At 44.0% G+C, this 72,089-nt stretch overlaps 1 protein-coding gene across 1 annotated transcript; it reads right to left on the reverse strand.

The window, feature by feature from the left end:
- Nucleotides 1-14,762: 14,762 nt before the first annotated feature.
- On the reverse strand, nucleotides 14,763-48,116 carry tomm70a (translocase of outer mitochondrial membrane 70 homolog A (S. cerevisiae)). The gene is made up of 12 exons (XM_070893715.1): nucleotides 47,857-48,116; nucleotides 44,553-44,726; nucleotides 39,400-39,526; nucleotides 30,265-30,374; nucleotides 27,534-27,688; nucleotides 26,440-26,647; nucleotides 23,003-23,137; nucleotides 22,414-22,521; nucleotides 20,856-20,972; nucleotides 19,469-19,566; nucleotides 17,781-17,903; nucleotides 14,763-16,043 (listed from the first exon to the last, which is right to left on the reverse strand). Exons 1-12 carry the CDS (start codon nucleotides 48,073-48,075, stop codon nucleotides 15,890-15,892), a joined length of 1,728 nt encoding a protein of 575 aa, XP_070749816.1. The 5' UTR covers nucleotides 48,076-48,116; the 3' UTR covers nucleotides 14,763-15,889.
- Nucleotides 48,117-72,089: the final 23,973 nt, after the last annotated feature.

Below are 72,089 nucleotides of genomic sequence, written 5' to 3' on the forward strand. Positions count from 1 at the left end.
TACATAGGATATACAGCACAGAAACAGGCCATTCGGCCCAACCAGTCCATATCGGCGTTTATGCTCCACTCTAAACTGCTTCGGTCTTTCATGATCTAAATCTATCAGCATAACCCTCTATTCCCTTTTCCCTCATATCCTTGTCTAGCCTCCCATTAAATGCATCTATACTATTCGCTTCAACCACTCCCTGTGGTAGTGAGTTCCACATTCTCACCACTCTTTGGATAAAGAAGTTTTTTCTGAATTCCCTATTGGATTTCTTGGTGACTATCTTATATTGATGGCCTCTAGTTATGCTCTTCCCCACAAGTGGAAACATTCTCTCTATATCTACTCTATCAAAAGCTTTCATAATTTTAAAGACCTCTATTCGGTCACCCCTCAACCTTCTTTTTTCAAGAGAAGAGAGACCCAGACTGTTCATCCTTTCCTGATATGTATACCCTCGCATTTCTGATATCGTTCTTGTAAATCTTCTCCGCAACCTCTCAGTTGCCTCTATATCCCTTTTATAAAAGGCAAGCAGTACTCCAAGTGTGGTCTTACCAAGGTTTGATACAGATTTAGCATAACTTCACTACTTTTCAATTCTATACCTCTAGAAATAAACCCGAGTGCTTGGTTTGCTTTATTAAAAAAAAACGACCTTGCTAACCCACGTCGCAAGTAAATGTTCTGTGAGAAAACCCTTGAGTGTTTGGAATGAAGGAATTACCGATTGCTCCTGAAAATAGCCATCCTCTCCTAATCGCGTTTAAAGTGCTGCAGGGCTTTCAACAACTCCCATACCCACACATAGCAGCTTTAGCATAATTCTGCCATTTCCATTTGCACCCCATCTAGACTCATCTTTAGTTTCTTAATGTTCCATTACCCTCTCCTTTTGCCTTGCACCATCCCTTGTCATCATTTAATCTCTCCTGCCTTTCACCCGACCACAGCCTTTCCTTTTTGTTCTTTTCTCTCCTCTCTCCTTTCCCTGTCCCTACACTTGCTTAAAAACCTTTTTACATCTCTAACCCTTTCCAGTTCTGCTGAAAGATCATCGACCTGAAACATTAACTCAGTTTCTCTCACCACAGAATGCTGTCTGACCTGCTGAGTATTTCCAGCAGGTTATGGTTTTAATCCCCTCCCATACCCTCTGCAATATAAGAGTTTTAGTATAAGGGGTGTCACAGTTGTGGTGAGGCAGACTGGTTGGGTTGGGTGCTCTTTGCCTTTCCATCATTGTTCATAGGTTTATAAGTAACCTTTAGGGCTGCTGACCAAGGGCCATGCGGTTCTTTGTCAGCCGGCATTGACACAATGGGCCGAAATGGCCTCCTCCTGCACTGTAAATGTCTGTTTCTATTCATAGACGGTCCCTCGAATGAGGATGACTTGCTTCCACGAGTTCACAGGTGTTTCGATGAAGGACCCGATGTTCCAGTCCTGAACTCCAATTGAGGGGGTGGAAGATGCCTGTGTGTGGATTTTTTAAACGTGTGGTGACCGTTGCACATCAGCCACCACACGGGCTTGACAGAGCTAGGCCTTTATCCAGTGGCATGGGTGAACCAGGACGATTGGAGACCTGCTCTGCTACACGGACCTAGTGCGCACACATATCGCCTCTGCATTACAGCCTCTCACAGACGATGCACGCGCTGAGCACACATTTCTGAATTCAATATTCTTATAGCTCATTTTGTTGTCCAACTCTGCATTTGGATATAAAGTTCCTTTCTCTGAAGCCATTCTTCTCTAGAGCAATTCCCTCGCCCAGTTACATAGCTTGCCGCAGGATTCTCGGTTTCACAGGTGTACTTACTATCTCCTCCAAGCGATCAACTAATATTGCCACATAAAACGTCCAAGTAATTTTATATGCTGGGAAGTGACAGTCTCACGTCCTAGAACAGCTTAGAATAAAAGCCCCTAACATTTCACAGTCGAATATAAATACTAACGATAGTTGCGTATTTAACGCACACAATAACGGTTCCCCTTTCCTTTCTTATCTCTGCCTATCCTTAGCTGACCTGATTGGAAAATAAACAGGAGAGAAAGCTCAGACAACTGATCCATCACATTAAATAGGTAGCATGTAGTATAATAATCGAGTAAAATGTACGAACTCCCGCAAGACAGACACTGCCCCTAGATGCAATCTGACTTTTGCCGGCTCAGCTTACTACGTTTCATGATTGCACTTTAAGTATATAAAAAAACTATTTTCGCACTCCCAAAGCTTTTTGACAGCGACACGAAATCTATGTTCTGGATCAATTCTTCAGAATTATATTCTAAATGCAATCACAAAGACTGATCAATCTCAGAATGGGCATTATATAAACCTGCTGAGTATTTCCAGCATTTCCTGCCCAATATTGGTCCTTCCTTACACTCCCACTTTAGATTGCTGCTCATTAGCTCATTGATTGGGTAGTTTCTCTCTTGAACCCATGGGTTTCAACAATGGAATTAAATAAAGCTTCAGTAATCAGAGTGTAATTGCATTATGTTTGATTTATACTCCTGCTGCCGCGAACAGCCTATTGATTCGTTCAAAGATAATTCGTTCACTTTAAGCGGGTTTGCTCACCTATTTATCCATTAACTTAAAAACATCCTATTGGATGACCAATGGACGGTTGGGTCCCAAACTATGATACAGTGCTGTTTAATTGTGTCCATCCGTAACAAGTGTATTGCTCCACCTTTCCCTGCCCCGTCGGAAGGGACAGTAACGATGTCGGGCCGTGAGAAAATTATGGTCAAACCCAAGAACGTCTCGCTCATCCAGATTCGGATTGCAGTTCCCGGTTGGGCGGGTGCACAGATTCCTGAACTACATTGAGAATTGGGGCTGGAGTACCCGTCTACTGGGCGGCTGACCGCGACTACCTGGCGGCCGAGGTGCTGGAATCAGCCGGAGTCGCCGCCCAAGACAAGATCCCCCCTCGCCACATCCAAGTGACCATTCCCCAGAGTGGGGTACTGCCACACATCCACGCCCAGCTCTTCCCTAAGGAAACGTCCACGGGTGTGGGAGAAGCCAAGGACCCGGGCTCCTTGGAATTGTAACTTTGGACTACAGGTTCCCTACAATAAATAGAACACCACGCCCCTCCCTCAACATAACCGCCTTGCATTTTGCAAAGCAGTTGACTTTAAAAAAATCTGCAATGTGTCAAAGACTACCAGAAACGGCCAATAGCCACTGTTGTGGATTGTTATACCCTCCAAACTGATCGAATAGCGCTCGCCGTTATTTATGCGCAAATGGTACAGGGCGCGGGGCAAATGTGCGGTTAAAGTCCAATCCAAAAGTTGCTGTCCCAGTTCGCTGCATTGCTATTGGTTTCACAAAAACGGCATCTCATTGCCTCGCCATTGAATGGCGTGTAATTTCTGCATTTGCACTGTAGCCCCGCACCACAACATTAAGTCTTGCCTATTTAAGTCTAAGTACCCTTTTAACAACGTACATTTATACAGCACCTTTCATCGTAAAGTCCCAAGGCACGGGAGAGTTATCAAACAAAATTTCACACTGAGCCAAAGATAAAATATCTTACAAGTTCTGATCTCTAATAAACTAGCATTGTGCCTATTGTGTTCCTAACACAGGGAGGTTAAAGTAACAGTGACTTCAGTCTTTATTAAGGCACTCCAGAGTGAGGAACAGGCCTTAGGGGACTGGCTTATATACAGTGCTCCCAAGGGATGCTGGGATCCCTTGGGACTTCCGGGGATGCACTCCCTGGTGGCAGAACATGGGAGTGCTTGCTTTACAGATACACAACAACGCTTTTTAAAAAAAGGTGTAGAAATGCAGTCGTGATAGATAAAATGCCTGCATTGCAATGGAGTGTAACAAATAAACTGAGGGAATTCAAAACAATTATTTTACAAAGATCTAGACTAGATAGCATTAACAAACCAGTTGCAAACTGGATAAGAATGAAAAATGTCAGGATATCGTACTTAAGAGGAGTAGAACATATAAGAAAGGAGGCAGAGGGGCAATATTGGCTCTAGAAGGAACACGTGTTGTAGAGACAGTTGATGTAGATGAGGAAGGCAGTCAGCCAATAAGGTTGGAGGTGAAGGTCAAAAGGGTTTGTTAGTGGGGTGTGACAGATCTCCAAATTTGTAGTCCGATTAGACAGGTGAGTAGTAACAATATTATTTGGAGATCTTAATTATCCACTTGTGGATTTTGTGATATAGGGCAAGTAAATGGTGAAAAGCAAATGGAAATCCTAAAATTGTCTGCAGGCTTCCTTCCTCAAGCATTCTGTTAATAGCCTGCAAGGACAGAGATAGTGCTCGATCTCATCATCATCATCATCATAGGCAGACCCTCAGAATCGAGGAAGACTTGCTTCCACTCCTGAAGTGAGTTCTTTGGTGGCTGAACAGTCCAATACAAGAGCCACAGACTCTGTCACAGGTGGGACAGATAGTCGTTGAGGGAAGGGGTGGGTGGGACTGGTTTGCCGCATGCTCTTTCCGCTGTCTGCGCTTGATTTCTGCATGCTCTCGGCGTTGAGACTCGAGTTGCTCAGTGCCCTCTCGGATGTACTTCCTCCACTTAGGGCGGTCTTGGGCCAGAGACTCCCAGGTGTCAGTGGGGATGTTGCACTTTATCAGGGAGGCTTTGAGGGTGTCCTTGTAGCGTTTCTGCTGCCCACCTTTGGCTCGTTTGACATGAAGGAGCCCCGTGTAGAGCACTTGTTTTGGGAGTCTCGTGTCTGGCATGTGGACAAAGTGGCCTGCCCAGCAGAGCTGATCGAGTGTGGTCAGTGCTTCAATGCTGGGGATGTTAGCCTGAATGAGCACGCTGATGTTGGTGTGCCTGTCCTCGCAGGGGATTTGTAGGATCTTGCGGAGACATGGTTAGTGATATTTCGCCAGAAACTTGGGGTGTCTATTGTACATGGTCCATGTCTCTGAGCCGTACAGGAGGGCAGGTATTACTACAGCCCTGTAGACCATGAGCTTGGTGACAGTTTTGAGGGCATGGTCTTCAAACACTCTTTTTCTCAGGCGACCGAAGGCTGTACTGGCGCACTGGTGGTGGTGTTGCTCAATCTAGTTCAATAACAAAATAGATTGTAGCAATGAGCACCTTGAATGTATTGATCACTGATTAAGTTTAAGATCCAACTAGAAAAGGTACAAAAACTAGAACACCAGATTGGATTTTTAGAAAGCTGAAGCAAGCTAGCCACAGAAAGATGGAAGAAATTCTTGCACAGATCAACAGTAGAATGTTCGTTTTATTTTAAAAAGAGCTTGCAAAGGTACAGAATAAGTATATTCCATTTATATATAGATAGATGGAAACCAATAGTTTATGGACGTTTAGAAACCAAATCAGAGGGTCTCTGAATGGAAAAAACAATGAAAAAGAAGAGGGTGAGTGGAAAGCTAAGAGGGAGTATGAGTGGGGGAAATGCCTCAAAGGTACACTTAAGATGCAAACATCGGTAAAAAGAATTAAGTGAGGTGAGAATCGTGACGGGATTGTCAATTGGTGGATGATCAAAGAAATAATGCGAGGTATTTAACAAATACTTTGTATTGGTCATTACTGAAGAAAAGGATACTGGAGCAGGGATTAATCCTAAAGTGTCTGAGAGCAATATGATAAAAGGAAAATTATAGATGTTGGTTAGGTTAAGGGAAGACAGGATTGACTGGATACAACTCTTTAATACCGGCGAATTGCCAATTCAACCATGTGCCCCCTTGTTAAAGGGGCACTACCACTAAAACCTGTAAATTAACAATAACATTTAAAGGAACTTGAATAAATTAAATTAATATTTTGTTCCTGGTTGTGATGATGCAATCCTGTCCCTCTGGATCCCACCGGTCACGGAAGGCCCTGAGCGTACCGGCGGACACCGCGTGCTCCATCTCCATAGCCGCGGAAGAGGCAGGCAGTCGGACCGGACGGTCCCTCTGACCGCCCGCTACCTGCTGATTGGATACATCCTAGAATCCTGAGGGAGGAAATTGCGGCATCTCTAGAAATGATATTTTAGGGCTCTATTGACTGGATTGTGCTGATAGCAGCTAATGTAGTAGCCATTTTTAAAAAGGGAGCCTGAGCTAATGTTTGTAGGCAGTAACGATTGAATCTGTGCTGTACCTTCGATTGTTTCCACTTCCTTCCTATAGTGTGGACCCTAAAACTGCACACACTGCAACTGTGACTAAGGTTTGTATAGATTCACCATTACATCTTCACTTATCTCTTGCCACGAAACACGGTATTTTGTTTAGCTCTTCACTGGTTATCCACTTGTGCAGCTTTTAGTATCTTGTGAACCCAAATTCCTCTGTTCCTCCATATTCGACCCAACTTTTCTCCATTCAAAGTATAACTTTTTAATCAAAGTGAACCACCTCATTCTGACTGAATTCCATCCGTGCTCGTTGATCTACACTGGTTCCGGTGCAGCAACACTTTGTTGCTTGCCTCTCTTCCGCGGCTATGTTTGTGCCCAGGTGTCGTTGGAGATGGAGCACGCGGTGTCTACACTTGAGGCCTTCTGCGACCGGTGGGTACCGGAGGGACAAGAGTGCATCATTACAACAGGAAACACAATTTTAATTTGATTTGTTACGGTTCACTTTTAATGTTTGTTTGCTAATTTGCAGGTTCTGGTGGTTGTGTCTCTTTAGTAAGGGGGCACATGGTTGAATTGTATAATTTAAGAGTTGCAGATTGTTGGAGTCTCAAAGGGTATATAATAGGCATTAATTTTCAAAAGCTGCGAGATCGCAAACTGAGCAAATTGAAGCAGAGTGAAGGAAATTTGAGTGCAGAGAAGCAACACCTTGTGAAACTTTCCATCCTTGTGTTCAAATCTTCCATGGCCTTGTTCCTCTCTATATCTCTAACCTCCAGTCTTACAACCCTCCTGAACTCTGCGTTCCACCAATTGTGTCCACTTCCTTTGCCCCACCAAGTGATTTGTATGCATTGACAGACCCACTGGGGAGGAAGTCAGTGTTTCATCCTGCCTCCTGGCTAGGAACACATGGAAATTCAGATCTTAAATAAAGATGCATGGAGCTTGGCCTCTTAAAATATTGCTGGATGGTCAATTTGTGCAATTGGAGGCAGTGTAAACTATGCCAAAAATGAGTAGTCAGCCTGCGAAGGGGTGGGAATTAAGGACTATGGAACAGATGTGAAAGTGCTTTTTTTTCTTGCGAGAAAGCTAATTCAAAATAAAAACAATTAAATGTAAAGGGCTATTTGCTAGTGGAGACATGGGGGCCGAATTTGGTCGCCGTCCATTTCTTGGCGATCCCCAGGCGGCACCTACCTTTTTGCTGCCTGCTGCTGCCACGTCCCATTTTTGGCTCCATTGTGTGGACGGCAGCTGGCGGGCAGGAGCGGGAGTGAGTGGCCGGCGTCATCAGTATGCGGCAGTTGGAGGCCTTTCCCATCGGGGATCTTCAGACGACCTCCAATGTGCAAGCGCAAGATTTCACAATTTTTTTTGTAGTCGGGGCTGTTTGAGGCTGATTGTTGTATTGCGCATGCGCATAAAGGCACACCACTTTATTCCACCTGTGAGTGTGAGAGGGGATTGGAGAAGAGAGAGGTGGAGATTGGAGATGACAGAGTTGGAGGTGGCATTTGAGAGGAGAGTTGAAGGTTGTAGAGGAGCGAGTTGGAGAAATTGAGACACACAAACTGCTGATCACCCATTCATTTCATCATTGACGATGAGTAGCCTGAACCCAGCAATGAAGATTGGCAAAACAAGGCCCAGAGCTCCATGCTTTAATGAGGAGGAATTGGGAGGAGCTAGTAACGGAGGTGGAGCGCAGGTACAAAGACCTCACCCAGGATGGTCGTGGTAAGCCTCCACCAGCCCAATACCGATGTATTTGGAGGGTGATCACTGAGATTGTGCCCGCAATGGGCAACATTGAGCAGGATGGGGACCAATGCCGGAAATATTGGAACGATTTGGTGGCGGCAGCAAGAATAAAAATGTATTCGTCCCCTCCTGTCCAACGGCAAAAGAGTTGTGTGCTAGATGTATGTGTGGTGGGGGGCGGGGCGGGGGCGGGTGGGGAAGTGTGTGTGGGGGGCATGAGCAAAGGGGCTAAAGGCTGCAACGTTCTTTGTGCAGAATAAAAATGCATCCAAGGCAGCAATCCTGAGTGGGATGGGAGGGGGACCAGCAGAGATGGTCGAATTGAGCAGGCTGGAGAAGCGTGTGTTGGCATTGGTGGGTGACCACTGCCGTGCAACCACAATGGTTGATGCAGATCCGGTGCTACAGCATGGTAAGGTTATACTAATCTGCGGTCTGAGCCATGCTCATGGCATGAAAGGTCATGCAATGTTAAGGCACTCATGGTTTACTGCACACTTTGTTGCCAAGTACTGGTGTGCCCATGTAGAGATGCAACTCCTTGCTGGCAGAATGTGAGATGGCACAGCTCACGTCTCAGCTTGTCCTGCACCACCACCTGCACCCCACCCCTCCACGAAATATCATCCTCTACTTGCAGATGTTGACTCGGACAGTTCGAATTCGAATTAAGGCACACCCTCTACGTCTGACGCTAACGTCTCCCATGCCAACATCGCCCCCATCCCAAGACAGCGGATCCCTCCTCCACCTTCCCTCCCCCACCAGATCACACATTTCCACGGCTCCCACCTACGCCACCCTGAGCCACGAAGAAGAGGAGGGAGAAGGGCCCGTCTTTGAGCCCCTTGAGCTCCAGGAGCAGGAACAGGATATCAGCAGCCTCCTGCCATGTGAGCCAGATGTCAGCAGAACCTCGGCGCGGCCTCCGAGTTCCTAGGGTTTGGAACGGACTCCACACTGGCAAAGAGGCTGTAACACGAAGGCAAGCAAGGCGCCAGAACCCACCAGCAGCGAGCATCCACCTGAGGATCCACCACGGCTCTCTGCAATTCTGGAGATGGTCCAGCTATCATGGACAAGCATGCAGGTAGGTTGCGATATGCTCCAGACCATGACTGGGATAGCTGGCAGCATGGCCACCTTCACCCAACAGCACGATGACAAGATGGACCGGCTCAACGCTGTGTTGGAACGCACAACCGAGAGTATTGAGTCATTGAGGCAAGAGATGGCTTCTGGACGTGGCCCCTGAGCCCACACCCTCAAGGCAGACAGGTCTGGAGCAGCAGGGGATCCTGGCGCCTTTTATCACACCCCCTGCCTTCTCACCAAGACGGAAACATCTGCAGACATCCCACTGCCTCCTGCACAAGCTCGTCAACCAGAGGCAGTGAGGGGCAGGAGAGCAGCACGCCGTGTTGTAGGCGGGGCGAGGAAGAGGAGCTTGGGCATGGCTTCAAGGAGGGCAGGGAGAGAGGTAGTGGTGTCGAATAGAGGGGTGGGTGTTGGTGGTGTAAATGTAAATATAATAATGTTATGTAACCTTTGTTATTGTGCACATAAATACACCCACATTATTGACTCTCTCTTGGTGAGTGTCTGATTTTAACATCATGTGTGGTGCCATGAGAAACACACATCCGTCCCTCAGGTCATCTGCTTTATCAGGAATATCTTCCCATCCACATGGCTGCAGGTATAATGGGTAGGGTCACCAGGCCATCACAACATGCTTTATGTGCTGTGCGAGTTATTTGATGTGTCAGATTAATTACATCTCTCACCACAAGACACGCTGGGTACAGGTCTTTTGTGATGAATCAGAACAGATTTTATGAAGTAGTTTCCTCGCAGTGCAAAGAAAGACACATTAACAGGGCAATAGTGACAGTCTAGTTGTTGAAACCTCAAAGGAAGGCTACTGACTCACCGCGGCGCTTGTCACTTGCTGTGTTCTATTGACCGTAGTCTTTCCTCAGTTTGGTCTGTAATCGCGCTGCCCCTAAAGTCGAATAACTGTAACTTTATACCCTTTTCCTCCCATACAAATGTTGACAAATTCTCAGGCTTACAATAGATCATTCTAACCCTAATCCTGTATGTGATACATAGTGCTTCCCTGAGAACTTCTTGAAGGACTGTGTCACAGAATTAATTAATCAGCTTGGATGGACAAAATGTGACTTTTCACTTATTCATAATTATTTTGCCTTCGCCATTGGGCTTCTCAATGAAGGTCTTTCAGCAAGGTCAAAGAAAAAAGTTTCCATCAGCTTAGACACATTTCAGTCGCTTTTATCGCATCCAAATTAAACATGACCATCAGCAATAAAGTAAAGCAACATCCACCTAACTTTTTTCCAGCAGTCCCATTCATGATGGTCCAGCATCTGCACCATAGCCGCCGCGATGTGCAGCTTTGCAGCACTCGGAGCCCTTCTCCCTGCCACTCAACTCACAGCCAGCTCAGACCTGCTTTTTGCGAGCGGTCCTCCTGGCGGACGGCAGGTCGATCTGAGGCCAGCATCCCTGATCATAATGGCCGATTTGGAGTATCCGGCTTGGGCGGGCGGCATGCCGTCAAGCCGGCGGATTCCTCTGCAACCAATCTCACGCTGGGCGGAACCTGGACAGCAGATAGGCGGTTCCGGAGGAATCGGCCGAAAGACATAAATTACCAGCGGATCCTCAGCGATTGCGAGTGCAACCTGGACCAAATTCGGCCCCCATGTATTTTAACAATGACTTTGCTGGTAATGTGGGTTGAATGACTGCGTAAACATGATATGAATGGCAGACCTGTTCTCTTTCTTGGAGCTTGTCTATCTCCATATTTCCATTTAAACATGCTGGTGGTTTCTTTTACTCTTTACCACCCCATACTCAATCTTTTGGTAGAGAAAATGCTGAATTATGAACAAATCAGGGATTTCTCCAGTTGATAAAAAGCTCAATTGGAGTCTTCAGAATTTTTCTTTCCTGGCTGCACAAACCGTTCTGGTGACCAATAAATTATTTCTGGGCCAGTTACATCAAATGCTCTGTGGATTGTATTTCCAAGAGTACAACATTTATGGGTTATAAGGGCTGTGCCATGAATTTATTTTCAGGCTCTTCATGAAACCATTATAATGTCCCTGTGGGAATGGGGTTTGTGCCTGAGGGATGGAGAAAATATATAAGAACATAAGAAATAGGAACAGGAGTAGGCCATACGGCCCCTCGTGCCTGCTCCGTTATTTAATATCATGGCTGATCTAATCATGGACTCAACTCCACTTCCCTGCCCACTCCCCATAACCCCTTATCGTTTAAGAAACTGTCTATTTCTGTATTAAATTCTGTATCCCAGCTTCCAGATCTGTGGAAATCTGTGCAACGAATTCCACAGATTTACAACCCTCAGAGAAGAAATTTCTCATCTCAGTTTTAAATGGGTGGCCCCTTATTCTAAGATCATGCCCTCTAGTTCTAGTCTCCCTCATCAGTGGAAACATCCTCTCTGCATCCACCTTGGCAAGACCCCTCATAATCTTATACATTTCGATAAGATCATCTGAATTCCAATGAGTAGAGGACCAACCTACTCAACCTTTCCTCATAAGTCAACCCTCTCATCCCCGGAATCATGTATATCCTTTCGTAAATATGGAAACCAAAACTGCACGCAGTATTCCAGGTATGGCCTCACCAATACCCTGTATAGCTGTAGCAAGACTTCCCTGCTTTTATACTCCATCCCCTTTGCAATAAAGGCCAGATTCCATTAGCCTTCCTGATCACTTGCTGTACCTGCATACTATCCTTTTGTGTTTCATGCACAAGTACCCCCAGGCCCCATGATACTGCAGCACTTTGCAATCTTTCTTCATTTAAATAATAACTTGCATTTTGGCAGAAAATATTAAAGAACATGACCTCACACTTTTCAACATTATACTCCATCTGCCAAATTTTTGCCCACTCACTTAGCCTGTATATGTCCTTTTGCAGATTTTTTATGTCCTCCTCACACATTGCTTTTCCTCCCATCTTTGTATCATCAGCAAACTTGGCTATGTTACACTCAATCCCTTCATCCAAGTCGTTAATATAGATTGTAAATAGTTGGGGTTCCAGCACTGATCCCTGCGGCACCCCACTAGTTACTGATTGCCAACCAGAGAATGAATCATTTATCCCGACTCTCTGTTTTCTGTTAGTTAGCCAATCCTCAATCCATGTTAATATATTACCCTCAACCCCATGAACTTTTATCTTGTGCAGAAACCTTTTATGTGGTACCTTGTCAAATGCCTTCTGGAAGTCCAAATACACCACATCCATTGGTTCCCCTTTATCCACCCTGTTCGTTACATCCTCAAAAAATTCCAGCAAATTTGTCAAACATGACTTCCCCTTCATAAATCCATGCCGACTCTGCCTGATCGAATTTTGTTTTTCCAAATGTCCTGCTACTGCTTCTTTAATAATGGACTCCAACATTTTCCCAACCACAGATGTTAGGCTAACTGGTCTATAGTTTCCTGCTTTTTTTATAAAAGGGAGATTAAAAAAATAACTCCGGTAAACACAGCCCGATGCTCATTGTAAGAATTGGAAGGGATCCTGAAAGAACTAAATCACCTACAGAAATAAGGAACAAGAGGGAAATCATGCCTCGTGAATGAGTTCTGAGATAAAGACATCCAGACATCAGAGGATGCAGTAAAGAGCAACTGCATTAATAGCTGGAATTAGGCACCTGAGATATGAGAGGTTGCAGAAGCTGAGAATGGTTCCACTGAAGAGAAAGCTCAGTGGCGATAATAAATATTTAAAGGACACAAACGAGATAAACGTCAATGTAGTCACAGCAGATGGCATTAGGCAAGGGTGGAGTAGGTAGTCTTTGCGAAGCACTTTGGGATGTCCGGAGGTCATGAAAGGCACTATAAAAATGCAAATTTGTTATTTTATCTGCTGTCTCACTTAACTGCTTTAGTTTGACCTCAAAAAGACAGTTATCTTGCCCCTTCCCTCTGAACCCTCCACACAACCCCAACCCCCCCAATGAAAAAAAAGGGGTGCCCAGCAGCCCTTTGCAAGCTGCTGGCAGTGGAAAGCCCAACCAGTCACACATGGCACTCAGCAGATCATCAGCAATACACTAGCAGCAACAATTAAATTTGAGCTGCCCTCGTTGAACATCAGCTCATATATGGGCAGGTGCACAATACCTCTGCAACAGTAGTGAGCATCAGCAGTAAATGCCAGCAACGCTCCCTCGCTTGTGCACACATGCAGTCTGTGTCTCTCTCCTTTTATCCACCACCGCCCTTACATGGGCTGATTTTCATAACCATCATGTCTCATGTGCACCAAGGGTCAGAATCCCATAATGCCAGATCTCAGCTCCTTTAACACATCATAGGATTACATAGGATATACAGCATAAAAACAAGTCATTTGGTCCAACCAGTCTATGCTGGCATTTATGCTCCATTCGAGCTTCCTCCCGACTTTCCTCATCTATCAGCATAACCGTCCATTCCCTTCTCCCTCATATGCTGATTTAACCGCCACTTAAATGCATCCATATTATTCGCTTCAACCCACTCCCTGTGGTAGCAAGTTCCATTCTTACCACTCTCTGGGTAAATAAGTTTCTTCTGAATTCCCCATTTGATTTCTTGGTGACTATATATTGATGGCCTCTCGTTTTGCTCTGCCCCACAAATAGAAACATTCTCTCTATCAAAATCTTTCATAATTGTAAAGACCTCTATTAGATTATTCCTCAGCCTTCTCTTTTCAAGAGACCCAGCCTGTTCATCCTTTCCTGATAGGTAAACCCTCGCATTCCTGGTATCATCCTTGTAAATCTTCACCACACCCTCTCCAGTGCCTTGATCCTTTATATATGACAACCAGAACTGTACGCAGTACTCCAAGTATGGACTGACAAAAGATTGATACAAGTTTAGCACAAATTCACTACTTTTCAATTCTATCCCTCTAGAAATAAACCTTAGTGGTTGGTTTGCTTCTTTTATGGCCTTATTAACCTGCGTCACTGTTTAGTGATGTGTATTTATACTGAATCCTGACCAATGGATCCACCACAGACCCATTCCACATTCGGACCGGGGTCAAGCAAGGCTGTGTCATTGCACCAACGCTCTTCTCGATCTTCCTTGCTGCAATGCTCCATCTCACCCTCGGCAAGCTCCCTGCTGGAGTGGAGCTAAATTGCAGGACAACCTCCGCTGCCTCCAGGCCAGATCCAAGGTCGTCCCATCCTCTGTCATCGAACTACAGTATGCAGACGACACCTGCGTCTGCGCACACTCGGAGGCCGAACTCCAAGCCATCAACACCTTCACCGAGGCGTACGAGAGCATTGGACTTACACTAAACATCCGTAAAAGGTCCTCTACCAACTTGCCCCCACCTAGACTCACCCTCTAAATAATGTGACCTCCCTATTTTTCCTAACAAAATGTAATACCTCACGTTTGTGTTGAAATTGATTTGCCAATTTGTTGCAGTCGTCCTCTGTATCAACTATCTACCCCAATTTGGGGTCATCCACAAATTTAGAAATTGTGTTTTTGATTCCAAAGTCTAAATCGTTAATATAAATTGTGAACAGTGGTCCCAGCCCTGATCCTTGTGGAACACCACTTCCCACCTTCTGCCACTGTAAATTGCTCATAAACATTGTTTTATTAGCTTTCTCCCCAGTGCAGTGTACAGTAGTGTTGGTTCCACTTTTGATTTGTAATTCATTTGAACATTGCTCATACTAACCATTTTCATTCTGAATGTATTTATTGGATAAGTGTATCAGTCATTTGAACACTGTTGACGCTATCCTTTACATTCTGAATGCAGTATTTATTGGATAATTTTACACTGTATCAGTCATTTACAAAAAAACTAGTTCAATAACTTTTTTCCAGTGCATTTTCCAACATTGTGTTTTACAGCCATTAGTTCTTGGTAACATGGAATGCTTTTACCGAAGAGCACATGCTTCCATTAAGGGCCATTTCCATTTCTACGTAAAACAGATTGGGCCAGACAAATCGAACCTTTAGCAAAATCAAAATAAAATTCACTGTGCATCAGACCTGCACGTGAATACATTAAAATGGGAATGGAGTAGCTTCTGTCTCGAGGCCACACTGGCAGCCTACACATAGTGTCATTGCTACAGGCACACATTTTTGGGTCAAGTACGTAAACAGCAAAATACACTGCAAAGCCCAGATAAGAATCTTTCCACATCAGAAAACCACCTGCTTTTTAAAGACACTCCAAACTATTTTTTAATGCAGCTTATAAGACAAATCTCTCATTGGAAACAGCGAGTTGATTAGAGCGCTATTGTACCACCATATTCTCACCGCATGTGTTTACTTTGCAAAAGAAATTTTCAGCACAGTATATAACTGAATTGGTTTTCTATGAATGTAGAGAGCATCATCTCTATCACGTCAAACTATATACCATACAATGCATACTTGGAGAACATTCTGAACAGGTAAGATTTAAAAATGCAAAGATAATTGCAAACACTTATTTCAGCCCATTCCAGTTATACACAGCAGAAAATATGAACAATCCCAATTTTGTTGAATTTGTGGTACACTTAACTATTTATATCACAACACATGTATACTTTTAAAGGGCAGTTCCGATCTTGTATAGTTTTTTTTAAAAAAAAAGGACATATGAAAATATCCGTAAGATGTTGTTTGTGTGGCCTGATTGTGTTGTGTAAAAGAAAAAGTTTTGTTTAGTGCCGTAATAGGTAATTCCACTTTATAGGCCAATTTGAGTGCAATATTTTGCACACATTCATCACCAACCACTAACTCACCTATACATAAAACATTAACAAATATCACAAACATCGCTGTGGCGTTGAACAATTTATAAAAGTTATCAGAGGCTTAACAGAAGAATAATGGGAATAGCTTTGTGGGTATTTTTCCAAATCACAGAGTTGGGGGCTTCAATCCATATTTTTTAGCAACTTCCGTCTGTGCGTACGCAGCATCACACAGCGAATATAGATGGGCCATCTCCATTTCGGACTTGGCCAGGTTAATGGCCTTGCTAAACATATCGATGGCCTTAGTCAGATTTCCTCTGTAAACAGATTTTAAAACAAATGTAAGATAAGGTGCAAATGCTATGAAAAATGGTGCAATTCTTAAAAACATTTTGGACAATCTATTTAGAAATAAGGTGCACTTTCTTGAGCTGCACCCACCTAAAATTCTAATATTTGGATATCAAAGGATTTAAACATTTCTGACGATGGGAAAATCCTAACCAATTAGACTTTCTTGCTAGATTTCCATGAACATTTTAGATTAATAACTTAAGTCAAATACTAATATCCAAAAATATAATCGGTTTGCAACTGTTAAGACAACTTTTATTTACATGACAATGATTATTCCACAACATAAGGCTCCAAGTGGTAGGAAACTTGCAGAGCTGAGTTGGCTTTCAATGGAGAAATGAAATTGAAGATGAATAATGTTGGTCAATGCTGAGAATCATTGATGATGTAGGTGTGAAGAACACAGATCAAACTCAGAACGAGAGATTATAAATTTAAAAAATAAGCCTCAAACAGGACTTGAAATGTTTTATCCCCCTCCCAGAATATTAGCTATGTGGAATTATTACCAACAGCAGTTGATTTTTGTATTGACAAACTCCTTCAAGAAACAGCTGGATAAAGAAAACAACAAATGCTGTCGGAAAAAATATATAGAACAAAATGATCACATACTCCCCAGGACATGGTTCCTGTGCTGCTGGGGTGGAAGAGAGGGAATATATATTGTGGAGGGCAGCTGAGCATTGAAGATGGATGAATGTTTCTGCCTATATTTTTGGATGCAAGGGTATATTTATGCAGCACTTTACCACAGAATGGTTAAATGGTGGGAAAGAGCCCATTATAGCTGAGGTTGTACAGTGCTCTGCTAGAAATAATGACAAAGTCCTGCAAGATCCAGCCTATTGCGGAACTGGAATACTAACTGAGAAAATCCTGACTTTCTTGGTCTTCCCCTCAGCAGTGCCACAATTGCACTTCATGCCTCCCCAGATTGCTCTCTATGGCACAGCACAACCACACAATTCAGGCGTGATTGAATACTCACTCGTCAGTTGGATGGGTACAGTCGCACCAGCATTCAACACAATCCAAGAGAAAGCAAAACATTTTAGTTGGGTGTCCCTGAACTCAATATCTCTTACCTCCACATCGTGGCTGCATTATTTACTATCTACAGGATGCACTGCAGCAACTCGCTAAGCTTAGTGTAACAGCACCTCCTAGCCCTGCAACGTCGTTCCCCGAGTAGGACCAGAGCAACAAGATCATGGGAACATCACCTCTAAGTTCTCTGCCATGTCGCAAACAATCCTGACGTGGACATATACAGTCATTTGTTATTCATTGCTGAACCAAAACCCTACAATTCCTCAACACTACTGTGGGAACTCGGCCAGCACAGAAACTGCAGCAGCTCAAGGAGGTGGCCCACCAACTCTCTGGGTAACTAGGAATGGGCAATTAATGTCACCCATATTTCAAGAATACGTTTTTAAAAATGAATCTAGAATCATGTGCACTTTCTTATGTTGAACTTCACCAAAATTAGCATCACAAAATGATGGAGTTTCTATCTGACAGATGTAAGCCATACCAGTTCTAAAACCAACCATACACGCTTTGTGGCAACCTACAACTTCTGAGTATTTTCCAAAATCAAACAGCAACGGAGATGTATGACACTCCTTTTAGAAAGGCAAGTTTTAAGAGCAGGATTCAGTACAAGTAAAAACAATTCATAAATAAATTACCTCTGGACCTCAATAGTGCCCATGGTCTCGTATGCAAAATCACATTTATTGTCGATCTCAATTGCCTTGGTGATAAGTTCCAAGCCTTTATCCAAATCCTGTTTCCACTGAAGCTGAAGCAAACTAAAATAAATTAAGTAAATACCAAGTTGCCACATACAGAAAAGCAAAATAGGTACAATTCAGTAATTTTATACAAACTATTTATAAAAAGCAGCATCAATAAAACAAAAGGACACACTAAATGCCCCCAATGCAAGAATTCTCTGGAGTGGCTCTAAATTAAAAAAAAATCATAGGAGCCTATGTAATACTTTCACACCATAATAGGTTGAAAATGAGTGAGATATCGGCAGATCCTCGGTTTGATGTGTGGATTGTGCAAAATTAGCCGATCTCAGCTGAGACAGCACAAGTAGCTGAGTGGGCCTCAGCATGCCTCAGGACGCCGGCGGGGGGGGGAAAAGAGGGGGAAAAATCACTTTGGCTTTCTATACACGGACTCCTGCTGCAGGCGTGCATGTACAGATGTTGCTCAAGAACATTAATGGATTCAACTGTGCTGTTCTTACAGTTGAATAATCTATTGCTAGTTGCAGCCAAGGCCCATATCCAAAAACTCCCACTTGAGGAAGGTGCTGGAGAGCACCGTGCAACTCTATCCTCAAAGGAGTCAATGGCTTAAGAGAGAAACTTGGCAAGAAAATAAATACACAACATGCTGTGCCACTGAGCCATACAGAACAGGAATATTTCTGGGTAAATCATTGTGCCTGCGCTTAATAGGCCAAATTCAGCTAGACAACAGTGCGTGGGCATTATAACTGCCTGAAGCATCCAAGTTATTTTTTGGTGGCTGGCAGGGACAGGCAAAGCAAACAAAGGAAAACTTTGAGGGAATGATGACCAGAGTTCCCAGTCCTAATTGGTGCACAGAGTTGAAATTCCACATGTGCAGAGATTTGACTCTTACCTGCGGTAATTAAGGAGCTAAAGAGGCACTGCCGGACTGAGTTAGTGCCATCAGGTGCAGAGGCATAAAGAAAAAAAACTGGAGCAGGAAAGGAAACTATTAGCTTCCATGCCAAATTCATTTGAATTGTGCATGGAAGTAGAAAAATAAAATGAAAACCATTCTAGATCAATGCCAGTATTAATGCTTTCCTTATTTAAAAAAAAAACATTGCGGCTTATATATCAAACGATTTGATTGACAAATTTCCCGAGAGCATGTCCATGATCCACTGAGGAGTAATTACAGCATTTATGGGGGATGCCCTTCCTCAGCTACAAATATATCGTTTACAATATAGACTTGATCTTAGTTTTCAAAGGACTTAATATGGCACGCAAGGTCGTGGCACACAACTTCAAGCAGCATTTTTAAAATAAATTCATGTATAGAAATTTTAACTTATGACAGATATGGGTAATCCTACACCAAAGTTAATTGTTTTATATCTGATTACTAGAGACACTTGGTAGAGGTTTTGTTGTGCAAACATTAGTTGATTTTGTTGGGTAATTGCAATACTGACAAAGTAAATGAATAGGATGATTATCTTCATTTTTACTAAGTCCAGCATAGGATTAATTGGAGTATTAACAACACATTTGGCTGATAACGGACATTGTACAGTTGAAATCACTTGGTTTATTCCAATTCTTATAAATCACAGATCACTTACCCTTTGTGAACATATGTTGTTGCATTGTCTGGTTCCAGTTCAATGCATTTATCATACATTTCATCTGCCTTGCTAAAATGTTGCTGGTCAGTTAAAGCCTAGAACAAAATGTGTGTCAAATATTGCATTTTTATCTAATATACATCCAATACAAGATTTCAAATATTAAAGTTCAGAATGTTAGTGAATTTGAATTAGAAGAATTAATCTAACATCTTTCATGTCCTCAGGACATTGCAAAAAACCTTCACAGCCAATTGATTTCTTTTTGAAATTTAGCCACAGTTGTAATGTAGGGAAACATAGCAGCTGATTTGCACTCAGCAAGGTCGGAAAAAGCCATGAGATAAAGGACCAAATCATGTGTTTTAGTGGCACTGGTTGAGGGATAAAATGTTGACCAGGACACCAGAAGACCCCTCCCCTCCTCCCTGCTCTTCTTCAAATAGTATAAATGGATCTTTTACTTCCATCTGAGAGGAGAAAGGGGGCTTCAGTTTAATTTCTCATCAATGCAGAACTTCTTCAGTCAGCCTACATAATGCACTCAAGTATCTGGCATGGGACTTGAACCCACAATCTTCTGACTCAGGTGAGAGTGCTACCAAAGCGATTACTAGGCCTTCATCACAGGAAATCTAGATTTAAATCCCAACTAAAGATAAGCAAAAATAATTTGGTATCAGTGACTCTTAAGGTAACAGCGAGTTGAAAAAAAAATGTTTTCTGGCCTTGTACTAAATTGTGGTAGCCATGCAAGTTACATGGCTGAATTAGAGCTTTAGCAATTTAGTTTAGAATTGTTAGAGGTGGTGTGGAATTCAAATGATTGGATTGTAATTATATTTTACACCAAACTAATTTTGTGTGCTCCAAATTCAAAGAGCAAGGTGGCACAGATTCATGGCTGTGATGGGTCAGTTTAGGACAGACTCCTGGAAACAAAGGGAAAAATGAGGACAAGTTGCAAATGCTGGAAATCTGAAAAGAACAGAAAATGTTGGTAACACAAAGCAAAGTCAGTCAACAGTAAAGAACATGATGCCTTTATCAGACTGGAATGGGCTGATAAGATGGGCAAGATCAGGGCACTGACCTCTAAACAACTGGATGCTGACATGAGACGACAGAGCTAGGTATATGAGCTAAATGGGTTGAAGCGCTTTTTTGAAACATGCCTTGTTATCTTTAGAAGAATCAAACTTTAGTATCTTCACAACGGTAGTTTGAAAGACATGCATTTAAACAAAATAGAAAGGCTGATATTTGTAATTGGGCATTACAGAAAAAAGTCATCAGGCGTTAAATGCCTCATTCTCCAGTGTTAGCCTACACCTCATTGAACACAAATGCCCAAAATAACCAGGGTTGAATGCTGAAGGCTTACCTGTGCATATAATGCATAACCCTCGGCACACTTGGGAAAATTTTTAATAACATCTTCAAAGCCTTTTACAGCCACTTGGATCTGCAAAGGATTGCTTCCAGTGTAGGCCTGACGATACTGGAAGAAAAAGTATGACAGAAAAGCATTTCAGTTGGTATACGATGACCTGACGAAGTTCAGAACATTTTTTATTGGAAATATGAAATTATATTTTTTTCTCTTTATATCTATAAATATCAACTGTGTATAAGATTTAAACGTGAAGAGTTCATGGTTGCTCAACATCAAATCTTACGGTGCTCTTCACACAGCACAAGAGAATCTCTTCGTTCCATACTGAGGGCCTCTCTTTTTAAATTTCTAGGATCCTGACTGTAGATTATGCAGAGTAAAATAATATGCAACTCAGCACACTGAAATTAGCTCAGGTACACTGCACTGAATACCATTCTCAAGATGTATAGCCATTATTGACATTGCATTCATGTTACATGATCAGTTCCACATCATTTAAGAGCTTATACCCTTGCTTTGAAGCACATCCAAAAACAAACTGCCTCGTCTGCCAAGAATCTAGTGCTCAACTGTAAATTAAAACTCTTTCTAAGGCACATATGTAAAGTCGCAAATCTCCTCAATGACTAGCAAGTGGATCCTGCATTTGGGGGAAAATGGGTGGGGAGGGAAGGGTGGCAGAAATGGAAGAGCGCCTGAAGGGGAGAGGGGCAGACAGTCGCAGAGGAGGCCTTTAGGAGATTATCTGAAGACAGAGGGAGGTGACAAGCCAGAGATGTAGGGGTAAGGTGACTGAAGGGCTGGTCATCGATGGTACAGTAAAGACAGAGGAGTGGAATGAATGCAGGGACATAAGGCCAGAGAAGATCAGAGTTAGGAAGGAGTGAGGCAATGAAGAAAGGATGAAAATCTTAATGGCCAATTCCATGGGGCACAGTAAGCCAGTTGGTCTTGGCAAGGATCTGGGAGCGAGGGGGGACACAGACATTACTGCAGGTCAGGACAGCATTTTTGAATGACTTGTAATATATGAAGGGCAGAAGTGGGAAGCTGACAAAATGCACTTGAGAAGTCCGGCCATGTGATGACATATTGCTTGAGCAACATACCAAGGTTCCACATTACTGGGCTAAGCCCGAGGTGGTAATCAGAGGAGATGGAGCAGCGGCATGTAGATCTGTGGGATGGAAAGAGGACAGCTTTGGTTTTATAGACATTACAGTGGAGGAAATTTTGGTTCGTCTCGGTCTTGATGTCAGGCAGGCGGTTGAAGATGGTGGCAACAGTTATGAGGGTCAATGGAGGTAGCAGTGATGCAGATCTAGGAGTCACCAGCATCCACATGAAAACTGATCCTTAAAGAGGTAACTCACTATGTGGCAGCCAGTAATATGCCAGTTAGAAGAATAAAGTATTTAGGGAATTTATTAAAGATCCTTGCTTGGTTTTTGTTTTGCAAAAATATTACATGCAGTTGTACTGTGCAATAAGACATTCATCTGTAGTGAAGTTTGCTGAACAAAATTAGAAGTAGATTGCTTACCAATGCAAAGCATTTTTGGGCCTGTGCCAGTGCAGAGTCTGGTCGTAGTCTAATGCACTCATCAAAATCATCAACAGCTGCCTCAACGTGGTCAAGTAAAATCTTCAGCTATAAGCAAAAATGTAGGATTACTGCATACCCTATAATCTGGACAGACGTTGGAATCTAGGCCGACCACAGTAGTTCCCATCTCCAACACTTTTGACACCAAATACAGAACAGAAAATGGAGGGGGAGAGGGTGAAGGGAGAAAGAAGAAAAAAAGGATTCTAGCCTGATTAGTTCCTTCCCAAACAACATCTCCCATCAGTTCTTGATGTGAGAATGTCTACTAGAAGGCAGGATTATCAGCTATGAAGTTCAAGAGAAGTTTACTCCAGCTCACCACCCCCAACTAGGGATGGGCAGCCATGTTAATGTCGGACAGCCCGAGAACAAATAAAAATAAGACAATTTGTCTCAGTAAAGTTGTAAGACTGGTCCACTTCCCCAATTAATCAGAAATTTGCTGGTTGCTCCAAAGAAGCGAAGACAATTGTCTCTCACTCTCATTGTTCTCAGTGGTTTCGACAATTGTAGCTCTTCCTACCTGTCCTCGGTGATGGTAAACATCAGCATTTTGAGGATCAATATCAGCAGCCATGTTGAAATCTTGTGTAGACAGCTGCGATTGTTGCTGCTGCATATACATGCTTCCACGCTTGATCAATGCATTGGCACGCAGCTGGAGGACAATCACAAACAGTGTAACATTATTGAAAGGTTCTTCTCATTGTCTACATGTATTATTTGAGAGACTGGTTGTATATTCTCATACTCAGCCATCCAGATTTTACAGCAGGCAAGAGATCATGTGATTGTTCTGTTACCCCTTCATGTTGCAGCAAGTGGACAATAATTCTGACTTTATACAAGGAAAAATATAATATTCAGTTGGATGGTTAATATGATATTGAAGGAATTAATAAGGAGACATGAGAGTGACTTTTTTTTTTGCTGGATTAGTAAAATTCTTGGATCACACTGCATCGAAATGGACCAACTTCAAAGCAGCTGTTTCTGTATGTAACTTACCTTGACAGGGTTCACTTACCTTATATACTCGCGTATCATGCGACTTTTGAAGACCTAAATTGTAACCTAAATTTGGGGGGTCGCATGATACGCGAGATACAAAATTTGCGGGTGTGAAGTGCTGGCCAAGATTAGGCTGTTAGGCTGTTAAGCAGACCGTATCCACGCTGAATCTCGGCATGCTCCAACAATCCTCTATGTAAAGACATTTCTCTTGGTTTCTCCTCTCACTCTCCATGATGGTTGTAAATCGAATATCCCTGGTTGATATTAGTTCCTCGATACTCATGACCAAATCATTAGTTTATGTGGAAAACAAGCCAAGTTCCTGCAGCACACCACTAACTACATCCTCCCAATGCAAAAAAAAATCCATTTGACTCCTGTCGGGGGGGGGGGGGGGGGGGGGGGGGAAGAGAGAGTCGCGGAGGTCGGGGGGGGGGGGGGGGGGGAAGAGAGAGTCGCGGAGAGAGAGCGCCACGGAGAGAGCGCCACGGAGAGAGAGCAGAATCCACTCGATGTTTCATGTTAAGGTCTGTATTCGATCTCAAAAAAGTGACTCGCATGATACATGAGGTATATGGTAAAATCATGTTTTAGGGACGAAAATTTAGGGGTCGCATGATACGCGAGTATATACGGTAATTTTTAAAACTGTATTTATACTTGTAAATTGAATCCCAAACATAAGAAGCAACTGTAGAATATTTTGATGACAGACAAAAGTTGCCAACACCTTTGCCTGCAGCATGCCTCTGTCATGTTCACGATGTACTCATGCCATTGCCACAGCAAGAGAATTGTTTTTCATTTGGTTTATTGCAAAGCACAGTAACTTTAAGTTAACATTTACAATTTAAATACAAAGCATCTCAAAATGACAATATATTGTTTCCTGCTCTAGATCATTTGTTATCAACCCAAGATGTAGGCTTCTTCATGATGAGAAAAAACAATGCTAGATTTAGGGCTTCCCCAATGAAGTCAGGAACGTTCGAATGTCAGCTACAAATAAAATTCAAACTGACTAGTCTTTTGGGAATCCACCGCACAGTATTATAATTCTGATAACCTACAGTGAATGTAAAAGCTGGTCAAATTGCTAAAGGTGAGAAGATACAAGACATTCTACAACAGCAGAATTTCTCGCATTGTTCCCAGATTGTCAGTCATTCAAATGTGTCAATTAAACGAGCTGGTGGGGGAAGGTACATATAACAATTTACATTATCTGTATTAATTTACCTTTAGCTAACCATTGGAATATGGATTAGGTCAACTTGGTATTATACTGAAGAATGTGGTTTTAGTCACAATGTTCTGAAGACCATTTTGTTTGGGGTGGTGTGGGGGGCACAAATATACAAGGTCATTTCAAAAATGGTCTGCATAAATCCAGAGAGCCTCAGTTGCAGATTTGCAATTATTACTCAATTATTATTTCTCTTAAGATCTTAACTTAACTTCAAGTTCATCATATTGAACCCATTTCTATAAGACATCTAAATAAAACTTAATAGATTAATTATAAAGGTTTCCTCATTCTTCAAATCAGGTTTTGCACCAATAATTTTACTTGGTTTAGTGGTAGCACTCTCACCAGAGTCCGCAGTTGTATGTTCAAGCTCCACTCCACGCCTCGAGCACATAATCTAGGTAGACGATTAAGTGCAGTACTGAGGGAGTGCTGCGTTGTCTGAGGTGCTGTTTTTCAGATTAGGTATTAAATGGGGGCCATGTGCACAAAGCTCTCATTGCAGTTTTTATGAACAGAAGATAGTTCTCCCACTGTCCTAACCAATATTCATCCATCACTCAACCAACATCACCAAAACAAGTGAACTTATCTCATTGCTATCAATGTTACTTTGCTTAAGGAAATTGGTTGCTATGTGATTATACTTCAAAAATCAATGCATTGACCTTGAAGCACTTTGCGACATTGAAAACATAAAAGGCACTACGCAAATGCAAGTTTTTTCCCCTTTCTGTACTATTTTGAACAGTTTTATATTGGTCACTCCTTTTATTCCTCACTGCTACCAAGTCTCACAACTGCCTTAGCTGGCCAAAAAAGCTAAGGACCTCCTTCACATGAGGTTGGTCACAGCAGTGTGGGAGAAGATCATTTGAGAGGTTGAGAGAAAACCTCATTGAGGTGTACAAAATATTGAGGGGTCTGGACATAGTGTATAGTAAGGGTCTATTTCCATTGGTGGAGGGGTCTATATAACGAGGGAGCATAGTTTTAAGGTGGTTGGTGGAAGGTTTAGAGGGGATTTGGGGGGGGGGGGGGGGGGGGACTTCTTTACACAGAGGATTGTGGGGATCTGGAACTCATTGCCTGGGATGGGCACTTAAAGTGCAGTAACCTGCAGGGTTACGGACCGAGAGCTGGTAATTGGGATTAGACTGAACGACCTTTTGTTGGACGGCGCAGATATAATGGTAAGTACTGCAGGAATAGAATATAGCCAGCGTGATCTCCTGGACTAGTTTTGATCGCCTGGATGGGTCAGAGAGATAGTTTCCTAGATTTTTCCCCCCTAAATTGGCTTTTTATCTGGTTTTTGCCTCTCCCAGGAGATTACATGGTTCCAGTTGGAGTGGAGTGTAGAATGTTTCCGTATAAGGGGTGTCGCAGTTGTGTGAGGCGGACTGGTTGGGCTGGGTGCTCTTTGCCTTTCCGCTATTGTTCATAGGTTTACATGTAACCTTTAGGGCTGTTGACCAAGGGCCGTGCGGCTCTTTGTCGGCTGGTGCGGACGCGACGGGCCGAAATGGCCTTCTTCTGCGCTGTAAATTTCTATGTTTCTATGATACCATACTGTGATTTTCTTAAAAGATGATCAGCAATTTAGGAAGAACTTTTTTTGTTCTTCTACCTATGGGACTACCTACGACTTATTCCTACTCTTGGTAAGTAAAAGGAAATTCGGATACAACACCTACCTTCACATTTGCATCTTCCATACTAACGACCATATCAAGGTCAGGTTGAGCAGCTGTGGCATTGCCTATCAGCAGGTAGAAGGTAGCCCGAAGCAACAAGGCTTCAGCCACATATTTTCCATTTGTTTCTATTTCTTTTGTGCATTCACTAATAATTTTGTCATAGTTCTCTTCCTCCATGTATTGTTTCGCCTTCTGGTATCCAGATCTGAAAAATATAAAAAATATAGCTATGACTAAACTGCACCATCAGAAGAGTTTATTTCCGCCCACTCTCTTCCTTAGTCTGATGAGCCCACTAGACCTTTAAGTACAAATTGACAGCAGCCACAAATCAGTAGCATTTGGCAGGCTGGTTTTGTTTTGTTGCATTTCTACATTTGGTAGAATTGTCCATGTTTGCCACTGATACTGGGCTACAGCAAAAACACAAGACTGAGAATGCAGTGGTATTACTTCGATTTGAACCTATGACCTGTATTGCCAGTATCACTATGGTGTTCCTTTACAGCTGCTTTAAAATTTCTTTACTCAGAGGGCAGTTAGAATGTAAAATTTAATTCCACAAGCTGTTTTTGAAGTGCAGGTATTTTTAAAAAGGCACTACAGCGTTGCTTGAAAAGGGGAATATCTAAAGGTATGGTGATTGGGATTAGACTAGGTGTTGCATAGAGAAAAAAACATTGGTGCAGACTTGATGGACTGAATAAGCTGTTTCTGGGCTCTAATATTCTAGGAATTCATGCTGTGGTATGGTTCCACATGCATTGGCAGCCCTCTAGTATCCTCTCTAGTAACCATTCTTCATACTTGAGCCCAATCAGAGTGCTGGGCTATTCAACTATTACCTAAAGCCCCATCAAAGGCAAGGTCAATCAATCACCATGACTAAATAGCCATTATGCTGAAGACCCTTAGCTGATTTTTTCTGTCTAGCTGAGGGATGTTGTGAGCAATGTAAACCCCTGCGGCCCCAAGTGTGATGAATTTTCTCACTACAGATCATAGATTAAAATCAGAACCTTTCTGATCTATACCATACAGTGCACTCACACACTGGGGCTTCAAAAGAAATACATCTTTATGCAAATCACCTTCCTGTTCCCCTGATGTCAGCAGCTTCACCCTCCTTGTCTTTGTCTTCATCAGGTTTTTCACCTTTAAGCATAGGTTGTGAGATGATGTCATCGGTGAAGGAATTAAAGTATGACTTGATGAACTGTGGGGAGGGCATCAGCGGCTCTCTATTCTACAATGGGGGAAAAACAGAAGAGAATGAAAAAACACATTCCTTCCTGTAATAAAAAAAACATAGCACAATTCAAAGGGAATGCAAGTATCACAATCACATTGATCACCTCGGAGTGTACCTCAAAAGATTCTAAACCAGTAAAAAAAATACACAGATGCACAAAATGCAGCACTCATTTAAAAAAAATCTTTCATAACCCTACCATCTACCATCAAATGCAAAGTTGTTTTATACAGTTCCTTTCTGACTGAAATGGTGTGCAAAGTTCTCATCTTCAGTACAACGGCTCACATAATTTAAGATTCTCTTTCCAGGGGAAGCCATAGATCAGACATCTCCTTCAAACATCCTGGGTGTCTGGCATTTTAAACCTGCTGGCGGCAGCATTTTGCCTAGAAACAGGGAAGGAAATTACCTCACGGCAATGTTCCACACTCCTCAGCCACATAATGCACCATTTATGTTAAGGTACTTCGCTCAAGGCAATATAAACAAAGGATTCATTCTTTGTTATGAATATCCATTGCTCCTCTCTATTCCGATCTTCTTCATTCACAAATTCCTTTTGCTTTTTGACATTTATTCTTCCCTAGCTCCCCCCTTTTTTTTATTTTACTCTTTCCCTCTCAAACCATCAGCTGCTACCAATATTGATTTTATCTGCACTAACCCATGTAATTTTGTTTTATTAGCTTGACAGCAATATTGAATAGAATGTTGGTTAACTGATGTGCTGACCCATCCCCGTGATATGTGCTGCCTTTTCATGGCCAACTCCTCTTACTATTTTACAGTCATCTTAGACAGCAAGAACAACTCTGATTTCCTCTTTGCAGGCTCCTCCAGGTAGTCCCACAGCTCTCTCCATGCTCAAGAGTTAAATGTACTTTTTTTAAATTCAGGGCATCCACACTACTACATCTGTCTACTGACCGCTCCTGTTCCCAGCGTGCTCCCATGTCCATCTCCCTCCTGATCACCCACCAACCCTTATCCAAGTTTCACCCCATCTGGACTTCTGCCATCACTAAACTGATCGTGTCCATGAAGCCCTCAACCTCAAAGCACTTGAGCACCCAACTTTATTTTCTCAGTCCCACGATCAAGCTGTCTCTAAATTGTTCAAATTTGCCATAATTGTTCCTTTGCAACCAACCTCTCCACACTTTCCCAACTACTAGTTCATCTCCAACATTGTCTTTCTAGAGTCCTTGGACCGTGTTTGGTCAAACCTAACCTGTTTACTGCCAACAAGACCGCTAAGGTCCTGACGACACTTTGGGCGGAAGTTTGGTGAAAAAAATGGGGGGGAAACGCCCGGTGGAAAAAAATGGCGTTACACGCCGATTCTGGGCAACAAAGGCAATCCTTGGCAAAGTAACACCGAGGCTAGAGTCGGGCCCAGAGAGGGGGGGGGGGAAACAGGGGAACGCAAAAGAAAAAATCTTTACCAAATAAAAAAACAAAACATGACAAAACCTTCAGATGACCCCATCAACAAAATCGCCGCAAAAGAAATAAAGCAAAACATATCACTAACATTTTCTTGCAGGTCTTCATATCTACCGTTAAGGTAAGACCTACTTCCACGTGGGAAAAAAAACGTGTTTCCCCCCCCCCCCCAACCTATGTGGAAGTAGGTCTTACCTGAATGGCAGGTCTTTCCTCCTGCTGGAGCAGAGGACCGCTTGGATGAATCTCAGTTGGGAGGACTTTTTTCGGCGTGCACGCCGGCGCACAATCCCTAGCGGTCTTTTCAAACCACCGGCGTGAGGGCCTCACCAAACTCACAGGGAGGTGAGAGTGCCGAGAAAACAGGGAGACCGCCAGCCGGCGGTGGGTTGACCAAATTTGGGTCCCTAGATTATATCATACCTTTCCAATTAGGCTCCCACCTCAACCATTTGAAGCCATCCAATCAGACTTCTACAAAAAACCGTATTAGTCAAAGCCACAAACGACATCTTGTGCAACTACTTGTAGTTGCTTCTTACCATCCTCCATTACTCCAGTGCCTTCGAACACATCACCCTCCTCGAAAACGTCTCCTCTGCAGCCCACCTTCGTAGCACTGTTCTCTCCTGGTCCCATTCTTATCTACTACTTATTTAGTTGATACCAAACTGTCTCGAATAGCTTCTCCTTCCATTCCCTCACATTTACAGAATGTGCCAGAGCTCCATCCTTGTTCCCAGGCACTCCTTCAGCGACTATGCCACCTCCCTAAAACTCCATCGGCACAGCCACCTTTCCTTCAAAAGTCTCCTGAAACCATACTCTTGGACTGTGCTTCCCCCTGCCTTGCTTTCTCGCTCACCCGCTTGGTATCCATTTGTTTGCCTCGCAAAACACTCTGCAAAGCTATGCATGTTGGAAGCACAATAAAAATGCTAGTTGTTGTCCTCTGAACCTGAGCAGCAGCAGACTGGAACGGTATCTGCCAACAGCACTATAGTGCAACTGTGCATTTGTTTTGTGCTTCTGGCAGATGGAAATACTGATTATATTAATGTGCCTAGAACAAATTCAAGCTGACATACATAACAAGTACCAATAGCATTTCAGCCACCAACCTTGTACTTTTCTTTAGCTTTCTCTTTTCCAAGCAACTTGAGGACTTTGTCAGCAAGCAGCATGCTTTGTTGGTTTTGGAATCCCTCCAGGATACAAACTGCAGTAACATCTGAAAGATGCAAAGACACGGGTCATGTTTCCGATATGAGCACTTGAAATATCCCCAGCAATGGCAAATATCTCTGATTTTTAAAAAAATAAACACCTCCCTGGCATAATTCCAAGTAGCTTGTGATTACAAAATAGGTTGGTAACAAGTAGGATTGGAAAATACTGGATGTTTTGAAGTCAGTGAGATTTTAAACCCAATTAGCTTGCATTAAGCATTTGTTAATTTTCTACGAAATGGATTTTACGTGCTTGAATTACAAAGAGCAGAATGATTATTTTGGAAAGTACAAAATGCTGGTTGCAATTTGGGCTTTCTCTCAAACAAGGCAGTTTCCATAGGTTAGCGTACCACAGGATTAAAAATGATCCTTTAACAGTGATTTTTCCTACCAGATGATGCCATTATGTATTCCTGACCTCTTCTCTGGGGAAGCACAACACACTCAGATCAGTGTTGAGGCTATAACTCCAAATTGAATTTATTTAAATAATTAAACATGCACTGAAGCAAACTGAATATAGAGTTGCAAACTGCATACTTGTTGACTTGAAAACAACAAAATGTAGAATTTCAAAGCCTCTGTTCACAACCTTTAAACCAAGTTCTTTGATAATCTTTTATGCAGGTGCATCCCTCTGCGCTTGCAGAGCTCTCTCCATCTCGAGGACACCGAAACACAATTGCACTGAATGAAATGAACAGAGAAACATAGAAAATAGGTACAGGAGTAGGCCATTCGGCCCTTCAAGCCTGCACAACCATTCAATAAGATCATGGCTGATCATGCAACTTCAGTACCCCATTACTGCTTTCTCTCCAATTCCCTTGATCCCTTTAGCCGTAAGGGTCACATCTAACTCCATTTTGAATATATCGAACGAACTGGCCTCAACAACTTTCTGTAGTAGAGAATTCCACAGGTTCACAATTCTCTAAGTGAAGAAGCCTCTCCTCATCTCGGTCCTAAATGGTTTACCCCTTATCCTTAGACAGTGACCCCTGCTTCAGGACTTCCCCAACATCGGGAACATTCTTCCTGCATCTAACCTGTCCAATCCCATCAGAATTTTATGTTTCTATGAGATCCCCTCTCATTCTTCTATATTCCAGTGAATATAAGCCGAGTCGATCCAGTCTTTGTTCATATGTCAGTCCTGTCATCCCGAGAATCAGTCTGGTGAATCTTCGCTGCACTCCCTCAATAGCAAGAATGTCCTTCCTCAGATTAGACGACCAAAACTGCACACAATATTCAAGGTGTGACCTCACCAAGGCCCTGTACAACTGCAGTAAGACCTCCCTGCTCCTATACTTAAATCCTCTCACTATGAAGGCCAATATGCCATTTGCCTTCTTCACCGACTGCAGTACCTGCATGCCAACTTTCAACGAATGATGTACCATGACACCCAGGTCTCGTTGCATCTCCCCTTTTCCTAATCTGTCACCATTCTGCTCCTTGTTTTTGCCACCAAAGTGGATAATCTCACATTTATCCACATTATACTGCATCTGCATGCATTTGCCCATACACCTAATCTGTCCAAGTTACCCTGCAGCCTCTTAGCACCCTCCTCACGGCTCACACTGCCTCCCAGCTTAGTGTCATCTGCAAAATTGAAGATACTACACTCAATTCCCTCGTCCAAATCATTAATGTACACTGTCAATAGCTGGGGTTCCAGCACTGAACCTTGCGGTACCCACTAGTCACTGCCTGCCATTCTGAAAAGGACCCGTTTATTCCTACTCTTGGCTTCCTGTCTGCCAACCAGTTCTCTATCCACGTCAATACATTACCCCCAATACCATGGGCTTTAACTTTGCACACCAATCTCTTGTGTGGAACCTTGTCAAAAGCCTTTTGAAAGTCCAAGTACACCACATCCACTGGTTCTCCCTTGTCCACTCTACTAGTTACATCCTCAAAAAATTCTAGAAGATTTGTCAAGCATGATTTCCCTTTCATAAATCTATGCTGACTTGGACCAATCCTGTCACTGCTTTCCAAATGTGCTGCTATTACGTCTTTAATAGTTGATTCCAACATTTTCCCCACTACCAATTTCAGGCTAACCCGTCTATAATTTCCTGTTTTCTCTCTTCCCTCCATTTTTAAAAAATGGGGTTACATTAGCTACCCTCCAATCCATAGGATCTGATCCAGAGTCTATAGAATGTTGGAAAATGACCACCAATGCATCCACTATTTCTAGGGCCACTTCCTTAAGTACGCTGGGATGCAGACTATCAGGCCCTGGGGATTTATCAGCCTTCAATCCCATCAATTTCCCTAACACAATTTCCTGACTAAGGATTTCCTTCAGCTCCTCCTTCTCGCTAGACCTTCGGTCCCCTAGTAGTAGAACATGCCAGTATTGTTATTCAGACATAGATCACTCCTTTTGAAGTGCAGGCCAGCTTCTTTAAACATAGAAACATAGAAAATAGGTGCAGGAGTAGGCCATTCAGCCCTTTGAGCCTGCACCGCCATTCAATAAGATCATGGCTGATCATTCCTTCAGTACCCCTTTCCTGCTTACTCTCCATACCCCTTGATCGCCTTAACCGTAAGGGCCATATCTAACTCCCTCTTGAATATATCCAATGAACTGGCATCAACAACTCTCTGCGGCAGGGAATTCCACAGGTTAACAACTCTGAGTGAAGAAGTTTCTCCTCATCTCAGTCCTAAATGGCCTACCCCTGATCCTAAGACTATGTCCCCTGGTTCTGGACTTCCCCAACATCGAGAACATTCTTCCCGCATCTAACCTGTCCAGTCCCGTCAGAATCTTATATGTTTCTATGAGATCTCCTCTCATCCTTCTAAACTCCAGTGAATAAAGGCCCAGTTGATCCAGTCTCTCCTCATATGAGAACCCAGCCATCCCTGGAATCAGTCTGGTGAACGTTCGCTGCACTCCCTCAATAGCAAGAACGTCCTTCCTCAGACTAGGGAGACGAAAACTGAACACAATATTCCAGATGAGGCCTCATTAAGGCCCTGTACAACTGCAATAAGACCTCCCTGCTCCAGTATTCAAATCCCCTAGCTATGAAGGCCAACATACCATTTGCCTTCTTTACCGCCTGCTGTACCTGCATGCCCACTTTCAGTGATTGATGAACCATGACACCCAGGTCTCGTTGCACCTCCCCTTTTTCTAGTCTGCCACCATTCAGATAATATTCTGCCTTCGTGTTTTTGCCCCCAAAATGGATAACCTCACATTTATCCACATTATACTGCATCTGCCATGTATTTGCCCACTCACCTAATCTGTCCAAGTCACCCTGCAGCCTCTTCGCGTCCTCCTCACAGCTCACACCGCCACCCAGTTTAGTGTCATCCGCAAACTTGGAGATATTACACTCTATTCCTTCATCCAAATCGTTAATGTATATTGTAAAGAGCTGGGGTCCCAGCACTGAGCCCTGCGGCACCCCATTAGTCACTGCCTGCCATTCTGAAAAGGACTCGTTTATCCCGACTCTCTGCTTCCTGTCTGCCAACCAGTTCTCTATCCACGTCAGTACATTACCCCCAATACCATGCGCTTTGATTTTGTACACCAATCTCTTGTGCGGGACCTTGTCAAAAGCCTTTTGAAAGTCCAAATATACCACATCCACTGGTTCTCCCTTGTCCACTCTACTAGTTACATCCTCAAAAAATTCCATAAGATTCGTCAAGCATGATTTCCCTTTCATAAATCCATGCTGACTCGGTCCGATCCTGTCACTGCTTTCCAAATGGGCTGTTATTTCATCCTTAATGATTAATTGCAACATTTTCCCCACTACTGATGTCAGGCTAACCAGTCTATAATTACCCCCTTTCTCTCTCACTCCTTTTTTAAAAAGTGGCGTTACATTAGTTACCCTCCAGTCCATAGGAACTGATCCAGAGTCGATAGATTGTTGGAAAATGATCACCAATGCATCCACTATTTCCAGGGCCACTTCCTTAAGTACTCTGGGATGCAGAGTATCAGGACCCGGGGATTTATCGGCCTTTAATCCCATCAATTTCCCGAACACAATTTCCCGCCTAATAAGGATATCTTTCAGTTCCTTATTCTCACTAGACCCACTGTCCCCTAGTACATTCGTTAGGTTATTTGTATCTTCCTTTATGAAGACAGTATTGGTTCAATTGGTCTGCCATTTCTTTGTTCCCCATTATAAATTCACCTGAATCCGACTTCAAGAGACCTACGTTTGTCTTTACTAATCTTTTTCTCTTCAAATATTTATAGAAGCTTTTGCAGTCAGTTTTTATGTTCCCTGCAACCTTCCTCTCGTATTCTATTTTCCCCTTCTTAATTAAATCCTTAGTCCTCCTCTGTTGAATTCTAAATTTCTTCCAGTCCTCAGGTTTGTTACTTTTTCTAGCCAATTTATATGCCTCTTCCTTGGTTTTAACACTATCCTTAATTTCCCTTGTTAGCCATGGTTGAGCCACCTTCCCAGTTTTATTTTTACTCCAGACAGGGATGTACAATTGCTGGAGTTCAACCATGTGATCTCTAAATGTTTGCCATTGCTTACCCACTATCAACCCTTTAAGTATCCTCGGCCAGTCTATTCTAGCCAATTCACACCTCATACCGTCGAAGTTACCTTTCCTTAAGTTCAGGACTCTAGTTTCCAAATTAACTTTGTCACTCTCCACCTTAATAAGAAATTCTACCATATTATGGTCACTTTTCCCCCAAAGGGCCTCGCACAACAAGATTGCTAATTAGCCCCTTCTCATTACACATCACCCAGTCGAGGATGGCCAGCTCCCTGGTTGGTTCCTCGACATATTGGTCTAGAAAACCACCCCAAATACACTCCAGGAAATCCTTCTCCACCGCATTGCTACCAGTTATGTTAGCCCAATCTATATGTAGATTAAAGTTGCCCATGATTACTGCTGTACCTTTATTGCACACATCCCTTATTTCTTGCTTGATGCTGTCCCCAACCTCACTACTACTATTTGGTGGTCTATACACAACTCCCACTAGCATTTTCTGCCCTTTGGAATTCCGCAGCTCCACCCATACCGATTCCACCCATACCGATTCCACATCATCCAGGCTAATGTCCTTCTTACAATTGCATTGATTTCTTCTTTAACCAGCAATGCCATGCCGACTCCTTTTCCTTTCTGTCTATTCTTTCTAAATGCTGAATACCCCTGGATGTTGAGTTCCCAGCCTTGGTCACCCTGGAGCCATGTCTCCGTGATGCCAATCACATCGTATCCGTTAACTGCTATCTGCGCAGTTAATTCATCCACCTTATTCTGAATACTCCTCACATTGAGGCACAGAGTCTTCAGGCTTGTCTTTTTAACACACTTTGCCCCTTTTGAAACTTGCTGTAATCTGGCCCTTTTTGCCTTGGGTTTCTCTGCCCTCCACTTTTATTATTCTCCATTCTATCTTTTGCTTCTGCCCCCCTTCTATTTCCCTGTCTCCCTGCATTGGTTCCGATCCCCCTGCCATATTAGTTTAACTCCTCCCCAACAGCACTAGCAAACACTCCTCCTAGGATATTGATTCCGATCCTGCCCAGGTGCAGACCGTCCCACCTGGACCTGGTCCTGTCCTGGTCCCACCTCCCCCAGAACCGGTTCCAATGTCCCAGGAATTTGAATCCCTCCCTTCTGCACCATGTCTCAAGCCACGTAATCATCGGAGCTATCCTGCGATTCCTACTCTGATTAGCATGTGGCACTGGTAGCAATCCTGAGATTACTACTTTTGAGGTCCTACTTTTTAAATTTAACTCCTAGCTCCCTAAATTCATCTCGTAAGACCTCATCCCGTTTTTTACCTATATCATTGGTACCTATATGCATCACGACAACTGGCTGTTTACCCTCCCTTTTCAAATGTCCTGCACCTGCTCCGAGACATCCTTGACCCTTGCACCAGGGAGGCAACATACTATCCTGGAGTCTCGGTTGCGGCTGCAGAAACGCCTATCTATTCCCCTTACAATTGAATCCCCTATCACTATCGCTCTCCCACTCTTTTTCCTGCCCTCCTGTGCAGCAGAGCCAGCTACGGTGGCATGAACTTGGCTGCTGCTGCTCTCCCCTGATGAGTCATCCCCCTCAACAGTACCCAAAGCGGTGTATCTGTTTTGCAGGGGGATGACCGCAGGGGACCTCTGCACTACCTTCCCTGCACTGCTCTTCCTGCTGGTCTTCCATTCCCTAGCTGGCTGTGGACCCTTTACCTGTGGTAAGACCAACTCACTAAGCGTGCTAGTCACGTCATTCTCAGCATCGTGCATGCTCCAGAGTGAATCCACCCGCAGCTCCAGCCCCGCAACGCGGTCCGTCAGGAGCTGGAGGCGGACACACTTCCCGCACACGTAGTCGTCAGGGACACCGGAAGTGTTCCTGACTTCCCACATAGTACAGGAGGAGCATAACACGTGTCCGAGCTCTCCGGCCATGACTTAACCCTTAGATACACTTAAATTGGCAACAATAATGCTAAAAGTTAATTACTGATATATATATATAAACAGTAAATGTTGGAATGATACAGCACGTCAGTGCAAAGTGTTCTGCTCTTATTTGAATAGTGCCATGTTCATCTGATTGGGCAGAGGGGGCCTTGGGTTAACAGCCTATCCAGAGCATGACACCCGAAACAGTGCAGTGCTCTTAGTACTGTACTGAGCTGTCAGCTTTGATTATGTGCTGAAGACTTTGGAGTCGGGCTTGAACCCACAGCCTTCTGACTGAGAGGCAAGAGTGTAACCACTGAGCCAAGGTTGCCACATTGAAGGGTCTTATGGCCAAAACCATGTTGACTGATCTGGGTGTTTCCAAGATTTTGTTTTTATATACAGCATTTGCAGCTTGCTGCTTTGCATTTCTCCAGTTCTTTCTCAGCAGGCAGACATTACTTATTTCTAACATTAAGTATTTGGCAATGGGCAGCCCTATTACTGTCTGAAGCAATGTTTACTGAAACATTGCATTTTGGAAGTTACGCATTGGATGACATCCCTTTAGCGATTGTGCAATAACAGACAAGAAGCTCCATTTCTTCTCACAGTATCAGACATGCCAAAGTTATAGTTTCATAAACTGAAGATGCTATCCAGGCAACCGCTGACCTGATTAGGCTTTGCTTGTATGCAATAACAAAGATGTGTTGTGTCTCTAGTGCTTACAGGTAGTATTACACATTGCTAAAAATTCAAGGTCAGAAATGTTTTCTTTCACAACTCATGGAGCTCCTCTTTAAATTGAGTGTACACATGCACACACTCACAGAAACTTTATGACCTGATGTATGACAGAACCAAATGTAATGGTATTACTATTTACTCAATTTTTAAAAAATGGGCAAATATTTCATTTGTGAACTTTTTTATACTATGATTTTAAAATTTTATATCAAGTGCTGAATCGGGACAGGGAGCCACAGCATTAAACAGTCAACAATTTGGTGACTTGATGCTGGTTAGTATGGAGAAATTCACCGCTGTGCTATAAGAGGGTGTCATTCTGGGTTGGGGGTCATAGTGGGGTATAATAACTGGGACTTTACTATGCACCAGATCTCTTTCATGAAGTCAATGGTTTCCAAAATATTCTTTAAGCTCAATAAGCAGAAAGAAATTACCAGACGTTAAAAATGTAAAAAAAGAGGTACAAAGAGCAACTGATTGTTACAGTTCCAATTTTCTGCTGTAAAACTGTCATGTTGCTGGCAAGGCCGGCATTTATTGCCCATCCCTAATTTCCCTTGACAAGGTGATGGCGAGCTACTTTCTTGAACCACAGAGAGCAGTTAAGAGTCAACCACATTGCTGTGGTCTGGAGATAGTAGCTATGTTACTTGACTGAGGCCTGGATTATTGATCCGGAGACACGAGTTCAAATCCCACCATGGTAGCTGGGGAATTTAAATTCTGTTAATTAAAATCTGTTAATTCTGGTAAAAAGGCAGTATCAGTAATGGTGACCATGAAACTACTGCATTGTCGTAAAAACCCATCTGGTTCATTAATGTTCTTTAGGGAAGGAAATCTGCCATCCTTACCTGGTCTGACCTATGTGTGACTCCAGACCCACAGCAATGTGGTTGACTCTGAAATAGCTTAGCAAGCCACTCAATTGTACCAAACCACAACAAAGTATACTTACAGCACAGTGGGAATATTTTCACCACATGGACTGCAGTGGTTCAAGAAGGTGGCTCACCACCACCTTCTCAAGGGCAATTAGGGATGGGCAATAAATGCTGGCCTTGCCAGCAACAGCCACGCCCATGTACGAATAACAAAAATAACGAATTCCAATATAGATTTTCCACTCAAATTTTAAACTGGTACCCTGTATTTTGTTCTCCCCACAAAAACAGCATATAGAATCTCAGGAAAATGTAATTTTCAAATCATTCAACTAAGCAAGAAAAAAATATTACTTAGATGTTATAAAGTATATTATCGTTTCACTCATCCCGGAGACCTGCACTTACAACCAGCTCAGGAGATGGCATTTAGATTTCCTGAACTTAATGCCATTCTAAATTTGACAAGTCTGCAGTATAATTGTGGCCTTACAATTCCAATCTGGATAAAAAAATGAAAGTTGGGCTAGACTTGATGGGCTAGTGCATAATACTAAGTCATACACAACAGAAGGTTACAGGCTCATTTCCTGAGTTATCTGATTTCACCCGTGGCAATGAGTGATAAAATTGTGTACAAGTTTGGAGAAGGGATATGAAAAAAAATCAGCCAAGGTTCCTGCTCCTCGTTGCGATTAAGTGACCCCTGCGGGAAATTGACATGTGGTAAATTTGGTTCAGCTATAATTCTCCTCCATGGTAAATGCCTGATAGGCTTATACATGAAGAATGGTCACAGTCTAGATATTGGAAGACTAATAACACTTGTGAAACTAAACTCCAACAAAGTACCTTCAGGATAGATGGGGAAGAAATTGATGAGGAAAGGGAAAAATGAAAGATGTTAGGCAAAAAAAAATACGAACCTTCTAAGCATTCCTTCTTATTATCTAGTCTCTCGTATGCCTTTGCACGGCGGTATAGTGCCTTTATGTACTTAGGGTTGAGTTCTACGGCCTTCGTGCAGTCCTCAGCAACCTCTTTCCATTTTTGCTGCAATACAAATGTGTTACATGATAAAAGTGAATCAGTGATTTTGTAATTTTTTTTGAACAGAATAAAATACAGTGTCAAAACATTCAAACTAATGCAATAGCCATTAGTTTGTCAGACTGCATGTGGGTTTTAATCTATCGTAAGGTGGTGTGAAAAATTCATCTTCCGTGGGAGAGGGGACGAAGAACTGCACTACACTTTTGATCAGACACTTGGATGTACATGGGGAGATTATAGTGTAGACTTTCAACGAATCAAATCCCATTGTCCGCCCAAGGTGTATCATTCCATTTATGGCTACTCAAGCTGTGGCAATAGCAGTCTAATAGATATGTAAAGAGAAAAAGGTTAGTAAAGACAAACGTAGGTCCCCTGCAGTCAGAATCAGGGGAAGTCATAACGGGGAACAAAGAAATGGCGGACCAATTGAACAAGTACTTTGGTTCGGTATTCACGAAGGAGGACACGAACAATCTTCCGGTTATAAAAGGGGTCGGGGGGGTCTAGTAAGGAGGAGGAACTGAGGGAAATCCTTATTAGCCGGGAAATTGTGTTGGGGAAATTGATGGGATTGAAGGCCGATAAATCCCCAGGGCCTGATGGACTGCATCCCAGAGTACTTAAGGAAGTGGCCTTGGAAATAGTGGATGCGTTGACAGTCATTTTCCAACATTCCATTGACTCTGGATCAGTTCCTATGGAGTGGAGGGTAGCCAATGTAACCCCACTTTTTAAAAATGGAGGGAGAGAGAAAACAGGGAATTATAGACCGGTCAGCCTGACATTGGTAGTGGGTAAAATGATGGAATCAATTATTAAGGATGTCATAGCAGTGCATTTGGAAAGCAGTGACATGATAGGTCCAAGTCAGCATGGATTTGTGAAAGGGAAATCATGCTTGACAAATCTTCTGGAATTTTTTGAGGATGTTTCCAGTAGAGTGGATAAGGGAGAACCAGTTGATGTGGTATATTTGGACTTTCAGAAGGCGTTCGACAAGGTCCCACACAAGAGATTGATGTGCAAAGTTAGAGCACATGGGATTGGGGGTAGTGTACTGACATGGATTGAGAACTGGTTGTCATACAGGAAGCAAAGAGTAGGAGTAAATGGGGACTTTTCAGAATGGCAGGCAGTGACTAGTGGGGTACCGCAAGGTTCTGTGCTGGGGCCCCAGCTGTTTACACTGTACATTAATGATTTAGATGAGGGGGTTAAATGTAGTATCTCCAAATTTGCAGATGACACTAAGTTGGGTGGCAGTGTTAGCTGCGAGGAGGATGCTGTGAGGCTGCAGAGCGACTTGGATAGGTTAGGTGAGTGGGCAAATGCATGGCAGATGAAGTATAATGTGGATAAATGTGAGGTTATCCACTTTGGTGGTAAAAACAGAGAGACAGACTATTATCTGAATGGTGACAGATTAGGAAAAGGGGAGGTGCAAAGAGACCTGGGTGTCATGGTACATCAGTCATTGAAGGCTGGCATGCAGGTGCAGCAGGCGGTTAAGAAAGCAAATGGCATGTTGGCCTTCATAGCAAGGGGATTTGAGTACAGGGGCAGGGAGGTGTTGCTACAGTTGTACAGGGCATTGGTGAGGCCACACCTGGAGTATTGTGTACAGTTTTGGTCTCCTAACCTGAGGAAGGACATTCTTGCTATTGAGGGAGTGCAGCGAAGGTTCACCAGACTGATTCCCGGGATGGCGGGACTGACCTATCAAGAAAGACTGGATCAACTGGGCTTGTATTCACTGGAGTTCAGAAGAATGAGAGGGGACCTCATAGAAACGTTTAAAATTCTGATGGGGTTAGACAGGTTAGATGCAGGAAGAATGTTCCCAATGTTGGGGAAGTCCAGAACCAGAGGTCACAGTCTAAGGATAAGGGGTAAGCCATTTAGGACCGAGATGCGGAGGAACTTCTTCACCCAGAGAGTGGTGAACCTGTGGAATTCTCTACCACAGAAAGTTGTTGAGGCCAATTCACTAAATATATTCAAAAAGGAGTTAGATGAGGTACTTACTACTAGGGGGATCAAGGGGTATGGTGAGAAAGCAGGAATGGGGTACTGAAGTTGAATGTTCAGCCATGAACTCATTGAATGGCGGTGCAGGCTAGAAGGGCCGAATGGCCTACTCCTGCACCTATTTTCTATGTTTCTATGTTTCTATGTCAGTGAGGTACCAGTGCTACCTACGGCTAGGAAATGCAGTGCCAATCTTTCTGGCTGCAAACAGGCCGAGGGCTATATGAATCTTCTCCAGCAAGAACCCATGCATAATTTTGTGCTCATGTAGCTATTTGTTTTTTGCATTGGTCCTGTAGGAACTCACGGCATAACTTAGAACTAGATATTTGTAGGGAGAATGCAGGAGAAAATACTGAAATCTTATTCCAGTATATATGTACACAATTTTCAACAATGCAAGATTCACAAATGAATGCATAGTTTAATCACATGCATTTTTTAAACCTTTAAATATAATTTGAAGCTTATTATGTAAATTTATTTTTCTAATATACACACACATATATATATATTATTTGCATAAAAATGTAGTGCGAAACTTCATCAGATGCTTCACATCAACGATGCAATTCTTGCAGATATGTTGATAGTGGTTAGGCCAACACTACAGTTAACCCACTGACACTTTATCAGACAAAACAAAACGCATTGAAAAGCAGTGTTCCATATGGGTTCAAACCCTCAAATGTTAGGTATATACTTCCTATGAAAGTTAATCCATTAAGGCAGCACAATTTTTGCCCCAGAATTGTGCCGTGCCAAAAGCCAACATATTACTGCAGACGACTGACTGAATTTAATGAAACTCCCCATCTTCAGCTACAATGTGAAGATGCAAGGTGGCCAAGCAATCCCCCCTTTGGTTAGAATATGAACTTCTAAATGACTTAACCCCCACCCTCAACAACAACTTGCATTTACATGGTACTTTTAACATATCCTTCAACTAGAAAATTAAGAGTCAAGTGAATTCAGTACATCATCCCTCCCCCACCCCAGCTAGAATGAGAAGCTGAGTGAACAGTGCAATTCCACTGGCTGTTTAAAACTCTACACATGACAGATAATGGAATTTTCACTATTAACTGCAATGACAGCTGTTAATTGGTTAGGATTAAGAGTACAGGAGTTAACAGTGTTTGGATTAATTGTTAAATGACCTTGAATGATTGATCTGAGATGCTCAATACAGAATGGCAAAATCAGGCAACGATTCCCAAGAAACTATATTTGATGTGAAGTATAGTTTTTTCATACTCACATGTGTGAATTAGTCAAAGATGCTGTCACTGCAGAGACAGTGAGTTAGAGCATATTTAATTCCCATTAAAATCTATGGCAGGTTTGCGGCATATCATAAAATTTACATCAACAGATGAGGAAAGAAGAGGAGGTAAAAACTTTGAAAGCATGTAGCTATACTATAATGGCAAAAAAGTACACATCGCAATAGCACCATGAAGAAGTCCCTCCAGTTCAATATTTAAAATTTGGCCAGAAATACCATCATTTTCCATAATAGTTATGATATCCGATGATAAACCCTCGAATAAAAGATTTAGTTCAGGAGTACCCAAGTCTCCATGGGCCACATAGGTAACAGAATCTAAGGGTCCACGTGTAAATTTCATTCCATGTTCAGACAACTATGCATCGATCTCAAATTGCTCATACCAACAGAACCGGTGTCCTGATATATGATTAACCCACCAAAGTAGTAGAGCATTAAGCAAAGCACCTTCCAAACATCCAGGCTCACAAGATTCACAGGACAAACCCCAAGTAAGAAATATAAGTAAAAATAGGACAGAGTTGTTTGGGCTTTTACAACTGGATTGCCAGGGTTTGGGGATGACAATTTGGACATCACTGATTTACGAAATATTTTTCCATTCCAAAAAATTTAGCAATAAAAGTTTGATTAAGTCAACTTGAGGGCCAGAGTTTCCCTTACCTGTTTTTCTGGTGCCCTCACCCAAGGTGCGTCGTTTTAGTTCACCTCCAAGCGCACGGAAAAACGGTGTTGGTATTCTGGCCGCTCGTCAGCCTCTCTTCGGTCATGGCGCAACGTGGCCCAATGAAAACAGTGCCGGGACCTCGGCACACGTGCGCTAGAGTCTGCGCGCATGTGCAGTAGCTCCTGGCAGGCCGAATCTGAGAGTACGCGCGGCAGGCTGTGTAGAAGGGACCTAAAGCACGCCGTCTCTAGCCCTGGCCAAATGGGCTCCCTCATCGGCGACCCGCTGTGTTCCCTAAGGTAGGACTTCTATTTTTTATTTACTGATTGATCTTGGTGCTTTATGTGCAGGGTTCCTTCTATTTTTTTATTTTTTATTTATTGTTTGCTTATTACTTGGTCTTGGTGCTTTAGGGGCAGAGTTCCTTCTATTTTATTTGTTATTTAATTGCTTATTACTTTTTGTGCTGTGTTTGGTACTTGGTGGTGCTTTAAATGTAGTTACTTGCGCCGATTCCTTAACTCTAGGTAAGGTTTTTCTGTGTAGACAGAAGTGGCAACATACACTGGCCTAAGTTAGTTTGGAGCAACTATTTGCTGGCCAAATGCCTAAAATAGGGGTAAGTGGGTGGGAACGCCCCCTTTTGGAAAAAAAACTGAACTAAAAAAAAAACAACGAACTCACTTACAACTGGCGCAAATTAAATGGTCAGAATTGCAACTAAAAAGATAGTCCAGAATAATCAAGTTGCTCCAAAAAAAAAAGGAGCAACTCCTGGGGAAACTTGGGCCAGTAGAATTGTGCCTTTGTTGCCACAGACCCTCAATGGAACTTATTTTCTGGTTTAATTATTTTTTGAACTCCACTTCCCCTATACATGACTAACTATACGGTGCTTGGATGCAACTGCCTCAGCTATACTGATAATTTCAAACTCCAGCTTAACATTCCAGTCACATTAGTTACACCGCCCTTGTATGCGGTTAGTTAGTCTTCTGGTTATTATTGAGGTACAAGTAAGAAATATTACGTACCAGCTGTTCAAATGCTGCAGCGCGATTCTGGTAAAATGTTGAAAGGTCCTGTTTCTGGTTCAGTGGACACAGGCCAATTGCCTCAGTATAACATTGAATAGCTTGATCAAATTTGCCGGCTTTAAAATACTTGTTTCCTTTATTCTTTGCAGCTTGGGCTCGGTCTAACAAGCTCTAAGGAAGGAAAATGATATTTATAAATGGATTACAACATTTCAATTTCCCCTTCCCCCACCAAAGACCTAGCACACAGAAAAAGACCAGTTTCAGAAACCAGACTAAGGAACTAACAGCATATTTCTTGTTCCTTCTATTACCACTGGCAAAAATTTCTGCTTTCATCTTTATTTCTGAAAATCATCACTGTCTGTTACTTTTATCCCCCCCCCCCCCACCCCCATTTATCCCTCCTGCCAAAAGGAAGTGGATTCTGTTAGCTCCACAGGTGCCAGGCACCTTGTTCCACTTTTCTTGCCACTTCAGCATTGCAGCAGAAACCAAACTACTCAGTAATGTGGGGAAACGGAACCTGCATCCACCAAATGTTCATATGTTGTATAGTGGCACTTTAACATAGCATGCCACTTAATACAAATATACACAAGTCTGCAACTACAGTATTTAGATAATCTGTTAACAAAATACAGAACTGATCATTTTATATGACGATTGAAAATATTTGGAGAAACCTAACATTTTCTAATTTACAAATGTTATGTACTCATAGCAACTAGAAATGCTTCTGGGTACAAAGAAATCAAAAGTACTCCGATTACTCTAATATATTGTTAGCTTGTCAATAATAAAGAACACGACTCAGGTTATTATCTAACTGCTCTACAAGAACAGGTCACAATTGAAACAGTTCTCAAACAACTTTGGAGTCAGATTGCCTACCAGGAGTTCCCAAGTACTATTTAAACAAGAGTCACACTTGTTTCAGGGCAGAACTGAGATTGGATTGGAAATAAACACATTAATAAGGATTAAAGTAACCTGAATCTTCACCACTCTTTCTATTCTACTTCTGCGTGCTACCCGCTCATCTATTCATCACCCTGCCATTTTTTCCCTATTTCTTCCTCTAGGGCCAGAAAGCAGAAAGTAGGGATAAACAGATGTTTTTCAAGTCAGTGGGATGTACCCCACGGAGACAGTCTTGTGTTCCATTTATATTAAATGATTTGAACATAAGCACATGGAATACTAAGTTTGCTGATTATACTAAACAAGGGAGAATGGCAAACTGCGAGCAAGACATGAGACTGCAGACAGACACAAACGTTAGCAGAGTGGGTAGATAATACAGAAGATGGCGTTCAATGCAGAGAAATGTGAAACATTGCATTGGGAGAAAGTGAAAAAAGTATACTCCAAAGAGTAAAATTCTTTGTGTGGACCTCTTCCATACCTTTTCAACTGCAACCTATGAATGCTTTCTCTGTGATTGGAGTATCTGTTGATTTGTGTTTCTCCCCTTTGCTTTTTAAAAAAAAACTTCACCATAATGTTTATCTCCCAAAACATTTTCTCTTTACAGTTGTTTAAGCACTGGTGTATTTCTAAGATTTTGTTTTTATTTTCGACAGGTGTTCAAATCCCTTCATAATTTTTGATCAGATAAATTTAGGAATGTAACAGGAGTATGCCATTCAGCCTCTCGTGCCTATTTTGCCTTTCAATGAGACCATGGCTGATCTAGTTGGTGAGTTAGTAACTTGAGGGCTAAAATTTAAGCTAACTACCTAAATAAAATGCAATCCTAGATTATTGTTAAACAATTGGTTGTTAGGACAGCCATACCCGATCAGAATCTTTGGTAGAAGCAAATGGATCAATGCTTGAAAGAGAAAAATGTAATGGGGTATGGGGAAAGAGGAGGATTTCTTCACTTTGACATTCAAAGCACTGGACAAGAATCAACAACTCTTCAAAATGTCATCACAGGCTATGCCAGAACCTGATTCTGGAATCATTTGAATATGTTATACTTTACAAATTCCAGAGCCCGGCGCTCAAGCTCTATTTATAGCCCCGACCTGCGGTGGTGTTTTCACACAGGTTGGGGCTGCCCACAATGGAACATCGTGGGCGAAAATGCGGCGAATGAGGGTACGTGGCCCAGAAGAGCCCAGAGGCTGCACGGGCCTGCCCACACTGTGATATGTGTGCGCACTAGGTCCGTGTAGCAGAGCAGGTCTCCAGTCGTCCCGGTTCAACCCTTGCCACTGGATAAAGGCCTAGCTCTGTCGAGCCCGTGTGGTGGCTGATGTACAACGCTCACCACACGTTAAAAAAAATCCACATACAGGCATCTTCCACCACCTCAATTGGACTTCAGGACTGGAACATCGGGTCCTTCATTGAAACATCTATGAACACTTGTGGAAGCAAGTCATCCTCGTTCGAGGGACCGCCTATGATGATGACTTTACAAGTGGCTATTGAGGCAGATACATCATTCAAAGGAGAATTTTGTAAGAATATTGAAATAATGTAAAAGGATGGGGGGGGGGGGGGAGAAAAGTGGGGAAACTGAGTTTAGAGCAGATAGCTTTAGTTTAAGGACTGGCCACTTCAATGGTATAATTTCTACGATTCTCTGTCTCACACCATGCCTGCATTACCTGCCCTTCTCCATCCAGTCTCCCCCGGTCGCCCTTGCCCATCCATTCTCCCCCGGTCACCCTTGCCCATCCAGTCTCCCCCGGTCGCCCTTGCCCATCCAGTCTCCCCCGGTCGCCCTTGCCCATCCAGTCTCCCCCGGTCGCCCTTGCCCATCCAGTCTCCCCCGGTCGCCCTTGCCCATCCAGTCTCCCCCGGTCGCCCTTCCCCATCCAGTCTCCCCCGGTCGCCCTTCCCCATCCAGTCTCTCCCGGTCGCCCTTCCCCATCCAGTCTCCTCCGGTCGCCCTTCCCCATCCAGTCTCTCCCGGTCGCCCTTCCCCATCCAGTCTCCCCCGGTCGCCCTTGCCCATCCAGTCTCCCCGGGTCGCCCTTGCCCATCCAGTCTCCCCGGGTCGCCCTTCCCCATCCAGTCTCCCCCGGTCGCCCTTGCCCATCCAGTCTCCCCCGGTCGCCCTTGCCCATCCAGTCTCCCCCGGTCGCCCTTGTCCATCCAGTCTCCCCGGGTCGCCCTTGCCCATCCAGTCTCCCCAGGTCGCCCTTCCCTCCTCCAATGCGCTTCTACCAGTTTGGAGACACACCCCTTTTTGCAGCCTCTCTCGGTTTCTGTTTCTGCCTCCCCCGAGCCCGGCCTGCCCAGGTTTCATTCTGACCCCAGCCTCTCTCCCTACGCTCCTCACCAGGCCGTCCGCCTCGTTCTCCCCGCGGCCGTCCTCCTTCGGCACGGGGCTGGAGCTTCCTTCCGGCGCTTTTCTCTCGCTGCGCTTCGACACCGTCCGCTTGTTCCACAGGTAGACGGCCCCGGCCCCCAGCAGCAGCGGCGTGCCGATGGCGAGCGCCAGCTGCCAACGGGATAGGCCGGAGCCGGACTGCGAGTCCACGGGCTTCGAGGCCGCCATCACCGTGCTCACCGTGAGAGAGAGAAGCAGGGGTCAAGGGGAAGGGCACGCGCCGGCAAACACTTCCGGAGTTCTCCCCCTCCAATCACAGCGCGGCCCAGCGCCGACTCCGGGGGGAGGTGCAGCTGCAGCGCCACAGCTCGGCGCGGAGGACCAAACCACCCAAGGCTTTTCGCTTCTATCAGTATCTTCACTACTTTTCCTCACAATACTCCCAACCTTCATAGGATTTTTATTCTTTCCAGTTTTTCTTCTTCTTGTAGTTTTCTCCCTGCTGACTCATATGGAGTCACCAAATCTGCATGTATTGATTTTCAACATAGCCCCCGCCTCACAATCCAGCCATCCCCAGTCTATTATATTTCTGTCCTTTCATATCGGATTTCTGCATTTATTGATTTAATAGCACAGCATTCATACATGGCAGTCATTGGTCGCTCATGCTGACTGTTAGTATTTTGGATGCTTGGTCAGCATGTTAGCATTTGCTGTCAAAAAATCAGCACCAGACCCGCTTTTGCCTTCCCCACTTTCATTCCTCTTGAGTCCAGCAGTGAATACAACACATTACGCTCCTAGGGCTAAAGGTATACTGTCAGTGAAACAGCAACGACAACAACTTCCATGTATATAGCATCTGTAATCGGAGGAAAATTTCCCAAGGCCATTCATCAGACAAAAATTGACACCGAGCCAAAGATAGAGATTTTGGAGTGAATAAAAGTTTGATGGAAGTGGTTGCTTTTACAAAAAAAACGTTCCTCTGATATGGGCGTTGCTAGCATTTATTGCCCATCCCTAATTGCCCTTGAGAAGGTGAACCGCCTTCTTGAACCGCTGCAATCCGTGTGGTGAAGGTACTCCCACAGTGCTGTCAGGGAGTGAGTTCCAGGATTTTGACCCAGCAACGATGAAGGAACGGTGATATATTTCCAAGTCAGGATGGTGTGTAACTTGCAGGGAAACTTGCAAGTGATGGTGCTATCGTGCGCCTGCTCCCTTTGTTCTTCTCGGTGGTAGTGGTTGTGGGTTTGGGAGGTGCTGCCAAAGATTGGAAAACCGCAAATGTAATACCCCTATTTAAGAAAGGAGGGAGACAGAAAGCAGGAAACTGTAAACCTGTTAGCCTAACATGTGTTATTGGTAAAATGCTGTAGTCTATTATTAAGGAAGCAGTAGCAGGATATGTAGAAAATACAATCATGGTTTTATCAAAGGGAAATCATGTTTGACAAATTTGCTAGAGTTCTTTGGGATGTAATGAGCAGGGTGTATAACAGGAAAGCAGTAGATGTAGTGTATTTGGATTTCCAGAAGGCATTCAACAAGGTGCCATATAAAAGGTCACTGCACAAGATAAGAGCTCACAGGGTTGGGGGCAATATATTAGCATAGATAGAAGATTAGCTAACTAACAGAAAACAGAGAGCCGGGATAAATGAGTCATTTTCAGGTTAGCAAACTAATTAGCGGGGGTGCCACATGGATCAGTGCTGGGGCCTCAACTATTTACAATTTATATTAATGACTTGGATGAAGGAACCAAGTGTAATGTAGCCAAATTTACTGATGATACATAGGTGGGAAAGCAAGTTGTGAAGAGGACACAAAGAATCTTCAAAGGGATATAGATAGATTAAGTGAGTGGGAAAAAATTTGGCAGATGGAGTATCATGTGCAAAAATGTGACATTATCCACTTTCGTAAGAAGAATAAAAAAGCAAATTATAATTTAAATGGCGAGAGATTACAAACTGCTGTGTTACAGAGAGATCTGGTGGTCCTTGTACATGAAACACAAAAAGTTAGCATGCAGGTACAGCAAGTAATTAGGAAGGCAATTGGAAAGTTAGCCTTTAATGCAAGGGAGATGGAGTATAAAAGAAGGGAAGTCCTGCTACAACTGTACAGAGCGTTGGTGAGATCACACCTGGAGTACAGTTTTGGTCTCCTTAGTTAAGGAACGATATACTTGCATTGGTGGCTTTTCAGAGAAGGTTCACTAGGTTGATTCCTGACATGAAGGGGTTGTCTTATGAAGAAACATTGAGCAGGTTGGGACTATTCTCATTGGAGTTTAGAAGAATGAGATGTGATCTTATTGAAACGTATAAGATTCTGAGGGGGCTGGACGGGGTTGATGCAGAGAGAATGTTTCCCCTCATGGGGGAATCTATAACTAGGGGGCATAGTTTCAGAATAAGAGGTCATCCATTTGGAACTGAGATGAGGAGGAATTTCTTCTCTCAGAGGGTCGTGAATCTTTGGAATTCTCTACCCCAGAGAGCTGTGAAGGTTGGGTCTTTAAATATATTTAAGGTGGAGATTGACAGATTTTTGAGCAATAGGGGAGTCAATGGAAAGGGCAGGAAAGTGGAGTTGAGGCCAAGATCAGATCCGCCATGACCTTATTGAATGGAGGAGCAGGCTCGTCGGGCCAAATGGCCTAATACTGCTCCTGTTTCTTATGTTCTTATGTAAGCCTTGGCGAGTTGCTGCAGTGCATCTTGTAGATGGTACACACTGCAACCATGGTGCGCCGGTGGTGGAGGGAGTGAATGTTTAAGGTGGTGGTTGGGGTGCCAATCAAGTGAGCTGTTTTGTCCTGGATGGTGTCAAGCTTCTTGAGTGTTGTTGGAGCTGCACTCATCCAGACAAGTGGAGAGAATTCCATAACACTCCTGATTTGTGCCTTGTAGATGGTGAAAAGACTTTGGGGAGTCAGGAGTTGAGATACCTGCCGCAGAATACCCAGCCTCTGACCCGCTTTTGTTGTCACAGTATTTATGTGGCTGGTCCAGTTAAGTTTCTGGTCAATGGTGACCTCCAGGATGTTGATGGTGAGGGATTCGGTGATGGTGATGCTGTTGAATGTCAAGGGGCGGTGGTTAGACTCTCGCTTGTTGGTGATAGTCAACAGCCACAACCTTTGTGCTAGGTATGACTCCAGCCAGTGGCGAGTTTACCCCTGATTCCCATTGTCTTCAATTTTACTAGGGCTCCTTGATGCCACACTTGGTCAAATGCTGCCTTGATGCCAAGGGCAGTCACTCTCACCTCAGCTCTGGAATTCAACTCTTTTGTCCATGTTTGGACCAAGGCTGTAATGAGGTTTGGAGCTGAGCGCTCCCAGCGGAACACAAACTGAACATCGATGAGCAAGTTATTGGTGAGTCATCATCATAGGCAGTCCCTCGAAATCGAGGAAGACTTGCTTCCACTCTAAAAGTGAGCTCTCAGGTGACTGTACAATCCAGGATAGGAATTACAGTCTCTGTCACAGGTGGGACAGACAGTGGTTGAAGGAAAGGGTGGGTGGGTAGTCTGGTTTTCCACACGCTCCTTCTGCTGTCTGGGTTTGGTTTCTGCATGCTCTCGGCGAGTAAGCGCCACTTGATAGCACTGTTGATGACACCTTCTATCACTTTGCTGATGCTTGAGAGTAGACTGATGGGGCGGTAATTGGTCGGATCGGATTAGTCCTACCTGGGCATACTGGACATACCTGGGCAGTTTTCTCCATTGTCGGGTAGATGCTAGTGTTGTAGCTGTACTGGAACAGCTTGGCTGGAGGTGTGGCCAGTTCTGGAGCACAAGATTTCAGCACGATAGCCGGGATGTTGTCGGGGCTCATAGCCTTTGCTGTATCTAGTGCGCTCAGCCGCTTCTCAATATGATGTGGAATGAATCGAATTGGCTGAAGACTGGCTTCGCTGATGGTGGGGACCTCAGGAGGATGACAATAAGGATCATCCACTTGGCACTTCTGGCTGAAGATAGTTGCAAATGCTTCAACCTTGTCTTTTGCACTTGCGTGCTGGGCTACGTCATCTTTGAGGATGGGGATATTCATGGAGCCTCCTCCTCCAATTAGTTGTTTAATAGTCCACCAGCATTCATGATTGGATGTGGCAGGACTGCAGAGCTTTGCTCTAATCCTTTGATTGTGGGATCGCTTAACTCTGTTTATAGCATGCTGCTTCTGCTGCTTAGCATGCATGTAGTCCTGTGTTGCAGTTTCCCCAGGTTGGTACCTCATTTTTAGCCATATGGCCCCTCGAGCCTGCTTCGCCATTTAATAAGATTATGGCTGATCTGATCATGGACTCAGCTCCACTTCCCTGCCCACTCCCCATAACCCTTTATTCCCTTATCGCTCATAAAACCGGTTTATCTCCACCTTAAATATATTCAATGACCTAGCCTCCGCCGCTCCCTGGGGTAGAGAATTCCAAAGATTCACGACCTTCTGAGAGAAGAAATTCCTCCTCATTTCCGTTTTAAATGGGCAACACCTTATTCTGAAACTATGCCCCCTAGTTCTAGATACCCCCATGAGGGGAAACATACATGAGCCTTCATCCAGTCATCATAGAAAATTTATGTATTTGTCTGTACCTTGATTAATCCAGATAAATTGCTGAACTGGGAAAAGCTATCCCCCCATTTAACCTTCATAATCAGCACTCTCTGGCTAACAAGCTGTCCATCAGTGTTTTTATTATTTGTTCTCAGGATACGGGTAACACTGGCAAGGTCGCATTTATTGCCCATCACTGAGAAAGTAGAGGTGGACCTTCTTCTTGAACAGATGCTGTTCTTGTGGTGATGGAATTCCCACAATGGTATTAGTTAGGGTATTCCAGGATTTTGACGCAGTGGATTTTAAAACATCATTGTCTCATTGAGGAATCTATCTTTTAGCCAAACAACTTGGCAAGATGACAATATCAGTAAGTGCTTCTGATGAGATAGTTACTAATGACTACAGTTAACTTACGAAGTAACACATCAAGGCCAATTAGTGTAATGGCAGCCATATGTTGCTGCATCATTTGTGGACCTGGATTCCCTCACAATGCAATTTTCTAAGCGCCTTGGAGGTTTTACTACACTACAGGCGCTATATAAATGCAGATTCTACCTCACTTGGAGACATGAAGCCTATAGTGATATCAATTTAAAATAAATTTCAGTAGATAAATATTTAAAAATATATAACCTTTATGGTTTGAATTGTGACTGAATTTCTATTCATTATGTGTACTTCATTCTGGATGCAGATATTGTTAAATTGTTCTACATTAATGTGTGTCACAGTTAATACATATGGTGCTTTATTTAAAACATTATTTAATAAATTAATTACAGAATAATAGACAAATACAAATGACATGTGAAGATCATTGACATGAAACTGCTGTAATAGTGTCAGAGAAAGCTTACATCACTGGGTGCATCACATTTGCTGCTTATGAGTCCGTGAGCTGCCTGATGCCACCGCACATGTTTCCCATAATTTTTGTTGGGTGCGCGGTCCCTTTAATGGGCTGTGCGACTCATTCAAAATTTCACACATGTGCAAAATCTCCCATTCAAAAGCCAGTAAGCAGCCTGTGCAGGACCTCCAGACAGCTGCACGGCTGGGCAGCCACGCAGCTTAGCGGTAACTCTGGAAACTGCACAGGCATAAAAGATTAGAGCCGGCACAAAAGATGTTCGCTTGGTTCATTATTGAGCAACCTCGGATAGCTAGCAAAGTTTACATTTTGCACTGATTTTTGCCAGACAACGCTGACAAGCAGTCAAGGCCTGGGAATTTCTGATGGCCGACATGTATGGCCAACGATCCTGTTACTCACAGATGAAGGAAAACCTTGCCTGATGAAAAAGGAGAACTGAAGTCCAGAAAATGGAGAAAGAACAAGAACGTTCAGAAAGGGTAGGGGAACAAAATCAGAGATGGGCCACATAAAGGCGAGGGACGAGAGGAAATGGGAAGCATAATAACTGAAATCTTGCAAGTTGAAGTAAGAATATGAAACAGCCTCAATGGAGGAAGAGGTCAGGGGAGGGGCTGGAATGAGGCTGAAATAGTGAATGTTCCACATATCCTACAAAAAACAGGTATAACTGGGAACCAGAGACAAAACCAAAAGTACTGGAAACACTCAGCGGGCCAGTCCCCAACTGGGAAGAGAACAGTCAGGTATAACCCTTCAACAGAACAGGAAAAAAATATATAGATAAACAGGATTTAAAAAGAAACATCAAAGGGAAGGGGAAGGTGGAAAACACACATGCAAGAGAGGAAGTAGAATGTCCTGCAAATTGCTTAAAACAAAAATATGAGGTGGCTGAAGTGATAATGACATGAGATGATATAAAGAAGAGGAATACAAGAACTTAAAGACAATTAAGAGGCTCAGAGATGTGCATAGCTGAGGCAGTGCGACAAGGCAGGTTTGAAATGGAAACAGTAAAATCTGCCAAAGTGGAACAGAATCCAATAGCTTGACCCTAAAAATTGAGTACGACGACAACAAGGGTGCAGACTATCCTGCAGCATGGTGTTCCGACAGAAGGTCCCCACCTGAGCATCAACCCATCTTCCTGCTCCCCCAGAAACACCGACTCACCCATTTCACATTGCCAGCATCTCCTGCCATTAAGAAACTGGGAGCTAAAGTTAAAGTGAATATTAATGCCAGAGGGCTGTAAAGTGTTTAATAGAAAGATTAAATTATTGATCCTTGAACTTGTGTTGAGCTTTATTGGAACAGTGGAGAATGCCAAAGTCAGAGAGGTCAGAGTGGGATTGTACACAGAATTGAAGTGGCAAATGACAGAGAGCTCGGGGCTGCACCTGCAGGAGGTATTCAGCAACGTGGTCATCTAACCTTTGTTTTTTTTCACCATTGTAGGGGTAGATAGTGAATAGAGTATACTAGGTTGTAGAAAGTACATGCAAATTGCTATCTCTCATGGAAGGAGGTGTGGGGGGATGAATAGACAGGTCCTGTGCTTGTGTGCGAAGATGCTAAGGGACAGACAACAGGTGGAAGGAGTGAACCCGGATGTTGTGGAGGAAACAGTCCTTTTGGAAAGCAGAGAGGAGGGAAAGTATTGTGTTCCTAACACAGATGAGACTGCACACAAGGAGGTTAAAGTAACAGTGACCTCAGTCTTTATTAAGACACTCCAGAGTGAGGAACAGGCCTTAGGGGCCGGCTTATATACAATGCTCCCAAGGGATGCTGGGATCCCTTGGGACTTCAGGGGATACGCTCTCTGGTGGCGGAATATGGGAGTGCATGCTTTACAGATACACAACATCACTCCCCCACAAAGCTGGGAGCCTTTCTTTCCCTGGTGGACTGCCTCGGTACAAATTTCTGTTCTGGTGTGTTGGCTGTGCCCTCACTGGGCTGGTGTGTTGTTGGCCCTGCACGGCTGCTGGGTGAGCCTGTCCTTGCTGGGCTGTTGGGCGTGATTCGATTTCCTGGTCCAGGGTGGTGCCGTTGATCCTTTGGGTGTGTGTTGTGGGCTCGAAAAAGGTGGTGTCTGCTGTGGGTTGTTCAGGGCAGTCTGAGAACCGCAGCCTCGTTTGGTCCAGGTGCTTTCTGCAAACTTGTCCATTTTCTAGTTTGACTACAAACATCCTACTCCCTTCTTTAGCTATCACCGTGCCCGCGATCCACCATGTCCATAGTTTAGCACATTCACAAGGTCATTCAGGTCAATTTCCCGTGACACAGTGGCGCGACCATCGTTTACATTTTGTTGCTGCTGCCTACTCTCTACCTGATCATGCAGGTTGGGGTGAACCAGCGAGAGTCTGGTTTTAAGTGTCCTTTTCATGAGTAGCTCAGCCGGGGGCGCCCCTGTGAGCGAGTGGGGTCTCGTGCGGTAGCTGAGCAGTACTCGGGACAGGCGGGTTTGGAGTGAGCCTTCTGTGACTCGTTTAAGGCTCTCTTTGATGGTTTGTACTGCCCGCTCTGCCTGCCCATTGGAGGCTGGTTTAACCGGGGCCGAGGTGACATGTTTGATCCCATTGCGGGTAATTAATTCTTTAAATTCGGCACTGGTGAATCATGGCCCGTTGTCACTGACCAGTATGTCAGGCAGGCCGTGGGTGGCAAACATGGCCCTCAGGCTTTCAATGGTGGCGGTGGCGGTGCTTCCTGACATTATTTCACATTCAATCCATTTTGAAAAAGCATCCACCACCACCAGGAACATTTTACCAAGAAACGGGCCTGCATAGTCGACATGGATCCTTGACCATGGTCTGGAGGGCCAGGACCACAAAGTTAGTGGTGCCTCTCTGGGCGCATTGCTCAACTGAGCACACACGCTGCATTGCCGTACACAGGACTCGAAGTCAGAGTCGATACCGGGCCACCACACTTGGGATCTGGCTATCGCTTTCATCATTACTATACCCGGGTGTGTGCTGTGGAGATCCGAGATGAACGTCTCCCTTCCCTTTTTGGGAGGCACTACGTGGTTACCCCACAACAGGCAGTTTGCCTGAATGGACAGCTTGTCCTTTCGCCGCTGGAACGGCTTGATTAGCTCTTGCATTTCAACAGGGATGATGGCCCAGCTCCCATGCAGTACACAGTTTTTTACTAGGGACAGCAGAGGATCTTGGCTGGTCGAAATTCTAATCTGGCGGGCCGTGACAGGTGATTTATCATTTTCAAACGCTTCCATGACCATCAACAAGTCTGCAGGCTGTGCCACCATCAACAAGTTTGCAGGCTACGCCATCTCCACCCCTGTGGAGCAATGGTAGCTGACTGAGAGCATCCGCACAGTTCTCGGTGCCTGGCGGATGGTATAGTTATATGCTGATAGCGCGAGTGCCCACCTTTGTATGCAGGCTAAGGCATTAGTATTTATCCCCTTGTTTTCAGCGAACAGGGATATGAGGGGCTTGTGATCGGTTTCCAGCTCAAATTTGAGGCCAAACAGGTACTGATGCATTTTCATTACCCCAAACACACACGCTAATGCCTCTTTCTCAATCATGCTGTAGGTCCTCTCAGCCTTAGACAAGCTCCTGGAGGCATAGGCGACAGGTTACAACTTCCCCGCAACGTTAGCTTGTTGTAATACACACCCAATTCTGTACGACGACACATCACATGCTGGCACATGTCTTTTACACGGGTTATACAATACAAGCAGCTTGTTGGAGCATAAAATGTTTCTCAAAAGCAATTATTTGGTTTTTTTCCCCATATCCAATTCTCACCGTTGCGCAAAAGCACATGCAGGTGAGGCCCTTCGAAGACTCCTCCAGCTCCTGTGTCATGTAGGCCGAAGTCAGGTCAAGCTTGGTGAACATCTTGCCTCCTGCCAGCGTCGCAAATAGATTGTCTGCCTTAGGTAGCGGGTATTGGTCCTGTAGCGAGAAATGATTAATAGTTACTTTATAATCGCCGCAAATCCTGACTGTGCCATCACTTTTGAGTACTGGAACAATTCGGCTGGCCCACTTGCTGAATTCTACTGGGGAGATGATGCCCTTGCATTGCAGCCTGTCCAGCTCGATTTCCACTCTCTCCCTCATCATGTGAGGCATTGCTCGCGCCTTGTGGTGAATGGGTTGTGCCTCTGGGACCAAGTGGATCTGCACCTTCGCCCTGGAAAAGTTTCCAATGCCTGGCTCAAAAAGGGAAGGAAATTTATTAAGAACCTGGGTACATGAGGCCTCATCGACATGAGATAGCGCTCGGATGTCATCCCAGTTCCAGCGGATTTTGCCCAGCCAGCTCCTTCCAAGCAGTGTGGGGCCATCGCCCGAGACAATCCAAAGTGGCAGTTCGTGCACCGTGCCCTCGTAGGTGACCTTGATCATGGTGCTGCCCAGGACAGTGATAAGCTCTTTGGTGTACGTTCTCAGTTTCGTGTGGATAGGGCTCAGGGCTGGTCTGAGTGCTTTGTTGCACCACAGTCTCTCAAACATCTTTTTAGTCATGATGGATTGGTTAGCGCCAGTGTCCAGTTCCATGGCTACGGATAAGCCATTCAATTTTACATTTAGCATTATAGGTGGACATTTCGTCGAAAATGTGTGCACCCCTTGTACTTCAGCATCTGCCTCCTCTCTCTGAGGCTTGAAATTGCTTTGATCCACCATGGACCAATCTTCCTCTGCCACGTGGTGGTTAGCAAGTTTTGCAGAGCTTGCAGCTCGTCTGCAAGCTCGTTGGAGATGCCCCATTGTTCCACAGCTCTTGCAAACATACCCTTTGAAGCGGCATGAATAGGCTGAAAGGAAGCCTCCACAACGCCAACAAGGTGTGAATTGCTTTGCATTCATCCTTTGTTGCGGACTCTGAGTCATCTGAGTCACCTGAGGCCTGCTGGCAATTGCAGACTCGTGGTTTCTGCCCTGCACATTTCTGCTCGCAAACACAGTTCCAGTTAATTTATGAACATTGCTAGCACTTGTGTGCTGAGAGATTTGTTTGGTGTTATCACTGGTGGACATAAATGCCTGTGCTATCGCAATGGCCTTACTGAGGGTCGGTGTCTCTACAGTCAAAAGTTTTCGTCGGATGGTCTCGTGGCCAATGCCCAGTACAAAAAAGTCTCTGAGCATCTGCTCCAGGTAGCCATTAAACTCACATTGTCCTGCAAGTTGCCTTAGCTCGGCAACGTAGCTCGTCACTTCCTGACCTTCCGATTGCTGGCACGTGTAGAACCGATACCTCGCCATCAGCACACTCTCCCTCGGGTTAAGATGCTCCCGGACCAGTGTACACAGCTCCTCATAGGACTTATCTGTGGGTTTCACTGGAGCCAGAAGATTCTTCATGAGGCTGTAGGTCGGTGCCCCGCAGACCGTGAGGAGGACCACTCTCCTTTTTGCAGCGCTTCCTTTTCCGTTCAGCTCGTTGGCTACAAAGTACTGGTCTAGCCATTTGACATAGACTTCCCAGACCTTACCCTCCGAGAACTTCTCCAGGATGCCCACAGTTTGCTGCATCTTTGCGTTGGATTCGTATACTCGTCGCCAGTTATTGTGTTCTTAACACAGATGAGACTGCACACAAGGAGGTTAAAGTAACAGTGGCCTCAGTCTTTATTAAGACACTCCAGAGTCAGGAAGAGCCCTGAGGGGCCGGCTTATGTGCAGTGCTCCCAAGGGATGCTGGGAGCCCTTGGGACTTCAGGGGATGTGCTCCCTGGTGGTGGAACATGGGAGTGCAAGCTTTACAGATACACAACAGAAAGTATAATTGGTAGCGTGACCACATTGGAGGTGATGGAAATGCCAGATGATCTGATAAACTCATTGGCTGGAAATATGGAAGGTGAGGACAAGGGGACCCTGTCAAAGTGATGAGGTGGGGAAGAGGTGTGAGCAGAAGCACACTAAATGGGACAGAGGCAGTCAAGGGTCCTGTCCAACAGGTAGAAGGGAATTCTTGGCTTATGATAGAAAAGGAGATTTTAGAAGCTCTGCTGTGAAAAATGGCATCATAACAGCACTAATTTCCATGCTATAGTCTTATTAAATGTCTACCCCTAGTGACAATTAGACTTTTTAAAACATTGGTTAGAATGTGAAACTCGCTACGATAAGGAGTAGTTGAGGCAAATAACATAGATGCATTTAAAGGGAGGCTAGATAAGCACATGAGGTAGAAAGGAACAGAAAGATATATTGATGGGGTTCGATAAAGGGCGATGGGAGGAGACTCGTGTTGAGCATAAACACTGGCATGGACCTACTTGAGCACACAATCCAAGCTGATACTTCAGTACAATACTGAAGGAATGCTGTATTGGGAGTTCTCACAGTGATCTGGCCAATATTTATCTCTCAACCAACATCAGCAAAACACAGATGAGCTGGTTTTTTATCTCATTGTGGGCAGGAGTGTCATTAGGACCGTGCAACTCATGTAAATTGCATGGGGGCCCAATCGGATTCAGTGATAAGTTCTGATTCAAAATCTCTTCAAGGTAAATGTCACAGGACAGTCAGCAAAAACAAGACACAAAATGCTGTGTGGAAAGCAACATTTCTCAGATCATCGTAAGAGAATTTAAAATAAACATGATTAGTTAAAGCTTGCTTCATTCATTGAAAACTGACTATATCTATAGGGATTTGATTTTTTTTGTGTGAATTCTATGTTTATTTGCAGTTACAGGACCCTCTGCTATTGAACAATGTGTCAAGTTCATACATGAAACAATTGAGGCCATCGCAGTACAACAATTAAAATGTGAAAAGAACAAGTAATTGCGAATAGCAAAATATGTTAACGGCATCAATTTTTATGTTTTAATTTTCCAAAACAACTTTGTGCAACTCCTAAGAAATACATATTTTAATGTTAAGAATTTTCATACTTAATATGATTTGGCTGCAAATGCTGACCATTATTTTCCTGTATAAAATTGTCATTTTAATGATCAGGTGAAAACATACCTGAAAATATATCTCCAACTTCAAATACTTTTTAAATGTGATGAGGGTTTCTGCCTCGACCGCCCTTTCAGGCAGTGAGTTCCAGACCCCCACCACTCTCTGGGTGACAAAAGTTCTCAACTCCCCTCTAATCCTTCTGCAAATTACTTTAAATCTATGCCCCCTGGTTGTTGACCCCTCTGCTAAGGGAAATAGGTCCTTCTTATCCACTCTATCTAAATCCCTCATAATTTTATACACCTCAATTAGGTCCACCCTCAGCCTCCTCTGTTCCAAAGAAAACATCCCCAGTCTATCCAATCTTTCCTCATAGCTAAAATTCATCTTGTAAAATCACTGGTTGGAAAATCACAAGCAGCATGCCTCTGGTTTCCTGCGATACTCCTTCTGTGAGTGCTGCTTTCCATTGGGAAAGCCACATCACAGAATCACCTCTATAATATCATGTCACCAGAAATTAACAGCCTTTGTTTTCCATTATTGCACTGTAACTCCATTTTTTCATAGAAAGAATTTGCCGATTGAGTTATGTTCAAGAGTTGTGTTTTGAAAAAAAGTGAATTTGCAACAGTTTTTTTTAAAAAGCCAGAGGCTGCGAGCAGTGAGGATGTGTATTATAGACAGATGGGCCAGATTATGTAACATCGCAGCTGTATCGAACTGAGCGTTAATTGTCCCATCCCAGGCCCATTAACCAGGATGGCCATCTTTCATTTTGAGATATCTGAGAGGTGATCTTAAAGAGGTATATAGATAATTAATGGACTGGAAAAATAAAAGTGAGACAAGAACAAGGGGATACAGGTTCAAAGTGGTAAAAGGTAAAAGAAGAGGAGCAGAATGGATGGAAAGGGGAAAAATGGATGGCAGTGAAAGAGGGGGTAGTGGTGATAATGATGATGATGAGTGGTTAGCAATGAAAGAGAGAGGGAAGGGGGAATGGAGAGGAGAGCAAAGAAGGAAATCAGTAGGAATGAAGGTGGAGATAAATAGATAGCAACAGAGGGAAGGGGAAATAGATGATGATGAAAGAGAGAAGGAAAGGAATAGAAGCTGGGAGTGCTGATTTGGAGTAGGGAAGGAAGGAGAGTACTGGAATTAACCGAGAGCAAGTGGAGGAGAGCACCAGCATGAAATGGGAGGGGGAGAGAAAGGCATCAGCTTGAACAGGGGATAATGGAATAATAATAACATCTTAACTAGCTTAGAGGGGGCGAAGACTTCCATGTTGATTGTCCAGTTTAATCAACAAATCTTTCTTCAATTTTGTACAGAGAAAAATATACCCCTTATTTTTGTTTGGCGAGGCACTTGGCAGTATTTATTACTGATCTCTGCTGCAAATGGCTCAGTGGTAACTATATATCTGACAGTTTGATAATATAGGGCTCCTAGAGAAATAAATTATTCTGTGTTGTACAATGATAAAATAACTCCTTTAACAAGAAAAATGCTTTAAAAGGGTCATCCAGCAGAATTAAGTTGTCTCAAAGCTTCTCATTTTCTCACTTTATCCACTTACCAACTGCTATACCATTTTCTGCTGGTCGATATGTCTAATCTATTTCTCTAAACAATGGTCCATTAACAAATTAGAAAGCATACCTCTGAGGCATATATTGAGGGCAACACTGTAGAATTATTGACAGTTAAATGAAGCTCAGTGTGAAAAGTGTAAAATGCGTATCACATTTTTTTTCCAGTCACTCTTCAGGCCATGTGACAGGCCTGTCACTAATGGAAAGATGAAAAGCCCCTACTTTAAATAGATTACAATGGATTTGCTTATAAAGACTCTATCAAGAGTGACAGTGTATTTCTGGGTCAGCGTACATTTGAAAGGTATAATAAGATTATCCAGTATTCGACCTGGTGTTTGGTGGGAGTAATTATTTTGTTCCTATTTGCATTAGACGAAGCTGTACTGCCAAGCCACACATGGAAGAAGAAGAAGATGAGGATATTGCATTTGCCAAATGGATGAGCAGCCTTTGGGGCCACGACTGGATGGATGGAGCGGAGAGGAACATGCAATCCCGTCATAGGCAATCCCGTCACAGGCGGCAGTTAAAAGCCCTCTCCAAAAGGAGTGCCTCTTTACCTTGCCTGGTGAGAAGTCGGAGAAAGCTAACTTCTACTATTTCAGTAAAAAATACGAATGAAACAGCTTTGTCACATTGAATCTGAAATTAATAATATCCACATAAATGATTTAATAGATAAAATTACCTGTGAGAAATCATCTAATAATGCCTGTAACTATTAAATACCTAAGTGATTTGACAGAAGATTGGTCTGGTTTTATATTTACAAGAAATTAATATTAATGTTAATGGTGATTTTTTTTGAGTTGGAGCCCTACTTTGCTATTTCATTGGACACAGTAATAGATTGAGTACTGCCACTGTAGTAATATTTCAGTTTGCATGTTCTTTAAAAATGCTGAGGTGCTTTTGCTGCCATTTTTTGACCTCAGTAATGGGAGGAAATTCCATTCACAATTCCGATAAGGCAAGGGCCTGTCCAATGTAATGTCAGAATGTTTTAAACCACTAATTGTAGTAAAAAAATGCTTATATACCTATGGAGTTTTTTGTTTGTTTGACAAAAATAAATTATTTAGAAAAAACTCTCAGGAATTAACTCACCGCCCACTATACTAAAGCAGGACTGTTTACTATAACAGGTAGCTTAGATTTATTCGCTTTTGAAGACCCACTTTAAAAATCAAGCATCTTGCACATTTGTATAAAGTTTACTTTTAATATTGCTTCTGCAGTGCTACATAATATGGAAGGATCCTTTAAAATTGGTGCTATCTGTCTCTATTTATGTTTAAAAGTTGACTATATATTACTTAGACTTACATTATTTTCTGCAGTTTTAAATCAGACATTTCAGGGCAGTCCTTAGGGAATGCTACAGTGGTAGGAGGTGCCATATTTTGGGTGAGATGTTAAACCAAGGCCCTCAAAGAACAGAGGGCTCTCCCGGTGTCCTGACCAACATTCACCCCTCAAGCAACACCATCAAAACAGAATATCTGTTCATTGAACTAATTTGCTGTTTATGGAACCTTGCTCTTCACAAATTGGCTGGTGTGTTTGCCAAATAACCACCATAATTACACATCACATGTATTTCATTGGCTGTGAAGCACTTTGGGACATCCTGAAGATATGAAAAGTGCCATATAAATGTAAACCTTACTTTCTTTCTGGCATATTACCTTTACAGTGGTTCTGAATCTAATCTCAAATCTACACTCGCCTCTGAGTCAGAAGGTTGTGGGTTCAAGTCTCACTCCAGGAACTTGAGCACAAAAAAAATCTAGGCTAACACACCAGTGAAATGCTGAGGGAGTGCTGCATGTCAGAGGTGCTGTCTTTAGGCTGAGACATTAAACCGAGGCCCCGTCTGCCCTCTCAGGTGGATGTAAAAGATCCCATAGCACTATTTTGAAGAACAGCAAGTGAATTATCCCCAGTGACCTGGCCAATATTTATCCCTCGATCAACATAACAAAAACAGATTATATGGTCATTATCACATTGCTGTTTGTGGGAGTTTGCTGTGCGCAAGTTGGCTGCCGTGTTTTCCACATTACAACAGTGACTACACTTCAAAAGTATTTCATTGGCTGTAAAGCGCTTTGAGACGTCCAGTTGTCATGAAAGGCGCGATATAAAGTCTTTCTTTTTTTTCTTTCTTTTACAGCCAAGCTTAAGCTTTTGTGATAAAAGTTCTCATGGAAAATTCTTTCAGACACAATCAACATGCTGGTATCTGCTAAATTTAAATTGATCACCTCCAGCCATAACAAGTACCTACCCCAATTCCAATACAGAAAAAAACAATACTTTTGCAGTATAGCACTAAGTTCAGCGCTGTCTGGTGCCATAATGAGCCATAGAGATCAGGAAATTCTCAGGTTCAATCCTTGTCTGTGCTGAGAAAGATGATTCCAACTGAGGTAGCATTGCAGCACTGCAATTGCCTGGGGCTAAGGAATAATAAAGTCAGGCAGGATTTCCACTCGTAATCACGAGGCAATATTTGTGATAACGTTTCCTCCCCTCCTCTTCTCTCTTCTCCTGAATACATTGGCCCTTTCTGTGATACAGTTCTAAGCTAAGTGGAGAGGCATGAGTTCGGGGCCAGGGGCCCAGGGGCAGCACGAGCCAGCCCACACTGCGATAAGTGTGCGCACTAGGTCCGTGCAGCAGAGCAGGTCTCCAGTCGTCTTGGATAATCCTTGCCACTGGACCAAGACCTAGCTCTGTCAGGCCCGTGTGGTGGCGAGTGTGCAACAGCCACCACACGTTAAAAAAATCCACGCACAGGCATCTTCCACCCTTCAATATGTAGTTCGGGACCTGGAATATTAGGTCCTTCATTGAAACACCTGTGAACTCATCCTTATTTTGGCATGGAAGGAAGTCATCCTCGCTTCGAGGGGCTGCCTATGATGATGATCTAAGCTGTATCTGATATCTGATATCATGGCTGTTCCTCGGAGCTACTCCTGCACCATCATTGTTGCTTTGCTGGAAACCCTGTATAGTCGCGTGAACCTGATCCACAAATATGTTTTTTAGTTTTATGTATTCATTCCAATTTACAAATTGAAACAGGTGTAGGTAATGGAGGACTGAAGGACAACCATTTTCAAATCCTATCTTAGTGGTACCGATAAATTGAATATGACACACACGAAAGAGCTGTGCATTATATGGATTCTTGAAAAAAAAATTGGTGGGTTAGAAAATTACCGGTGGGAAGAGGGTTTTCACATTTTTATAAATTGAGGCCTCACACTGGATTATCGCCCCTTTTTATTTCTAGGAACAGAATTCAAATTCATCCCAGACTGAATAGATGAAAGACTCTTTGGTGGGTATAGGAGCTCTATGTGAAAGTACTTTGGGTAGCCCAGCCCAGTTTGTACTGGACATGGAACTGCAACACAAACTTGGTGTTAATACAGAAGCAAAATACTGCGAATGCTGGAAATCTGATATAAAAACAGAAAATGCTGGAAATACTCAGCAAATCAGGCAGCACCTGTGGAGAGAGAAACAGAGTTAGCGTTTCAGGTCAATGACCCTTCGCCAGAACTTGATGCTGATTGAAATGTCACTTAGAGGGGCTGCGAGAACAGCTGGTGTGGGAAATAAAAATATCATATTGGCGCAGCTAGAGATGCAATTCTGAAATTGAGGTTAAAGGCATGTGGAAGTAAGCTGTGAGGTGGTCCTGTTTAATTTTCTAAAGCATCTTGCCATATGTTCTATGCTTTATTTCCCTGGGTCTTCGGTTCCTTACTATGCATATAGAAGCTGACGCGTGTAAGTCTTTGCTATGAATTCTTCGGTCAAATTGTTTTCCGATCTCCTGGACATGGATTGACATCGCTAGACTATGTTTCTGCTTTGAACTACACTAGATTACACCACTACGTTTTTGCACTGGACTACACTGGATTATACAGTAAGACTACCTGCTGCTTCTCCATTTCTGCTGCAAAACATTATTTTTCCTTTTAACTGCGGCCGTGTCTCTGCTGAACCCGTTCTACTGGTTTTTCAGTTCTGCTGGCTTCCTGCGAACAGTTGCTTGGTTCACTCGTTCTACCAGTTTTCAACTTTGCTGGTTGCTGGCTGCAGTTTTTCTGTCAATCTAACGCGATCCAGAAACTTATGTCAACGTCGCCATCATTATCTTTCTGCACTGCTACCGACTCTCCCTCCTTCAGCACTCGATCTCTCGACACTTCAAATAGCTTCTGTACCCCATTCACCTGCTTCGGACAACGGTCCGTCGATGCTCTGTGCTGGCCCATCATTTTCATGGCGACTTTGTCCTTCCATGGGACTTCTGACTTTGACCCTGGTCTCTCTACTATTGTATCCCATTAACTACTACATTTAAACAGCTCTATGTAACCTGAGCTTTTCACCTGTCCATTCGCGTGCATACTTTGGCTGCTGCTCCGGACCCGAGCCATTCAATACTTTTCCACTTTTTACCCCTCTTTTCTTTTCTCTTGATCCTTCCCTGACTGTTCTCTCCTGTCATCATGCCTCCTTTCATTTCTCCTCTCAACGTTACTCTGCCCTCCCAAATCCCTACCCCAATCCTTCATTACTCCTCGACCTTCCTACTCTCCTGCCGCTGTCCCAGGCTTTACTCCCTAGATAAGCCTACAGTTTTACTCTGTGCCTCTCTTGGCATCCTACAAAGGACCCATCGAAGCAATCATCACTGCCTCCTCACGAGTAGCAACCCCAACTGTCCCATCCCATTCGCTCGCCGACCTTCCCGCTCAGTGCCCCCACTGGGCGCTTCCCAATCTCCTCCCAGTACAACTCACCCCCCACCCACCAGCACTGACCTTGTGGACACTGGCAGTGGGGCAGCCATTACTGACCCTCTCCGCATCTCCCTCCAGAATGTCCATTCGCTTGTGAACAAGACCCTTCCCATCCATGAACTTATCGTGGATGATGGCATCGACATCATGGGCTAGAAATTGATCAAAGGCCGCCACTGCCCATTTACTGCCCCAAAAAATGCTAAGTTTCTGCAATTAACGGCGGCAGAAAATTGATCAAAATATAGAAAAAAAAACACCCGGCAGGAAAAATGGCGTTGCACGTGGATTCTCGGCAGTCCTGGTCAAATTAAGTCCGTGGCTAGAGTCGGCCTGGGGGGAGGGGGGGGGGAAACACCAAAAATATTTTTTCAAAAAATAAAAAATAAAACATCGAAAAACATTCAAGAGAGCCTTTTTAACTGAATCACTGCAAAAGAATTAAAAAATAAACATTCACTTACCTTATGTTGCAGGGTTTCATACCTACCGTCCATCAAAAGGCTGCTCTGACTGCAGAAGTATGGATCACCGTTCCCACCAAACTCAGGCGGGAGCGGTTTTCCCAGCGTTGCAAGCCGGAGGTCCGCTCCCTAGTGGTATTTCGAAACCACCGGCATAAGGCCATGATGAAATTCTCAACGAATGAAAGACCACCCTAAACAAGGAAATACTGCTGAGAAAGGTAGCTTCAATTTCTAACCCCACGGCCTTGACAGAAACCTGTTTGAGGGGCGATGACACCTTACCCTTAAATGAAGCCTGCCCGCCTGGCTATACCTTCCACCACTTGCCCTACTCAGACCTCCATGGTGGCGGTGTGGCTCTCATCAGCAAATCACACCTCGGTTTGTCCCCTACTTGGCTCCTCCTTTGAGCATCTCACCCTATTCCACCCCCTCACCTTTCATTTCAAATTCTTATTCTTTACCCCCCCATCCAAGTACCATAAAAATGTTATTACTGATATTTCTTCACTACTTTCCTCCCTCTGCACCAAACGACTTCTCACCCTCGGTGATTTCAACCTCCATCTCAATTCATCATGTTCTCTCGCCTCTAAGTTCATTAGCCTCCTGTCCTCACTTAATCTCTCCCTCCAGGTAAACTCCCCAACCCATATTCACGGCCAGCCCCTCGACCTCGCCATCTCTCGTGGCCTCGCTACTCCCATCGTGTCAATCGCAGATAAGGCCATCTCTGACCACCTCCTCATATTGCTCTCCACCGACATCCCCCTTCCACCCAGCCCACCCCCCAACCGCCGCCGCCCCCCCCCTCCACCCCACAACAACCCTACCTTCTTCTGTGTCCACCCCTGGAAAAAACTCTCGCCCGACTCTTTTATAATTGCACTTATCAACTCCCAGTGCCCAGCCTTTGGCCCTCCATTCACCAGGCCATCTCTGCAGCTACCGATCCGCCCAACACACCCTCACCACCACCTTTGATGCCCTAGTCTCCGTTAAAACAATTACTCTCTTTCACCCTGGCCATTCCCCCTGGTACAGCCCTGATCTTTGCTACCTTAAGTCCAAGGGACGCAGACTTGAACGGATATGGCGGACAGCTGGTTTAGCCATTCACCGCCAGGTCTGGCTGGACCACATAAAACACTATCGGGTTCTGCTCTCGTCTGCCAAAAGCGCTCATTATTGTAGAATCATTCTGGAATGTAAAGATAAACCCCGGCTTCTATTCTCCACTGTTAACCGTCTTTTTAAACCCCTCTCCCCAGTCTCCAGCCTCACCTCCGACAATACGTGTGAGGAGCTCATGGACTTCTTTGTCTCTAAGATTGAGACCATCTGATCGGCCACCTCTGCCTTGTCCCTTTCTTCTCCTAGCCCACCAGGCCAAGGAAGCCCATGCTCTAGACCTGACCTCACATCTTTCTCCAGTTTTTCTCTGATCTCCCCTCATGACCTTTCCGAGCTCATCCTGTCCATGAGATCCACTTCCTGCTCCCTTGACCCTATTCCCACCAAACTGCTGACCACCCAACTTCCTTTTCTGGCTCCCATTTGAGCTGACATTGTTATTGGTTTGCTCTCCTCAGGTATTGTCCCCCTCTCCCTCAAATCAGACGTCATTACCCCTCTCCTCAAAAATTCCTCCGTCCTTGCAAACTATTGCCCGATCACCAACCTCCCTTTCCACTCCAAAATCCTTGAACATGTTGTTGCCTCCCAAAACCGTGCCCACCTATCCCACAATTCCACGTTTGAATCCCTTCAATTCGGTTTCCGCGCCTGCCACAGTGCCGAAGTGGCTCTCATCAAAGTCACAAATGACAACCCTTTGTGACTGTGACAAATGCAAACTCTGCCTCTTCATCCTCCTGGACCTGTCTGCAGCCTTTGACACGGTTGACCACTCCATCCTTCTCCAACGCCTCTCCATCGTCGTCCAGCTGGGTGGGACTGCACTCGTCTGGTTCCATTCTTATCTATCTAATCGTAGCCAGAAATTCACCTGCAATGGCTTCTCTTTCCACCCCCGCATCGTTACCACTGGTGTCCCCCAGGGATCTATCCTTGGCCCCCTCCTATTTAGAAACATAGAAACATAGAAAATAGGTGCAGGAGTAGGCCATTCGGCCCTTTTAGCCTGCACCGCCATTCAATGAGTTCATGGCTGAACATGCAACTTCAGTACCCCATTCCTGCTTTCTCACCATACCCCTTGATTCCCCTAGTAGTAAGGACTTCATCTAACTCCTTTTTGAATATATTTAGTGAATTGGCCTCAACAACTTTCTGTGGTCGAGAATTCCACAGGTTCACCACTCTCTGGGTGAAGAAATTCCTCCTCATCTCGGTCCTAAATGGCTTCCCCCTTATCCTTAGATTGTGTCCCCTGGTTCTGGACTTCCCCAACATTGGGAACATTCTTCCTGCATCTAACCTGTCTAAACCCATCAGAATTTTAAACGTTTCTATGAGGTCCCCTCTCATTCTTCTGAACTCCAGTGAATACAAGCCCAGTTGATCCAGTCTTTCTTGATAGGTCAATCCCGCCATCCCGGGAATCAGTCTGGTGAACCTTCGCTGCACTCCCTCAATAGCAAGAATGTCCTTCCTCAGGTTAGGAGACCAAAACTGTACACAATACTCCAGGTGTGGCCTCACCAAGGCCCTGTACAATTGTAGCAACACCTCCCTGCCCCTGTACTCAAATCCCCTCGCTATGAAGGCCAACATGCCATTTGCTTTCTTAACCGCCTGCTGTACCTGCATGCCAACCTTCAATGACTGATGTACCATGACACCCAGGTCTCTTTGCACCTCCCCTTTTCCTAATCTGTCACCATTCAGATAATAGTCTGTCTCTCTGTTTTTACCACCAAAGTGGATAACCTCACATTTATCCACATTATACTTCATCTGCCATGCATTTGCCCACTCACCTAACCTATCCAAGTCGCTCTGCAGCCTCATAGCATCCTCCTCGCAGCTCACACTGCCACCCAACTTAGTGTCATCTGCAAATTTGGAGATACTACATTTAATCTCTTCTACATGTTGCCCCTTAGCGACATCATCAGAAACACAGCATCAGTTTCCACATGTACACTGATGACACCCAGCTCTACCTCACTACCACTTCTCTCGATCCCTCCACGGTCTCCAAATTGTCAGACTGCTTGTCCTACATCCAGTTCTGGATGAGCAGAAATTTACTCCAATTGAATATTGGGAAGAACAAAGCCATTGTTTTCGGTCCGCGCCACAAACTCTGTTCCCTAGCCACTGATTCCATCAACTCTCCCCAACTTCTGTCTGAGGCTGAACCAGACTGTTCGCAACCTTGGTGTCATATTTGACCCTGAAATAAGCTTTCGACCACATACCCACAGCATAACAAAGACCGCTAGTTCCACCTCCGTAACATCGCCCGTCTCCACCCTTGCCTCAGCTCATCCGCTGTTGAAGCCCTCATCCATGCCTTTGTTACCTCTAGACTTGACTATTCCAACTCAATCCTGGCTAACCTCCCAGAATTCTACCCTACCTAAACTAGAGGTGATTCAAAACTCGGCAGCCCATGTCCTAACTCACATCAAGTTCCGCTCACCCATCATTTGCTGACCTACATTGGCTCTCGGTCAAGCAACGCTTTGATTTCAAAATTCTCATCCTTATTTTCAAATCCCTCCATGGCCTCGCCCCTCCCTATTTCTGTAATCTCCTCCAGCCCCACAACCCCCCCCCCGAGATGTCTTCGCTCCTCTATTTCTGCCCTCCTGAGCATCCCTGATTATAATTGCTGAACCATTGGTGGTCGTGCCTTCTGTTGCCTAGGCCCCAAGCTCTGGAACTCCCTGCCAAAACCGCTCCACTTCTCCACCTCTCTTTTCTCCTTAGAGGCACTCCTTAAAACATACCTCTTTGACCTTTGGTCACCTGCGTTAATTTCTACTTATGTGACTCAGTGTCAAATTTTTATCTCATAATACTCTTATGAAGCGCCTTGGGATGTTTCACTATGTTAAATGCGCTATATAAATACAAGTTGTTGTTGTTGTTGGTGTTGTTATATAGGATTGTTGAAACCCTAGCCTTGGCTGTTCATTGCTGCACTGATCTGCAGCACAGTGCTCTCCAGCTGATTGCTAGCAGGCAAGTGCGGGTGGGCCATGAGAGGGGGGATGGTGAAAGGGGACATGGAAGTGGGGACTCGGCTTGAAGCGATTTCACTTCTCACCCATTGTACCCGCCCCCCACCCTCCGCCCCCACCATTTCAGTCAGTACCCCACATACTGCCTTGTGTCCAGATATTTCCGAATCTGCCCCTGCACAAGTGCAGGTGGAGCAGTCTTTGCCGGGGCCCTCACAGGCTCCAAAACCCAGAGGACGTCGGCCAAGAGCATCTCAGCAATCAGACTAGGGATCTGAGCAAAAGCAAAATACTGCAGATGGGATCTGAGCAGCCTGCCTCTCCCTCTGCTGGCGCTACAGGGATTGCACACGTAGAAGTGCTAGGAAGAGTAAAGATTTGTCATTGCACAAGGTATGTACATGGATGTGTTACACAATGTTAGATTGTTAAGTTTCTATTTCACTTCTGAGCCACATAAATAGGATTTATTTCAATCATCTTCCTGTTTTGCCCATTTCTGGCAAGTGGCCTTTTCACTTGTGATGAATGGTGAGACATGACTTAACCCTGAGCAATGGATGGCTGTGAATGGGATGCTTGGTTGAGTGCATGACTACTTTGTCTTGGGGGAAGGGGTGAGTGGGTTTAGCATGCGACTACCAGATGGGTGCATTGGTGATCCTTGCTTTTATGAGGGCATCCCGGGCAACAATGTGCGCCGCTGTTGGTGCATTGCCCACTTCATGTTCCCCCTCCTTCTTCTCCAGAAAGGCTCTGTGCTCTGTGCCCTGTTCATCTTG

This window comes from Pristiophorus japonicus, chromosome 11 (assembly GCF_044704955.1).
Source record: "Pristiophorus japonicus isolate sPriJap1 chromosome 11, sPriJap1.hap1, whole genome shotgun sequence".
NCBI lineage: Eukaryota > Metazoa > Chordata > Chondrichthyes > Pristiophoridae > Pristiophorus > Pristiophorus japonicus.

Excerpts from the sequence above, each read along its gene's own strand:
- tomm70a (XM_070893715.1), bottom strand. The coding sequence starts at position 48,075 with ATGGCGGCCTCGAAGCCCGTGGACTCGCAGTCCGGCTCCGGCCTATCC. Across the intron at positions 20,973-22,413 it reads CCCAAAAATGCTTTGCATTG|TATCGTCAGGCCTACACTGG; the intron begins GTAAGCAATCTA and ends TTTTTCTTCCAG. Across the intron at positions 17,904-19,468 it reads ACAACATATGTTCACAAAGG|TTTGCTTCAGCTTCAGTGGA; the intron begins GTAAGTGATCTG and ends AATTTATTTTAG.